The sequence below is a fragment of the Eptesicus fuscus genome, chromosome 3 (genome assembly GCF_027574615.1).
Source record: "Eptesicus fuscus isolate TK198812 chromosome 3, DD_ASM_mEF_20220401, whole genome shotgun sequence".
NCBI classification, from domain to species: Eukaryota; Metazoa; Chordata; class Mammalia; order Chiroptera; family Vespertilionidae; genus Eptesicus; species Eptesicus fuscus.
This window is the reverse complement of record NC_072475.1, coordinates 86,257,477-86,329,565: the sequence shown is the minus strand read 5'-3', so window position 1 is coordinate 86,329,565 and position 72,089 is coordinate 86,257,477.

Sequence of the window (72,089 nt, the reverse complement as noted above, 5' to 3'; positions counted from 1 at the left end):
GATTAGAACCTCAAGAGAAATCAAATGCATTGCAGACTTAGTCTAAAATTTTAGCCTAATTATACTTCTCATACCCTATAAGAAGCAATAATTTAAAATTGGATTGTCATTAAAGGCTTATGGTTAACCAAATGTGTGAAGAAATACAAGGTTTCAGAGTAAAACATTAGTATGTATATGCAAATGAAATCTATACCAAAGGACACCATGCTTTAAATAGCAGCTACTTCTCATCACAGAGCCATTTCAGTGTTATGGAGAAATACAACTGTGTTTAGTTTGGGAGCCCAAAAGACAAAATCTTTTAATAACCAAAAGGAACAATTTTTATTAAATCTTTAGTACCTTGCATGACAATTTTCAATTTGAAGGCCCAAGGGACCTTACCTTCCCTTCTCTATATAAAGTTATGAAGATGTCTTATTTTTTATTGGTTTCAATTATTATTGTAAGAAAGAAAAAAAAAAAAAAGCCTGACATGTGGGCAATATGCTGCACTAGCTAGTGTTGAACAAAGAAGTCTATATGGTCTATATGTTGATCCAAGTGTAGTAGATGAAAACCTCTGCCATTATTAACTACTAGTGGCCAGGTGCATGAAATTCGTGCACAGAGGGGGGTTCCCTCAGCCCAGCCTGCACTCTCTCCAATTGGGGACCCTTTGGGGGATGTCCAACTGCCGGGATCGGGCCTAAACTGGCGGTCGGACATCACTCTCTCAATCTGGGACCACTGGCTCCTAACTGCTCACCTGCCTGCCTTCCTGATTGCCCCTAACTGCCTCTGCCTGCCTGCCTGATCACCCCTAACTGCCTTCCCCTGCTGGCCTGATCTTACCCCCAACTGCTTCTGCCTGCCTGATCACTCCTAACTGTCCTCCCTTGCCAGCCTGATCTTGCCCCCAACTGCCCTCCCCTGAAGGCCTGTTTGCCCCCAACTACCCTCCCCTGCCGGCCTGATCTTGCTCCCAACTGCTCTCCCCTGCTGGCCTGATCGCCCCTAACTGCCCTCACCTGCCAGCCTGATCTCGCCCCTAACTGCCCTCCCCTGCCAGCCTGAACTTGCCCCTAACTGCCCTCCCCTGCTTGCCTGATCTTGCCCACAACTGCCCTCCCCTGCCAGCCTGATCATGCCCTAATGGCCTCTGCCTTGGCCCCCACCACTATGGCTTTGTCCAGAAGGAAGTTGGATGTCCGGAAGATGGCCAGTCAAACCAGTCTAATTAGCATATTACCCTTTTAGTAGTATAGATAGATTATATAAATGGGGGGGGAGCCTTTTTTAGCAGGAGGAGATGTTCTTGGCAGACAAAAATACATAATCCCTAGATCTGGACTAATAGCTGGCCATATGCACTATACTGCCAAACCGGTCATTAAAAAATTGAACCACTTTCTTATACCTTACACCAAACAGCTGTTGCCCTTAACACCCCTCCTCAGCCCCCACCTTAGGTTCTGCCTTCGCACTTCACACAGATTTGGTTCTGATTGGTCGGTTTCTATGCCAGTCAGCATCTCCAGGCCTATCAACGGGCCTGATCAGAGAGGCGAGGCTGATCAGCAGCCCCAGCAGAAGCCTGAGAGAAAGAGAGGTGTGGCTGCTGGCCAGGCCCAGAGTGAAAGAGAGAGGTAAGTGCTGATCAACAGCTGCCACGGAGGCTGTGGATCAGCCTGCTTCTCTCTCCAGGCCTCTGTTCGGGCCTGATCCACAGCCTCCTCAGCAGTCAGTGCTGGGTCCAGGCTTCTGCAACCATGGCAGTCAGTACTGGGTCACCACAGCAACCCAGCACTGACTTCCAGTCGGTCAAGCCTTCAGTCGTTTTGGATGTTACAGACCCTGGGTTTTTATATATTAAGATGATTAAATATTTTCCAAGAGTCAGGTATAGAACATTATCTGCTTTTTATATTATATTTAATACTAGCGTTCCCGTTGCAGGAAAAATCCTGCAATAGGGTTTCCTGCTGCACTCTACCCCGCCCTGCCTGCTCTCCTCCCTTGTCCCCTGCCCCGCGTTCTCCGCCAGCCCCCCTGCTTTTCTAACTTCTCTGCCAGCTCGCTCTCCTTCCTTCTCCCCCGGCCCCGCCTCCGCTCCTCCCTTTTCCCCTGGCCCCGCCTCTACTCTCCCAGCCCTGCCTTCTCAACTTCCTTCTCCCCCGGCCCCGCCTCCATTCCTCCCTTCTCCTCCCCCCAGCTTGCTTGCTTCTCTGCAGCTTTGCTCCCTTCTGCAGCTCTTGGCTTCTTTCTACGCTGTCTTGATATGCATATTAGCCGCCATATTTGTTGGGGTAATTTGCATATTCGTCCTGATTGGTTGGTGGGCATGACTTGGCTGGTGGGCGTGGCTTGGGCGTAGCGAAGGTGCGGTCGATTTGCATATTTGTCTATTATTAGATAGGATAGTTTCTATAAAGTGTGAAATATTAGAAATAAATGCACATATATTTTATTTATATAGTGACTTAAAAAGAAAAGTTGTTTCCAGATACTTCATTGAATTGGAAGAAACATATGCAAAACCCATGGACACAGATAATAGTGTGGTGAAGGCCTGGGGAGAGGGAAGGAGTGGGGAGGAGAGGGTCAATGGGGGTGGAAAGCAGACATCTGTACTATTTTCAACAATAAAAACAAATTTAAAAAATAGAATGATGACAGTGTTTACTAACAGGTCCTAAAGCTTTAGGCATTTCTCTTAATGTTATTATTTTTTAAATCTGTACTCATTTTAAATACCTTTGCCTATATGCTTTAATATTAAACTAGCTTGCTGGGGAAATTTTTAAAATACAGAAAACCAAATTGAACTGGGAAAATGTTCATCTCTAATTCCATCCTGAGATAACTATAGTTAATTGTACGGTTCTAAGAAAGATGGAAGTTGTTACCAGAAATAAGATAAAGACCAAAAAGTTCTTGAGAATTATGTATTTTATGAAGAAAACTGACAGAATTGAACTTCTCTGAAGAATACTTGAGCAATTCTTGGGTGTTCTTAGAATAATTGTACTTTAACCAATTGCAACTGAAAACTCTAGGGGTCTGATAACTTTGGGATCATATGAGCTATATGTAATATGGAAGTAATTAAACCCAAGAAATGGTAAAGAAAATGACAACAGAATAACTACAGGATAGAAAAGCTCACAAAGATTTTAAAGAAAGAGCCAATGAATAAATTTCCTAAACATTGCCATTGTCCACAACAACCTCTGTCTCTGGGCAAACACTTTCAATGGAAGAGAACTGAACAGTTTCTTGGGGATATTTCAAACCTTGACCCATGATGCTAAACATATTATAAAACTGTAGAACAAGGCTTGTTAGGTGGGCAAAAGGAAAAAAGGAATTATTTGCTGATGATTATTCCAATCCGTATTTCCTCTAACCTTACTGTTTTCCATATCAAGTGTTTGGAGAAGAGAAAGGTTTAGAAAAGGAAGAGGAGAGGGGAGGAAAAAGGATATAGGAAGGAAGGGGATATATAGGAAGAAAGCGACAAAGATAAAATAAATAGAAAATGATGAAAATTGTTAGAAGGTTTCTACTGATTCTTCCTGAAAAACTAGAGAAAGTATTAGAGCAAATATTACTGGAGCAAATAAAAAAAAAAAAAAGGCAACCACAACAAATACCTGCCCCCGCAAAAAAAAAACACTAAGACTATAGATTTCCCTGAACTGGTCACTGTGGTCAGGAAAACGTTTCTATTTGGCCTTTTCCTTTCTCCTGTTTTGGCTTGGGAAATCATTTCTTGCTTCTTGGTCACAAAAGCCATTTATAGAGATAATAGCTTAGACTACCAACATCCACAGAGTAATCTGAGGATATTGCAAAATCCCTGCTGGAGTGAAAAGATTCAAGCTGACCATCTTCTGGCCTCCAGCGCTCATCCAAGCTGACCACCTTCTGCCTTCCTATCCTCAGGGCTAGTGGGTTACAAACTAAGGAGACTGCCTTCTTCCTTCTCTCTTTTGGGAAGCTACCCAAGAGGAAAAACAGATAACCTACAAAAGGGTAGGAATCAGTTTTCCTAAGATTTCTCTTAGCAATTGTTCATGCTTCACTGTACTGAAGGGAAATAATTTTAATGTAAGAATTTTATATAGTCATATTATTGTTTAACTATTAGAAAATGACAAAAAATCTACTCAGGCATATTATTTTGCCATATTAAAGTCATGTTGGAAACAATCATGAAGAAAGTATTGAAATAAGAAGATAAAGGTAAATGTTGTAAATTTTTTATAAAGTAACATTATCAAATACCTTGATAACATTTGTAATCTAGAAAGCTAGAATCAAAGAAAATAAAAAGAGAAAATGCATCTGTAACCAGCCAGGAATAAATTCTAGTAAATATCAACAATATGATGAATCATCATCTTGCAGGACAATCTATGAAATCAATATACTAAACCAGTGGTCGGCAAACTCATTAGTCAACAGAGCCCAATATCAACAGTACAACAATTGAAATTTCTTTTGAGAGCCAAATTTTTTAAACAAACTTCTTCTAACGCCACTTCTTCAAAATAGACTCGCCCAGGCCGTGGTATTTTGTGGAAGAGCCACACTCAAGGGGCCAAAGAGCTGCATGTGGCTCGCGAGCTGCAGTTTTCTGACCACTGTACTAATCTATTTGAACTAAAAAAAGAAATTGATCAAAATGTCCTTATATAAAAAACAAATTACAAAATTAAATAGCATCTCTTTAAATAAATAATTGTAAAATATAATAAAAATCATATACTACCTACACACTATACATTTCTAGGAATTATTCTAAACACAAATATTCAAGACTCTGAGGAATATTTTAAAACTAATGTTGGGCATAGATGAGCTGAATAAATGGAGTATATACTATGCTCTTGGGCGAGAGAACTGAAATGTATAAATATGTCAGGTCTTCCTTCTAAATTAAGATAATCCTAATCCATTCAAAATTTTTGAGAAATTTCATGCATTTACTCTAAATTTAGAATGAAAAAACAAAGCTCCAAAAATAGCAAAGTCTATGTAAAATAGAAAAAAGAAAAGGAAAATTGGTACATCAGATAGGTTCATACTTATACAGCCTTAGGTGTTCTTTTTTTAAAGAAAAAGAAAAAAATACTGCAGTATGTTATTGGCACAAGAACAGACAATGACCCAATGAAAGAAAAATAGAAAGCTCAGACGCAGTCCTGCAAACAGATTATATGATAATGGTGGCAGCACAATCAATGGGCAAACAGAAGACTCCTTAATAGATGGAGCTGGGAACAATGCACTACATGGAGAAAAAGAAAACTGGATCTCTGTGTTCATCTCATCAAGCTCCAGGAATAGACCATAGACTGGGTGGCTTGTAAACAAAAGAAATTTATTTCTCACAGTTTTGGAGGCCTTCTGGTTTCTAGACAACCATCTTCTTATAGCGTCCTTACATGACAGAAGGGGTGAAGGAGGTATTAGGAGTTTCTTCAATAAGGGCATAAAGTCCATTCATGAGGGCTTCACCCTCATGATCTAATCAGCTTCCAAAGCCCACGCCTCTTATAGAATGTCAATGTATGACTTTGGTGGAGGTTGGGGAGAGTGACACAAACATTCAGTCTATGGCAATCTCCATCCACATATAAATGTAGACTCTACATAGATTAAAGACTCAAATATGCAATATAAAACTATGAAGTTAATAATAGGTCATATGGGAGAATAACTTAGGGACATATTGGTGGAGAATGCTTAAACAAACCTCAAAACCACACACACAGAAAGTAGACATAACTTTTACATAGAACTTAGGGATTTTGTTCAAGGAAGGGCATAATAAATGAGAATCTGAGAAAAATAAAAGACTTGAAATTTCCAGTGTCTAGCACTATCAAGGTTCTAATACATAGATTACATTGAGAAAATCAAGAAAGAAAGCAGATAAATCCCAACTGAAAACTGGGCAAAGTATATGTTCCAGCAACTTGCAGAGGAGGTAGTATACAAAGCCAGCTAACATGAGATGTTCAAATTCATTGAAAAAATGAGCATTAAAACAATGAAATATCATTTTACAACAAAACTAACAAACAAAACTCAGTAAACTAGATAATTCCAAGTATTGGCAGACTTATGGGAATATGAGAGCCCTTAGGAATTGCAGGTAGAATGTGGACTGATGCGCACATTCAGAGAGCAACATTGTAACACATTTTAATAAAATATTTATATGTATGTAACCTAATAGGCAGCAACCCTGTTCATATCAAAGAGTTCTTCACATAGGTCCATAGGATTACAAAGCTTTATATATGGGACAGATGACTGCAGACATTATGAATGACACCACTGAGGAAATGGAGAGGTAATACATGGTGAATGCACACATAGTGAGCATATTACCCTTAGCCACACAAAAAATTGTAAAACATACTATGAGAAAAAATGGTAAGACATGGATAAGACCTACTCCAATATCATTTATATAAATTAAAAAATAGATATAGCTCCGTCCACCTGTGGACTGAGGAGTACCGGGTTCAATTCCAGTCAAGTCCACATACCCAGATTCCAGGCTTGATCCCTAGTGGGGGGCCAGCAGGAGGCAGCCAATCAATGATTCTCTCTCATCATTGATGTTTCTATCGCTCTCTCCCTCTCCCTTCCTCTCTGAAATCAATAAAAATATATTAGAAAAAATAAATATATATGAAATAGCAATACATTTTATAAAAACACTAGAGGCCTAGTGCATGAAATTCGTGCATGGGGGGGGTCCCCTCAACCCAGCCTGGACCCTCTCCAATCCGGGACCCCTCAGGGGATGTCCGACTGCCGGTTTCGACCTGATCCCTGGAACCAGCAGTCGGACATCCCTCTCACAATCCGGGATCACAGGCTCCTAACTGCTTGCCTGCCTGCCTGATTGCCCCTAACTGCCGCCCCTGCCAGCCTGATTGCCCCTAACTGCCGCCCCTGCCAGCCTGGTGGCCCCTAACTTCCCCCCCACTGGCCTGGTCACCCCTTAGTGCCCCCCCTCTACCTGCCTGATGGCCCCCAACTGCCTCACCTGCCAGCCTGGTTGCCCCCAAATGCCCCCCTGCTGGCCTGGTTACCCACAACTGCCCCCTGCTGGCCTGGTCACCCCCAACTGCCTCCCCTGCCAGCCTGGTAGCCCCTCACTGCTCCCCTCTGCTGGCTTGGTTGCCCCTAAGTGCCCCCCCTTGCTGGCCTGGTCACCCCTCACTGCCCCCTTCTGCCGGCCTGGTCGCCCCTCACTGCCCCCCCTGCCAGCCTGGTCGCCCCATGCAGCCTGCTGATCATTCGTTTGGTCGTCCCTCGCTAACCCCCCTGCCAGCCTGGTCGCCCCACACAGCCTGCTGTTCAGTTGTTACTGTGAGGGCATCGTGACCAATTTGCATATTACCCTTTTATTAGTATAGATAAGAACAGAAAGATATACCTTATGGTTATTGGGTTGTTGTTTTATGGGGTTTTTTTTGAGAAAGGAGTGGAAAAAAATAGGAATAAATAAAATGTACCAATAAATGAAATTGGAAAGGGATATTGTTCAGAGCAATGTTGAGTGTGTCCCATAAACTGAGGAATATGATTAAATTAGCTTCTTGTATAATTTTTTAACATATAAAGGAAAATGTACAGAACAAGAAAATATAAAAAGCAAGTACCTGAAAAGATAACACTCAAACTAAAAGAAATAATGAGTAGGGTGGTGTTCTCCATTGTTTGCCATCTGAAGGGATGCAGATTTCAGGCTTTTGAGAAAGCATGTTTAATGCCATAATTCTCCTCTGTTGCCTTAAACACTGACAATAAGGTAACTGAGACTTGCTTCATTTGAATAAGAATATCCTAGGTAGTTAATTTATTTTTTAAATATATTTTTATTGATTTCAGACAAAGGAAGGAAGAAGGAGGTATAAATATCACCGATGAGAGAGAATCATTGATTGGCTGCCTCCTGCATGCCCCTTACTGGGGGTCAAGCCTGCACCAGATCCCTCGTTCATAGGTCGACGCTCAACCACTGAACCATGCCGGCCAGGCTAGGCAGTTAATTTCTTTACTGAAAATTATAAATTATTAAAAAATCCAGTGATAAATTATTAAAAAATCTAGAGGCCTGATGCACAAAAATTTGTGCACTGGGGGTGGAGGGGGTCCCCTCAGCCCAGTCTGCCCCTTCTCATAGTCCGGGAACCCTCAGGGGATGTCCTACTGACAGCTTAGACCCGCTCCCCACAGGGAGCAGGCCTAAGCCACAGTCTGGTCTCCCTCTGCAGGAGGCGACAGGGCTGATCAGGGGAAGGCACCACCCCCATCACCCCACTGCTGCTGCCACTACCGGTCCTCGCAGCTGCCACAGCTGCCATCCTTCCTTGGCCCTCGCAGCCACTGCAGCTTTGTCTGGAAGGACATCCAGAAGATGTCCAGTCTATCCAGTCTAATTAGCATATTACCCTTTTATTAGTATAGATATTTAGGTCACAAGCATTATCATATCACTGTAATGGTGTAATGAATTATCCAATCATTCATTCCTTGAAGAAATATGTATTGAGGGCCTATTTTATCTATATACTAGAGACCTGGTGCATGAAAATTCATGCACTAGAGGGGGGTCCCTCAGCCCAGCCTTCCCCCTCTCACAGTCTGGAAGCCCTCAGGGATAGGAGGTGACCCAGTGATCAGGGGGAGGCGACGCCCCCCTCATACCTCTGCTGCTGCCACTGCCGGCTGCACAAGCCTCGGCCGGCCCTGGTCACCTGAGCCTCGGGCAGCCCTGGGCAGCTTGGCAGCCACCATCGGAGACTTGCCTGTGCCTCGGGCCAGCCTTGGGCAGCTGGGGGACTGAGGGGACTGGGGGACTCTGGAGGCAAGCACACAGCGGGGCTGAGGGGACTGGGCACTGCCATCTTGTGGCTGTGGGTGCCACCATCTTTGAGTGCATGGCAGTCAGTTAGCATATCCCCTCCTTATTGGATGTGGGTTCTGCCATATTTGAGGGCGGGGCAGTCAATTAGCATATTCCTTCCTTATTGGCTGTGGGTGCCACCATCTTTGAGGGTGGGGCAGTCGATTAGCATATTCCCTCTTTATTGGCTGTGGGCACCACCATCTTTGCGACAGCATGAGGGTCAATTAGCATATTCCCTCTTTATTAGATAGGATATAAAAAGCCATCAACTGGAATGCCATAACAACCAGAACAACCGGTCGCTCTGATACCCACCACGGCCAGCGAACCAGCCAATCAGGGATTCGGTCTGGCCAGCCAATCTCCCGTGGTCCCTCTCCCCAGCCGGTCCCACCCCTGATCGACCTCTCTCACCCCAATAGGGGCCAGGGCCAGACAGGCAACCTCCTGCAGCCCATCCCCCAGGAAGGCCCCACCCCCAATGGGCCCCCACCACCCTGATTGGCCCACAGCCCCTCCCCGGCCAACCCCGCTCCTGATTGCCCCCCCACCCCAACTGGGGGCAGGGCCCGCCAGCCAATCACTCACGGCACCTCCCCCCAGCCAGCCCACGCCCAATCCACCCCAATTGGGGCCAGGCCGGCCAGACTCCACCCGAGCACGAATTCGTGCACTGGGCCTTTAGTATATATATAAATATCACAGAAATTTAACAAGAACATACTCTACAGAAATAAGATGAACATTTCCATACTGAAAAATACAGATGATTTAATTATAAATTTAAATTTACAATTTGAAATTAATAGTCTTGATTTATTAGGCATGTACCTATATAGAATTTACTCAGATTTATATCATAATTATGTATTTGATTTACATCAATACATGTTTCAATGCTATACTGTAGCTAGACCAAACCAGCCTTTACAATCTATCTCATTGCTTCTTGAAATGTACATAATGCATATCAAGAATCTGCAATGGGAAATCCATTTTGAAAATAATCTCCTGACCATCTTTCCATGCCTGGCATTCTGGCCCTTATTAATCATCTTCCATAAATCTGGGCTTTGACACCACAAACAAATGCAACTTTATTAACTGTGAATCTATTTGGTGGCCTCTAAATGGCTCTCTCAAATTGCACTGCTCTCACAATGCAAGTTCTTTCATGTTGATTAAAATATTTTAGGGATACAAACAACAACAGAGTAACAGGAAATCCAGTCATTCCTTTCATCTTCCCAGTGGGAGCCAGGCAGCGCAACTTGACTTTCTTCAAACAAAACTCCTCTTTTTGTGGCTGAAGAAAGCTTTGGCAAACACTCATCCTTTGATATGATATGCACTTGACAAAAATCACAGAGCAAATGAAGCCACTGCTTTGAAGAAAATGCTTATTAGAAACCTGAAGCTCTTAAGTGCTCCAGGACTTAATGCTGTTGCCAGTGACATGAGGCCAAATGTGTCTGTGGTGTCAATTTAAAGTCAAGTCCAAGTGTATTGACTTCAGGGTTGCAGCTGCCACATCATTCCTTACTTTAATTGCAAGTATACCTTGAAGAAATGTTTACTTTTCAAGTATACTCTAGAATGGCAGTTCTATATTTCACTTCAGTGAAGCATACATTTTATTATTTAGGTAGAAAGGAATGTGAGAAAATCCTTGTTCTGTAACCTTTGATCAATGTCCCAGAGCCTCCAGTAACAAGTCAATTTCTTTTCCAAGTAGAAATTCAGTTACTGAGGTGAAATTGCTGGGGTCAAATATGCAGGGTCAAACAAGAATTCTAACGTGAGAGTTGGAAATCCTCATACACTTTCAAAACTCCCAAGGAAACAGATGGCACATTCAAATTAGGATAGTTTGAGGGGAGTTTAAAATGTACCAGGCAGGGATGGAAAGCCCAGAAGGAATAAGACAATACATCTGGCCTTTTAAGAGAAGGGGTGTCTAGACATTTCTGCATCTGACTCTCCCTGATGCTTCGGGCCCATCACATCTAGAGACATATTTATGTTTCCTTGTCTCTCTTCCCATCCCAAGGCTACTAATTTCCTGAATGATGTTATGTACGTGTGTGTGTGTGTGTGTGTGTGTGTGTGTGTGTGTGTGTGTGTGTTTTCATGGAGTTTTTTACATAGTGAATATTCAATGAATATGTTTATTGATTATTGGACAATTATGCTTGTTTAATATCTGCTGTAAGAGAATAATGAAACTTTGCATGAAAAATATAAATAAGAACCAAGACAGCACTAACTCCTTTGCTGTCCTTTGGTGATCAGGATCTTACGAGAATTAATAATGATTTATAAATGAGTCCACTCTTACTTAGTAAAGTAAATGGAGGATTTGATCCAAGAATTTTTATCAATTAAATTAAAATAATAGTCCATAAAGGAAATGAATGCATGCATTATTAACTTGTCAAAATCAGTAAATCTCAGAAATGTAATCTTAATTAGGAGATAGTAAAATTGGCACACACAAAAGACTTCAATTTAAAAGTATAGCAGTGAAAACAGTAATAGCCAATAAGCAGGTGTTGCATGCCAAATCTGGAACCAATCACCTGTATGACCACAGGCAGTTCTAAAGTTCGTGTGGCATAAACAAAATAAGATGAGTCATGAGTTGGTGACTGTTGAAAGGGGGGGCGGTTTTCTATGCCAGCACTATCTGATAAAAATACAATGTGAGCCATATATGTAATTTCAAATTTTCTAGTAGCCACATTTAAAAAGGTAAAGTGAAATTCATTTTAAATATATTCTATTTAACTCAATATATCCAAAATATTACCATTTCAATGTGTCCCTAGACACCTTTAATGTGCTCTGTAGCCACACATGGCTAGTGATTGAACAACAGAATTCTCTATACTATTCACTTTTATACATGTTCAAAATATTTTTATAATAAAGAGTTAAAAGAAAAAAGTCAATAAACCCATGCTTATCTCTCTCTGTGGCTCAGTTTCCCCTTCAGTGTATGAGGGAGATGTACTGGTCCTTAGGTAATTTCTACGGTTCTTTCTAATTCCCTCTTTTCTAGTTTCCTTTTCGAAAGCATTCTCGTTCTGGTTTTTCACTACTCTATATAAAATTCCCTTTTTTCTTTTTAAAAAGGAAATCCCTTTATATTCTCAAAGAGACATGACCTAAAATTACCATTCTCTATTGTCTAAGGATTACTTAGGGGCAAGTGTCCATTTATGTGTAAAATAACTTTTATTTTTCTGCTCCAAGACCAAAGGTAATATATGAGCTCAGTTTACATTTACCAATGTTCTGTTCATTTAATTTTGCCTTTAATAAAATGAGATTTAGCACTCCACCCTGATGACAGATGTATGTTGGGAAGAGGCAGATTGAAAACACAAATATAAATAATACTACATGTTCAATAGGTGATTTTGAAGGAATAGAAATTAAAATACTTTAGGTATTTTTCCAATCATTTTTTAAAATGCAGTCCAATAACTTTATGGATTTATCTCACTTGTCCATCTGACTTTTTGTACTGTGATTTATAATTGTTCTTATAGAACCTCAGCCTCACACCATTCAAATTTTTTTAAAAATATTTTTTATTGATTTTAGAGAGGAAGGGAGACAGAGAGAGAAATAGAAACATAAATGATGAGAGAGAATTACTGATCGACTACCTCCCACATGCCTCCCACTAGGGATGGAGCCCACAACCCAGGCATGTGCCCTAACCGGGAATTGAACCTGGTTCACAGGCCGATGTTCAGCTACTGAGCCACACTGGCTCGGCTCAAATATTTTACTTTAAGAGAAAACTCCTGTAAATAATTGAATGTGTTTATTTAAAAATATATATTTTTATGAATCACCAAACTTCTGTTTATTTTTTTATTCCTCACCTAAGGATATGTTCTCATTGGTTTTAGAGAGAGATGAAGGGAGATAAAGAGAGAGACACAGAGAGAGAAACATTGATTGGTTGCCTCCTGTAAGAGCCCAACCAGTAATCAAACCCACAACTAATTATGTGCCCCGACTGGGAACAGAACCATCAACCTTTTTGGTGCACAGAACAATGCCCCAGCCAACTGAGCTACCTGGCCATGGCCAAACTGTTTAAGTTTGATTGTTTTAATGGCCTGCAGACCCATTCTGTTCTCTCAGCTTGATGCTTTAGGACCTACAGCAGCAGTTCTCAACCTGTGGGTCGCGACCCACAGGTTGAGAACCGCTAGAAGGGTCGCCTAAGACCATCAGAAAACACAGATATTTACATTACAATTCATAACAGTAGCAAAATTACAGTTATGAAATAGCAACGAAAATAATTTTATGGTTGGGGGTCACCACAACATGAGGAACTGTAGTAAAGGGTCATGGCAGTAGAAAGGTTGAGAACCACTGCTTTAGGTTAAGCTCACCAATAAGTATGCTCCTGTTGTCATTTTAAAGAAATTATAGGTGTGTCTTTTATTAATTCCAAATAGAAGAAATTGCACACTTGACCAATTTTAAGAGATCTTTATACATTAAAAATTCAGGCTAACTAAATATAGTTTACATTTTATATATGTAAAGGTTATTTGCAATATTAAAAAGGTTAATCACCAAAAAAATTCCCTGTAATTTTTTAATAGGAAACTATTTTGATGTACTTAAATAATAATTAACTTTTGAAAATCACTTTGTGCACAATTATTTAGGGGACCATTTACTACAATAAATTTGTTTATATTATTTCCAAAATTAAAGAGACAATTAAAATCTATAGTAATAGAGAGACGGAGTAAATGGCGGCAGAATAGAGATGTGTTCTGAGCCTGGTCCTGGGGCTGAGTAAGAACAGCTGAGGTTCGCACAGGGAATGTCTGTTGGCAAGCTAAGGGTCAGTGAAACTCCAGGAGAAGGTGGAGGAGTGCTAGGCAGGGTTCCCCTGACCGTGCAGCACCCACAGTGGCTGGGTCTCCTCCCGGAGCTGCGGGCTCAGTGGGGGAAACCTCGCCATCTTGCAAGGGAAAGAGGATTTTATTGGAAGCCTGACTTTTCACGACAACGGCAAACACTGAACAGCTGTGAATACCAGAGTACCGGTCCCCAATCAGCACAAACACGTGGATTCAAAGGAACTCTTCACTCCACCAAGGAAAGGTCAGATTTCGCCTGGGATAAGGAGAGAGAGAACTACATAACCAGACATCCGGAGAAGAGGGACCATGGGGAGACAAAGAAACATCCCCCATAGGAAAGAAAAGCAGGCATCACCAGAAAGGTAAGTAAATGAATTAGAGGCAAGCAACCTATCAGAGTAAGAATTCAGAGAAATGGTCATAAGGTGGCTGAAAAGAATGGAAGACAAATTCGACAATATGAGTAAGAACCAAGAGGAAATGAAAAAGAACCAAGAAGAAATGAAAAATGACATCGCTGCTGTAAAGAACTCAATAGAAAGCATCAAGAGTAGACTAGAAGAAGCAGAGGACCACATAAGTGAGCTAGCAGACAAGCTGGAAAAAAATACCCAAGTAGAACAGCTTCTAGAACAAAAAATTAGAGAGCAGGAGGAGAGCCTAAGGGAACTTCAGGACAACAGGAAACAAAACAACATCCGAATAATAGGGGTTCCAGAAGGAAAGGAAACTGAGCAAGGAATAGAAAACCTGTTTGAAGAAATAATAACAGAAAACTTCCTTGATATAGGGAAGAAAAACCCCACACAAATCCAAGAAGCTCACAGAGTCCCAAGCAAAATGAACACCTAAAGACCAATACCAAGGCACATTATAATTAAATTGGCAAACACCAATGACAAAGTAAGAATCCTAAAAGCGGCCAGAGAGAGACAGAGAGTTACATACAAAGGAACCCCCATCAGACTAGCAACTGATTTCTCAACAGAAACTCATCAGGCCAGAAGGGAATGGAATGAAATATACAAAGTCATGCAAAGGAAGGGTCTCAATCCAAGAATACTGTACCCAGCAAGGCTATCAATCAAAATTGAAGGTGAAATCAGGAGCTTCACAGACAAAAAAGGACTAAGGGAAATTATCACCACCAAACCAGCAATGCAAGAAATGCTAAAGGGTCTGCTATAAAAAAAAGAAATAGGAAGCAAAGAAGGAACACAGGGGTATAGAATAAAAATGGAGACAAATAAGTACCTATCAATAATAACTTTAAATGTAAATGGATTGAATGCCCCAATCAAAAGACACAGGGTAACGGACTGGATAAGAAAACAAAACCCATATATCTGCTGTCTATAGGAAACCCACCTCAGAAAAAAAAACGCATACAGACTGAGAGTGAAGGGATGGAAAAAGGTTTTCCAGGCGAATGGAAATGAAAAAAAACCTGGGATAGCAATACTTAATCTGACAAATTAGATCTCAAAGTGAAGGACATAACAAGAGATAACGAAGGCCACTTCATAATACTAAAGGGAGCAATCCAACAAGAAGAAATAACTCTGGTAAACATATATGCACCCAATACAGGAGCACCAAAATACATTAAAAAAAAAACTCCTGGAAGATATCAAAGGAGAGATTGACAGCAATACAATCATAGTAGGAGACTTTAATACCCCACTATCACCATTGGACAAATCCTCTAAACAAATAATCAGCAAAGAAACATCAATCCTAAAAGACTCACTAGACCAGATGAAATTAATCGACATCTTCAGAACATTTCACCCCAAAGCCACAGAATATACATTCTTCTCAAGTGCACATGGGTCATTTTCAAAGATAGACCATATGTTGGGACATAGGCAAAGTCTCTCCAAATTCAAGAAGATAGAAATCATATCAAGCATCTTCTCAGATCACAGTGGCATAAAACTGGAAATCAACTACAATAAAAACAATCCAAAAAAATCAAACACATGGAGACTAAACAGCATGCTATTAAACTTTTGCACTCGGATGTCGAGTGTGACTCGACACGGTTAGCATCGGTAGCAGCTCTTTTTATACTCTTTGAATGTGTCAATAATTTGAAATATAAAAAAATCCAAATAAATAAGTTTGTATGAAAAGAAACTCCAGTTTTTTATTCTACTGCCGCGCTTTGTAAAATCTGGGGTATTTAAAAAATTAAATCCCGAGTAGAATAAAGGAATTGAGAAAAAAGCAAGTGAGTGCAAAGGGTTAAACAATGACTGGGTTACCAAAGACATCAAGGAAGAAATAAAAAAAACATCATGGCAACAAATGACAATGAAAACACAACAATCCAAAATCTATGGGACACAGCGAAAGCAGTCCTGAGAGGGAAGTTCATAGTTCTACAAGCCTACTGCAAAAAAACAAGAAACAATGGTAATAAATTACCTAACCCTACAACTCAAAGAGTTAGACAGAGAGCAACAATAAAAGTCGAGTGTAAGCAGAAGGAAGGAAATAATAAAGATCAGAGCGAAGATAAACGACATAGAGACCAAAGAAACAATACAAAAGATCAACAAAACCAAGAGCTGGTTCTTTCAAAGGATAAACAAGATTGATGAACCTCTAGCCAGGCTCACCAAGAAGCAAAGAGAGAGGACCCAAATAAACAAAATCAGAAATGAAAGATGTGAAATAACAGACCCCACCAAAATAAAAAGGATTGTTACAAAATACTATGGACAACTCTATTCCAAAAAACTGGACAACCTGGACGAAATGGACATATTCCTAGAAAAATATAACCTTCCAAAACTCAATCAGGTAGAATCTAAACAGCTCAACAGGCCAGTAGCTATGGAAGAAATTGAAGCAGTCATCAAAAAGCTTCCAGCAAACAAAAGCCCAGGGCCAGATGGCTTCACAGGGGTGTTTTGCCAAACATTCAAGGAAGAACTAAAACCTATCCTCCTCAGACTATTCCAAAAAATTCAAGAGGAAGGAGCACTTCCAGGGTCCTTCTATGAAGCCAGCATCACCCTAATACCAAAACCAGATAAAGACAACACAATGAAAGAGAATTACACGGCAATATCCCTCATGAACATAGATGCCAAAATCCTCAACAAAATTCTAGCAAATCGGCTCCAGCAGTACATCAGAAAGATCATACACCATGATCAAGTAGGATTTATCCCAGGAATGCAAGGATGGTACAATATCAGCAAATCAATAAACGTGATACATCTAATAAACAAATTGAGAGATAAAAATCACATAGTCATATCAATAGATGCAGAAAAAGCATTTGACAAAATCCAACACCCTTTCTTGATAAAAACTCTCAACAAGGTGGGAATAGAAGTATCATACCTCAACATAATAAAGGCTATATATAATAAACCCACAGCAAACATCATACTCAATGGGCAAAAACTAAAACCATTTCCCCTAAGAACAGGAACAAGACAGGGATGCCCACTCTCACCACTCCTGTTTGACATAGTACTGGAAGTATTAGCTATTGCAATTAGACAAGAAGAAGAAATAAGAGGCATCCAAATTGGAAAGAAGAAGTAAAGCTGTCCTTATTTGCAGATGACATGATATTGTACATAAAAAACCCAAAAGACTCCATCAAAAAACTAATAGACTTAATAAATGAATTTGGCAATGTAGCAGGATACAAAATTAATTCCAAGAAATCTATGGCATTTCTATACACGAATAGTGAACTTACAGAAAGAGAGACTAAAAAAGCAATCCCATTTACCATCACACCAAAAAAACTAAGATATTAGGAATAAACTTAACTAAGGAGGTAAAAGACCTATACACGGAAAACTATAGGACACTGAAAAAAGAGATAGAGGAAGACGTAAACAGATGGAAGAACATACCATGTTCATGGATTGGTAGAATCAACATCATTAAAATGTCCATACTACCCAAAGCAATCTATAGATTCAATGCACTCCCCATCAAAATACCAACAGCATATTTCACAGACCTAGAAAGAACTCTCCAAAAATTCATCTGGAATAAAAAAAGACCCCGAATAGCCACAGCAATCCTGAGAAAGAAGAATAAAGTAGGAGGGATCTCAATACCAGACCTCAAGCTGTACTACAAAGCCACTGTTCTCAAAACAGCCTGGTACTGACACAAGAACAGACATATAGATCAATGGAACAGAATAGAGAATCCAGATATCGACCCAAACCACTATGCTCAATTAATATTTGACAAAGGAGGCATGAACATACAATGGAGTCAAGACAGCCTCTTCAATAAATGGTGTTGGGAAAATTGGACAGATACATGCAAAAAAATGAAACTAGATCACCTAGTTATTAATTATACTATACACAAAAATAAACTCAAAATGGATACAGGACTTAAACATAAGATGGGAAACCATAAAAATACTAGAGGAATCCACAGGCAACAAAATCTCAGACATATGCCAAAAGAACTTCTTCACTGACACTGCCCCTTTAGCTTCCATTTAGGGCAATGGAAGCTAAAGAGAAAATTAACAAATGGGACTACATCAAAATAAAAAGCTTTTTTACAGCAAAAGAAACTATCAACAAAACAACAAGAAAGCCTGCTCTATGAGAGAACATATTTGCGAATGCTATCACTGATAAAGGTTTAATCTCCAACATCTACAGGCAGCTTATGCAACTTAATAAAAGGAAGAAAAGTGATCCAATAAAAAAAAAAAATGGGCAACAGACCTAAATAGAATCTTTTCAAAAGAAGACAGAAGGAAGGCCAAGAGACACATGAAAACATGCTCAAAGTCACTAATAATCTGAGAGATGCAAATCAAAACAACAATGTGGTACCATCTCACACCTGTCAGAATGGCTATCATCAACAAGTCAACAAACAACAAGTGTTGGCGAGGATGCGAAGAAAAAGGAACCCTCGTGCACTGCTGGTGGGAATGCAGACTGGTGCAGCCGCTGTGGAGAACAGTATGGAGTTTCCTCAAAAAACTGAAAATGGAACTCCCATTTGACCCAGTAATCCCACTCCTGGGAATATATCCAAAGAAACTAGAAACACCAATCAGAAAGGATATATGCACCCCTATGTTCATAGCAGCACAATTTACAATAGCTAAGATTTGGAAACAGCCTAGGTGCCCGTCAGCAGATGACTGGATCAGAAAACTGTGGTACATCTACACAATGGAATACTATGCTGCCATAAAAAAGAAGGAATTCTCATCATTTGCAGCAACCTGGATGGAATTGGAGAACATTATGCTAAGTGAAATAAGCCAGTCAATGAAAGAAAAATACCACATGATCTCACTCATTTATGGATAATAAAGAACATTATAAACTGATGAACAAAAAGATAGATACAGAGACAGTAAAGCATCAAACAGACTGTCAAATTACAGGGGGAAGGTTAGGGAGAGGTGGGCGAGATAAGAGATCAACCGAAGGATTTATATGCATGCATATAAGCATAACCAATGGACGCAAAACTGGGGGGTGAGGGCATGTATGGGTGTGGGATGGGGGGGACAATGGTAAGACATGTAAATATATAATACCTTAATAAAAAAATTTAAGAGTTTCTAGCTCTCTATCCCTCTCCCTTCCTCTCTGTAAAAAATCAATAAAAAAAAAAAAAGTAAAAAAAAAAAAAGTAAGAAAGCCGAAACCGGTTTGGCTCAGTGGATAGAGCGTCAGCCTGCGGACTGAAAGGTCTCGGGTTGGATTCCGGTCAAGGGCATGTACCTTGGTTGCGGGCACATCCCCAATGGGGAGTGTGCAGGAGGCAGCTGATCGATGTTTCTCTCTCATCGATGTTTCTAGCTCTCTATCCCTCTCCCTTCCTCTCTGTAAAAAATCAATAAAAAAAAAAAGGAAAAAAAATTAAGAATAAAAGATAATAAATAAATAAATAAATAAATAAATAAATAAATTAAATTAAATAAAATCTATAGTAATATTTATTGAGTTAAATGTTATATTACTGTTGAGATTTTTTCCCCAATCATATTTCAAGCCTTGGGTAGATATAAGATTAACACAGTCTCTTACCTGTCCTTCAAATGTAAAGTAAGATGTTTTTGTATCAAGAAGTCTTTTTACTCTTCTAGCTGTTACATTAAAAATAGTGATTGATCAACCTTTGTAGCTTTAAAAATATGCTTTATAGTTAAATGAGAATTCAGGGAAGTCTTACTTTATGAGGTAATCTTATAAAATAATAAAATTCATAGCCTAAAATCAGAAACACACACACATTTTAAAAATAAATTTCTTCTCTATCACTCCCATGAAAGAAAAATTAATTAGAGAGAATTTTTTAGACAAACAAAAAGCATTACCATAAATCAATTGTTTTCTTTATGGTTTCTTCATTTAATCCGCTTGTCTGGTCTTTATTACCTGTGAGGTTCCAGCCATCTCATTCTACAACATTCATGAAAATAAAGATCCATTTCCCTTAATGGGACTAAAAATCTATTGGCATTAACAGGAACAGAAATCTTTATGCATTTATGGGAATAAAGGTTGGTTCTCAATTATGGGAATAAAGGATTGTTCCCCTTAATTGGCAGTCCTTACACATTCCATGGCAAAGAGAAGGTAAGAAAAGGGTGAATAGAATAGGAATAAAATTATGTTATTAATTATGCCCTAAGCACACATTTCTATTTATCAAATGATTAAAATATTTTAAAATACAAATATAATTAATTCAACAAGCAACTTTTCCTGACACCAATTTATCCTCAAGGGCCTCAATGTTTTATCATACAAGCTCAGCATCTGTGGCTCTTAGTCTGGCAGAAAGTTTTCTCAGATAATTTCTTTTTTAATGGAAGCAAAAGGAAAAACTGAAAATCCATGTTATGGCCTGGAGCTCTATTCTCTTTTTGTAACAAATCAGGTGCCCAAACACTGGGTCACCTTTGGGCCTAATATATTACAGAAGTCACCATGTGAAAAAGGCAAAATTTCCTTGAATGAAATGTCACCTTCTCTCCAAGAAAGCAGAGACAGTCCGACTTATATTCTCAGTAATAACCAGTGTCAGGGAAAAAATTACTGGATATGGTAACTCCAGAAGTAGCACCTACAGAGAATATCCAGTTGATCTAGCAAGAAGAGCAGGATATAAAATGAGGAGTTAACTTCAAGACCCAATTTTAAGCATGATCCATTATGGTCCCAAAATTCATGATGAGAAATATTCTCAAGGTACTTCACAAAATGGATTCTCTACCTTTTTAATAGTTTTTCCTACTTTTCCCTAAACATGCTCTCCTCTAGACATATATTTTCCTCATTACTGTCAAGACATACCTGAACATCTCTCCCAAAAACATCCTCTGCTCTCCAATCCAGGGAAAGGATTGTCTCAATACTTCAAAGCCAAAGGCAAAATCCAATTTTATGAAGCCAATCTTGACAGATCTAATCTAAATGGAATCACTCACAGATCTAAATTCTTGTGGTCTCTTCCACTTATTTGACACTTAAGTGCTGCTTTTAAAGTTCAGTTTGTTTTGTTGTTGTTTTTTAATTTATCTTAATTGTTCAAAGTATTACATATGTCCTCTTTTTTGATCCAGTTTGTTTTATGTTATTTCTAGCTTCCACCCACAACCATCAGCCTTTTAAGGCATTAGGCTTTACTGAATTCATCTTTGTACAACCCTCAACTCTTAGTACATCACCTAGCCTCCAAATGCATTTAACAAACGTTAAATGGATTTTGTAAATGGAGAAAGTGAAATAGTGAGAGTTAATATGATTTCTCCATATTGAAGGAGTTCATTGGTGAAAAATACAAAATTCTAATGTGAACTTAGTATTCTTTCCAGTAAATAATGCTGTTTTCCAATGCCACATAACTTTTCATATATATTGTTTAGTTGGTGTCCCCATTTACAAAAATGAAACTGTTCATACTGCCATTGATAACTGGTATCATTAATTTTTATGTGGCATAAAAAAAAAGACCTCTCAAATGTTACAGTAGAATAAAGGAGGAAGAACAATACACATGAGAGAAAACTTCACCAATCACCATTTCATTATTGCAAAACCATTAGAGCTTAATGAGCAGAGAGTAATGCAGGGTAGGTGTCAGTAATTAGGTAGTAGTGCAGTCAAGAAGGAATAACAGCAAATTCAAAAGGACATAAGAAATTAACTGAGGTAGCATCCAGTCACTCAAATATGTAAGAAGGATCTACTTACTACTACATAACACTAGTCAGTGGGATAAGCAATTACAAAATAAAGATATAGACATCTCTGTCAAGGATCTCTGGTAGAAAAGAGAAAATCTCAAAAAAAATGTATAAGTAATAATAAATAAATGAAATTGATAAATCATAAGGGAGGTGTAAAGAGCTTTGCCTGGTGTGGGGGTGGGGCAGGAAAACATGGCTAGCCACACAGGCAGCTTGTTCTCACTGTGCTGCTTAATTTAACACAGCACCCGGCTCTCTGTGGGCACTTAATAACTACCAGTTGGCAAATGGATAAATACCAGCGGTTGGGGGAAAGAGATGAGTGTGCTATCTCCCCCATAGCCCAGTAAGCTGGTGTGGATGGTGTGGGAGCCTCCTCAGCTGTGACAGCTACACAGTGACTCCCAGTGGTCACAAGTTGAACCTCATCTTTGACCATAGTATAATAGTACTGGTATAATAAGCCTATAATTTAGTATAGTATCATATATATAATCATATATATATAATCTAGTATAGTACCATATATATATATATATAATCCAGTATAACTAAAGTCACCATTATTTTAACAAACTTTGGTACTAATTCTGCTTAAAAGTGAAAAATATATCTACAAAGCACAATGATGTGAGCTAAATAATTAGTTCATTCCCAATCCCAAAAACTGGATTCTATGGTTTTAAACTACTTTTCTAATATGGCCAATGTGATGTTAAACTTTCCATGAAGCAGAATAAAGAGAAAATATATGTATTCTGAGAAATAAACACTGTTGTCTTCAAATTAACAAGAATGCCATCCTCAGGGAAAGACATAAAAATATTTTTCTGAGTTTTGTCTAAAACGTAGAGGCATTTTTACTCAAAACAATTAATAATTTGAAAAGAGTACCAAATTTACCCAATTACTTATAAACTATGTATACTCTCTTCCTTCCTTATAAAGAAAAAGAAGAATGGATAATTTTATTTTTGCCCATCATTACATGGATATTTTCATTTATGATAATTCTCCACCAATAAAAATAACTATGTGGTAGGTCATTCTGGCATTTTAGTATTTACTGTGTTCAGTTCAGTTAAAACACACACACACACACACACACACACACACACACACACACACACAAACGTGTGCCAACTATTTGTCAAAGGTTGTGCTAAGTACTGGAAAAATAAAGATGACTAATATACAACCCCTTCCTAAGAAGAACTTACCTTAGATGCTGTGGGGAAGACAAATCTCAATGTCTTCGAGAAGCCAGAGGAAATATGGGGGAAAAAATAGAAACCAACAGTTAGAGAAGGCATTATAGTTATAATGTCACCCTCACACATAAGTCATTCTTTGAGCAATTGTCATCTTCCTGAATTATGATTCAGGAGCCATTCTCTTCTTCCTGCATTTTAATTTCAATGAAAGCTATGAATTGACAACAGACAGAAGAGAAACTAGACAGCTAAGAGAAAAGAACAGTTTAGCTATATACTGAAATACTTTGAGAAATGCACTGCCAAGAGTGTAGCTAGAAAATTAAGTTCCAAGAAGCTATGTGTTACAATGTAAGTGTCCAAGGAGATTCTTCTATCCCCAAATGAAAAACATTGCATGAAATCAAATGATAATTCTCTCCTAAAATTGGACACTTAATAATATACTCTATGGACATCTGTTCATGTAGGCTGACCCCTACTGGTACAAACTGATTGCTGCAGGGAGAACCCTCAGAAAACTGACTTGGGAAATAAAAAGATCACTCCTCTCCAAAATGTAGTGCTATATAGTTTCCTAAACATGTACACTCGAAGTGAGATATATGGTAATATTGTCCTCTCTAAAAACGACATAAGCAATCCACAAATTTTATAATGAAGGAGAAAACAATTTAAGAGTGAATAGGCCTTTGGAGAGTCAGTACAACTACCTCCTTTAAATGATTAGGCATATGTTATTAATCTATATTGCCTATACTATTGTCACCACATATATGTCACAATTAGACAAAATTTTAAAGTCTTAATATTTGATTGTCAATTACTTATAACAAAGATTCTTTTCATTTTCTAATTTTATTTTCGTGAATTTTGACATACCGTAAATAACATAGCCTATGATTATGAAACACTTTCTTTAAAAAGTAATTTGTAAGTTTTTGAGTAATAAAAACAAAAACATTTACTATTAATATGTTAACTAAACAATAATTAAAAATAGAATTGACACTGCCAGTTAAAATAAAGAGCAGCTTATTTTATATATTATATATTACTAGAGGCCCAGTGCATGAATTCATGCACCAGTGGGGTCCCGCGGCCTGGCCTGTGGGATGGGGCCAAAACCGGCTCTCAGACATCCCCCGAGGGGTCCCAGATTGCAAGAGGGCAGAGGCCAGGCCGAGGGACCCCACCGGTGCACGATTGTGGCCAGGGAGGGATGCAGGAGGTTGGCCAGCCAGGGAGGGACCACAGGAGGGCTCCAGGGAGTGTCCGGTCTGTCTAGCTCAGTCCTGATCAGCCTCAGTCCCGATCAGCCAGACCCCAGCAGCAAGCTAACCTACTGGTTGGAGAGTCTGCAACCCTGGTGGTCATTGCACGTCATAGCGAGTGGTTGAGCTGCCTTAGCATATCATTAGCATATTATGCTTCGGTTGGTTGAACAGATGACTGGATAACCAGACGACCGGACACTTAACATATTAGGCTTTTATTATATAGGATTTACTTCTATAAATAGTGAAACAAAAGTTACAAATCAATGCCAAAATTATGTTTATGTTTAAGGAAAGATAATAAAAGAGTAAGTAAGTGGTTTTACACATATAAAACTAGAAGTCAATGGTTTTTTTTCCACCATCAATGGTGAACATAGATTAACTAAGATAATTCTTGTTATAATTATGGAGTTTGGAAACAAAAGTCACCCACAGGGTCTAATAAGAGGTGTCGTGTGTATTTTCTCATTCTTCTACATGTTCCTTCTTCCATTTTTCCCCAGGGTAACTGGACGAGGTTCTATATGTTAGATATTATTTTTCATTTTGCTTTTCAGAAAAAAACTGTTATTATTTTTTGCTTTTCTGCTATTTTTACTAAATGAGTCTGTAAGTCTTCCTATGAGGAGGTAGGATGGGAGAGTTACCCAAAGTGTGAGTGCAGAAAGGCATACTTTTTGTGTATTCCTATCTTATTTTTCAAAATGGTTATTGCTAGCCCCATATTAGAAAAAAATGCCATTATGGCAAATGACAATATATAGGCCATATGGAAATGATTTCACCATGAGGAATATGTGTTGCAATGTATTGTATGCAGTCCATGTAAATAGTAAACAAACCATAATTTGTGAAATATATAAAGTGTGTACCACTGGAAATGAAAATCAAAAGAAATGAGATAAATATATGCAAGCCATTTCTAGAGTAGTGGAGTTAACATGAAATGATTCTGTAAATTTAGGAATTCTTGAGGCTGTCCCATCAAGAAATGTCTAAATGATGTGAGTTCCTTTAAGCTATTGATCTCCATAATAAGACACTTTTCATTTTTTCATCCCCTTCTATAACCAAAAACACAGTAACTAACAACTAACTTATTTGTTAGTTTTAAAGAAAACCAATAAGTAAGCAAAAAGAGAAAGTTTTTCTGCAAAAAATAAAAGATTTGGTAAAGGAGAGACCAAGACAACAAATGTGTATTCTTGGCACTGTATGTCTGGCATTCCATTAAAACAACCCAAAATAGTTGTTTTCTATGAAACAACTAAAACTCAAGCTATGAATTTAGCAGTTTTGAACATTTCATACCACTTGATTTTTTTGCATATAATTAGAAAACCAATAGTAGTAATTCTAGGTGGAATGACCAAAGTTTGTATCAGATTAGAAGATGCGGATTTGGTTTCAATTCAATATATTTTTAAAAAAACACAATTTATAGCAAGCTACAATTTTCAGGTTATTTGTACATAAATTAAATTTATTTTTAGATTTTTTTCCCCTTTATAGTCTACTAGAGGCCTGTTGCATGAAGATTCGTGCAATAGGCCTTCCTTCCCCTGGCTGATGGAACCAGTTTTCCTTCGGCACCCGGGACCCAGGCCTTTGCTCCAGCCGCAGCGGAGAAGCCAAGCCTCTTCAGTCTTCAGCCTTCAGTTGTCTTCAGTCTTCAGTCTTCAGTCTTCAGGCTTCACTTAGGCGGAGCCTTCAGTCTTCGTTCCGTGCCTGCATATGCAAATTAACCTGCCATCTTTGTTGGGTTAGTTTGCATACTCACTCCTGATTGGCTGGTGGGTGTTGTGGAGGTACGGTCAATTTGCATCTTTCTCTTTTATTAGTGTAGATGTTATTTTAAATAACTTAGCTTCAAAGGCACTTCAAAAACTATCTTACTAAAATTCCATACATACATTTTCTAAGTTTACCCAAAGTATTGTCAACAGCAACTCCCTGAACAATAGGAGCCAATAAGCAAGGTGTGGATTGCAACAACTAAAGCCTCTTTCATATATGAACCTGCCTAATGAGAATCATGTCTGTTTATCAAAGAATATTTTTCCCACGCTTTTTGATCTTTACCTCTTACACCAGTATTTTGAGAATCTCTGGTCCAGTTCAATAGCTGTCAACACACAGGACTACAAATAAATCAATAATTCAGTTGCAAAAACTCGAATGTTTAACCTTTTGCACTCGGATGTCGAGTGTGACTCGACACGGTTAGCATCGGTAGCAGTTCGTATGTTGAATTGTATTGAATGTATCAATAATTTGAAATATAAAAAAAAATCCAAATAAATAAGTTTGTATAAAAAGAAACTCCAGTTTTTTATTCTACTGCTGTGCTTTGTAAAATCTGGGGTATTTAAAAAATTAAATCCCGAGTAGAATAAAGGAATTGAGAAAAAAAGCAAGAGAGTGCAAAGGGTTAAGACCATCAGTCACAGAAGAGACACATACAAACAAGCACAAATTTCCAATCAGCAAAAAAGTAGAATCTTCAGATGCAACAAAAAAGTGAAGAGCTAGAAATGCTTACTCCATATGTCCTAATTGCAAATCCCACTTCAAACTTCTTTTTTGTTGTTGTTGTTTCATATATGTTCATATTCTCCTCTTGCATTAAACTCATGTCAATGATCTATCACAGCAAATAAATCCAGATGGGAAAATAGAAAAATGTTCTCCAATTGACACTACTGAGTGGACAAAAGGGCTTATGTTTAACATCTACTACTACATAAATAAGTCTCTTAGGTACTCTTACATTCTCCAATTAAAAAAAACAACAAAAAAAAAACCTTTAATTTCAACATGTGGAAGATTCAGCTACATTGGGCTGTTATTTGTAATAGGTCTTACCCTACAATACTCCATAGAGTGATGAACAAATATATCCCCCTTAAAGTTAAAGAGTTTGGAAATTAAAACTATCTACCCAGAGGTAGATAAGTAAAATCTCACTTTACGAAAGCCTTCCAGATGTCTTTACATCCGCTGCTTTCCCTTACGGCCAAGAAGAACCAGTGCAGGAAACTGTGATATTTTAAATAATTCTCTTTCTGTCTGGCAGTTTTTCCTGCACAAGTCACAGTCTGTGTGTGATGCTGCTGATAGCTTATCTGGCAGACCGATGTTCACAGTCACATGCGTACTGTAAGGATTCAAGCATTTTGTTACTTCAGAGCTCAACAACTACCACTAAATGTAAACTTAGTTGCTTCAATATGGGAAATCATAACAGGCAGAAATTTTTCAATTAAACAAATTATGTTCTTTTTCAAACAGCCCCTAAGGCCAGACCCTTGGAGACAGTCAAACACAAATGTCATTTCAGTCATTTCACATAAGTTGCTAACACATACAAAAATCTGGAGTAGTCAACTTTCTTTTTAAACTGAATTACCTATCAATAATAATACCCTATAGGTACTTAAACCCAGTCTCATTATGTTTTATCAACACTCTGCCACTCACATCATAGGAAGACTTGCAGACAGTTAATATTCTATAAATGTAAGCAGAAGAATTTCCAAATTAAAAAAAATAAGTAGCAACTAAGAAGACAGTAAGTCAGGAGTGAATCCAGTACCACATAACAGAATGAAACCGTAAGTGTGATGTACGAAGTAGATAGGAAGGCAGGACTAAGGAAGAGCCAGTGGGTTGATGTAAGGTTGTTGCGTGCCTCCTGCCACCCGGGGCCGATGGGGAAGTTGTGCGCCCCTTGCTCAGTTGGATTGCCCAGATGACCTCTATGGTATTTGAACCTTTAGGTCATAAAAGCAAGTGATAAATTTAATTCCATCCTTTATTTCCCTCTCACTGACACGCAACATGATGACTTTTCTTAATTTCATGTGAAATTCATTGGTAACTTTTGGGAACAAAAAAATAATAAATAGTAATGAATACAATTTATATAATTTTAAAACAAGAAACAACATTAGAGGTTACTTTTCCCAATCCTCCCCTTTATGAAAAAGAAACTGAGACCCCAAGGGGTGACATAAATTTTACCAGGTCATACAATGAATCAGAGAACTAGGACTAGAACTTAGGTCTACTCCTGGTTTTACGTTCTTTTTACTATCCCACATGGTCACTCATAAGCAAAGCCTGTCTTTCTTGGTTTTGTTTTGTTTATGTTTCATTATCTCCTCCTTTGTGTTATCTGTGGAACTGCTGTCTATACCCTGGAGACACAGTCTGTCTCACTGGCCCACCTTGTCCTCCTGCCCCCGGGTTGTCAGCTGCCTCCATCACCTCTCCCGGCACAGAAGGCTGAGTAGTGTGGTGGTGGGCACCGTGGCCTGTGGTAGGGTCTGGCCCTCGGGAACACGCCTCAGACCTTCGTCCTTTCCCACTCTCACCGTTTCCGTCATCCAGCGGGCAATTGCTTGAAGTGAGTGCGCTGGTCCTGCCGCACCTGTACCGCCTGGTCCTGGAACTCCAGCCGGGCCTGCGCCAGGTGCCACCTCCCTCCCCTCCGCTCCTTCCATAGCCTCTCCATCCCCTGCACTGCAAGGCACTTCCTGGGGTTATTCTTCTTTATGGCAGTAGGTCTGCTGAATAAACACCAGTACATCTTCCTTGGTGTCCTTCCTAGGGATGAAACCACATACGTTTTTTTACATTGAACCATCTTACTGTCCCCCAAACCTGCCTTGCAACGACCTTGCTGTTCCTGCCAGCGGGTGAGGCGGTTGTGAAGGGCCCCCCCCCACCCCCCAGGGTCGCTCTCTGCACCACCAGCCACTGCGTGGTGCCCGCCACCGCATAGGGCGCGGCTGGGTCTGCAGGCTGCCGGGTCTGCGGAAGGAGCTGGGTGGCAGCTGTGCTCGCCCTGGGGGTAAGGAGGCCCACGGAGATGGTGGGGCAGCCTAGGGCTCTCTGGGATCCATTCTGGCTATCATATTGGAACAATGTCCTCAAAACAGTACCTCCTTTCATGCTTCAGAGTTTTTAGTAAGTTAGAAATAAACTAATATCGATGGGTTTTAACTAACAAGGATTGTTAGCTGTGGAGACCTCTCTTGTGTTCTAAGCAAGGGTTATCTCATAGTTACTTCTTTATTGGGTAATAGATTTTATTTTAGTTTTGTGTGTGTTGTTTTTTATCTTCACCCGAGGATATTTTTTTCATTGAATTTTTTAGAGAGAGTGGAGGGAGAGAGAGAGAGAGAGAGAGAGAGAGAGAGACATCGATGTGAGAGAGACACATCAATTGGTTGCCTCCCACATGCAGCCTCACCCGGCTGAGGATCAAGCCTGCAACCGAGTTACATACTCTTGATCTGAAATCGAACCCACGACCCTTAGGTTTGTGGGCTGACACTCTAACCACTGAGCCAAGCCAGCCAGAGGGGTAATAGACTTTAGCACAATTACTTTTTTGTAACATTGATACCAAACCCAATTTTGATGAGACTTATTCTATGATTTCTGTTTTTGGGTCAATCTGTATTAAAATCTTCAAGTAAAATAGAATTTCTAGCTCCAATTGTATGTGTTTGGCCTTGCAATGCCAGAGTACATTCAGTACTTGAGCCTTCCAGGTACAACATGCAAAATTTATTTTGAAAGAAAACTTAGAATGGGTGTTCCAACACAATGAATCAAATGCAAAGTTTTCTGGTGAGAATACATGTATGAATTTTTAAGATATTATGGTTTCCTGGGGCACATTTAGTATAGTTTTTGAGACCCAGAAGTTTACAGTACCTTACATTACAGGCAAAGAGGAGACATGGCTGGTTTTATTTTTTACTACTGTGTAAAATAGTTTACTGAGCTCTGTGTAAACACACATATCTTTCTAATAGCATATTCTGCTTTTACTGATAATGTATTTTGCAAACAAAGCCTTTAAGGATAATAGGTTCTCCAGACTGAGAACAGAAAACAGACTTCATGTCTGACTTGAAAGTGGCTGTGATGGAAGGTCAGCAGACATCATCAATATCCTGTGATTTCTCATCAGTGCCTCACAAGGCACTTACAATTCAACAAATATTTATTGCGAGTTTACTCCATATCAAACCAAACTCAAGCCTGGTTATTATTAGTTCATATGCTCTAATAAACAAATATAAAATAGTCCACAAGTGGAGATGCCTGGCCTTGGCAAAGGAGGAAACAATCATGGTAACTAAATCTGCATCTCTCACACCAAAATAGAAAAAAAAAAAAAAACTTCCATTTTTTAAGGTTCCTACAGAGCAAATTTGGATGACTGTCAAAATTCAAAATGAGATTATACTAGCTGGCAAAAAAAGTAAAATATTTTATTTCTGATTTTTACTTTACATGTTCTTTTGGATGTTTTGAACCTAATATATTAAATATGAACTCACTCATGGTGACTGCTTGTGAAAATCCTAAAGGTTCTCTTTTCTCTTAAAAGTTTTTTGTATTTTATATTTTTTTTAAAAAATCCATTAAGACTTATGCTTCTAGCAATAATCTTGTTTTCATTGAAAGGGTTTCTCTTGTGCACTCAAGGACCTTAAAACAAGAATGAGTTTCACAAATAGAAAGAAACTGAACAAGAAGAGAGAAACAAAAGTGAAACCCCAAGAAAGCCTATTCACCAATCACTTATCAAGTTCTTATTAATTAAACAATCCATGAGAATAAAGGTTAGATGGTTGATAATTCTCACTACACACTAGTTTTTAAGTGGATAGAACATTGGGTTTATAAACAGCCTGCTTTATCATTCATTTGGGCATGAGAAAATCTTTATGATGAATTAAATTGACTAACCAAATATTAACTAAGACTCTCCCCATATAAGCAATTCTAAGAGACACTGTACCTGGATATCCATTTATTAAGGGAAATGCCTTTAAAAAACACACACAGAGAGTTCAAATTCTAACTGTAAGTTTATCCCTAATATTTCTTACTAGGCTAGCAAGATAAAGCACATAAGAAATGAAATTGAACATCAGTTGACCTATAGGTTCCAGAGATGAAGTACATAGACTCTTTTAGTTTTGTATATATTGGAACTATTTTTATATTGTCTAATGGTAAGTCAGCAAATTAACACATGGGGATTTTAAAAATTAATTGGCACTTTACATATTACATTTTAAAGTGTTGTATTGAAAATAAATGTCTCTGAACTATCAGTTTAGCCTCTCAGTGACAAGTCATCACCTGGAAAACATGTGAAATGGCCAATAAAATTCTTTGTATGGTGCCTTCATTTGTTAGGTGGGTGAAAATATTCTAAAATTATTGAAACTGAGAGTCCCAAAAGAAATCAATAATGTTTTTCCTTAAATTTGGTTTTCTGTGGAAAATTACCTTCACATTAATCCAAGTTTTTTGGAAGTTCCAAATATAGGACAAATAAATACATTAAATGTAGCAAAAAAATACATTATTTTTCATTGTTTTCAAGAAATTTTCCTGACCTGTACTGTCTCACACTATACTGCACTGGACCATATTAGACAGGATGGACTTATAATACTGGAAATAAATTAAATCAATTTCTAGCCACAGATCAATAAACCAAATGTCTAATTATCTTAGTGTGGGATATCAGAGACAAATAGTTTATCACATATTTAAATTTAGAAAATATCTATTGAGTACCGACCATGTTCCAGGCCTTGGTTTATGTTCCATAGAGTCAATAAAAATCAAGGAGAAAAAATTTGACTTTGAGGAGCTAATAGCATAATGTGCAGGATGGCACAACTGCTAGAAGAACTATGCAACCCATGATAGAAGCACTAAATACAAGTTCCAGAAGAGGCTGGCTTGAAATGAATGGTTACAGGAGTTAGGAAAAAATTAGTCCAGATGGGGGGAAACAGGGTCAAAACTTGCACTCCTAGAATGGGGCCAGCATTCAGAGACCAAACAAAAATATACAGAGAACATGCTGGATAGCAAGTGAGGGCAATAGTAAAATGAAGGCCAGATACAATGATAATATTTACATGGAGTGAAAGAAAGAGAACTCAGTGAATTTCAGTACCTTTCACGGGAAACAACTGCCAGAAAGAAATAGGCAAGAAGTCTTTACTCAAGACCTAACACCCTGAGGGCAGAGGTGAAAATGGGAAAGACAAAAGTAGGAAAAAGTGATTCCACTTGGAGGATCTGAGAAGGCTTTGAGGAGGTATTATTTTAACTGAGACTTGATTTAGAGTTTCACACATTAATCATTTTGCAAAGAACCTATAAGTGCCATAAAAATCAGGTGTGTAAGAAAGATATTCTCATCACAGTGGGCCAGCTGCTGCAGCCAGCAAAGGGGCAAGAGTGCCTGCCACACAGATGTATCAGCCGGGTCCCTGGAAGCCAAGGAAGCTGGGTGAGTTGGGGGATATGCAGAGTGAGTAGGTGCAGAGACAGCCAGTATGATTGGGAGATTGGTAATAATAGAGGAGTAAATTGTTGGTGCAAATAAGTGTCTGTCTGTGTGTGTGTGAGAGTGTGTGTGTGTGTGTGTGTGTGTGTGTGTGTGTGTTTGCATGCATGGAGAAGGAGAGAGATAGACAGAAGATAAAGAAAGTGGGTTTCTCACTATCAAAGAAGAAATTTACAATTATAAACAAAGAGAAGAGAAAGAATCTTCAGAGGAATTTAAATAAGAGATATTATGAACTTTTTTACAATATTAGTTACATATAGATGTGTGTTTATAGATGTACTAGAGGCCCGGTGCATGAAATTCATGCAGAGGGGGGTGGTGTCCCTCAGCCCAGCCTGTACCCTCTCCAATCTGTCAATCTGGGATCCCTCTCACAATCCAGGACTGCTGGCTCCCAACTTCTCGCCTGCCTGCCTGCATGATTGTCCCTAACGGCTTCTGCCTGCCAGCCTGATCACCCCCTAAACACTCCCCTGCCAGCCTGGTCCCCCTAACTGGCCTCCCCGGCAGGCCTGGTCACCCCCATCTGCCCTCCCCTGCAGTCCTGGTCACCCCCAAATGCCCTCCTCTGCAGGCCTGGTCCACCCCCAACTGCCCTCCCTTGCAGGCCTAGTTCCCCCCCAACTGTCCTCCCCTGCAGACCTGGTCACCCCCAACTGTCCACCCCTGCAGACCTGGTCACCCCCAACTGCCCTCCTCTGCAGGCCTGGACAACCCCAACAGCCCTCCCCTGCAGGCCTGGTCCCCCCTACCAACTTCCCTCCCTTGCAGGCCCGGTCACCCCTAACTGCCCTCCCCTGAAGGCCTGATCACCCACAACTGCCCTCCCCTGCAGGCCTGGTTTCCCCCCCAACTGTCCTCCCCTGCAGGCCTGGTCACCCCCAACTGCCCTCCCCTGCAGGCCTGGTCCCCTCCAACTGCCCTCCCTTGCAGGCCCGGTCACCCCTAACTGCCCTACCCTGCAGGCCTGATCACCCACAACTTCCCTCCCTTGCTGGCCATCTTGTGGCAGCCATCTTGTGTCCACATAAGGGCGGCCATCTTGTGTGTTGGAGTGACAGTCAATTTGCATATTACCTCTTTAATATATAAGATGGGTATATATATACATGTGTTTCCTAGTTCTGTTTTCTGATAGATCCTGAAAGCAATGTCATCCCAATAGAAATGAACACATGGCGTACCTAGATCTTGGTTCCTGAACATCATCCTCCATTAAAATGAACCACAGCTTCTTGGGAAAATGTCTGGTTCTAAGTCTGGGATGAGGGACACCTTGTTATGCCAGATAGTATGAGGATTCAACTTGAAGGACACAAATCTTTGACATTTTGCACCAAAATAAATTAGAATAATGGATTATTAACCCATTTAATAAAACAGGAATTCATTAAGTGTACATATAATAAACTAAAAAATAATAAAGCCCTATATTATAAAGAGATAATAAATAAATGAATAAGAAAGAAAAGGTTCTTCCTTACAATAGCATAACAACTAATAAATGGAGACAGATGATGGAAATAGAAAATCAGCCATTTAACAACCATTATAGACTGATGGCTGATTCAGGTAAAAGTCATCAATGGGCCCTAACCAGTTTGGCTCAGTGGACAGAGCATCGGCCTGCAGACTGAGGGGTCCCAGGTTCGATTCCGGTCAAGGGCATGTACCTTGGTTGAGGGCACATCCCCAGTAGGGGGTGTGCAGGAGGCAGCTGATGGATGTTTCTCTCTCATCGATGTTTCTAACTCTCTATCCCTCTCCCTTCCTCTCTGTAAAAAATCAATAAAATATATATTTTTAAAAAAGTCATCAATGGATGCTAAATTCAGTTGGAGGTTTAATATGTAACAGAAGAATAGTGTAATATCAGAATTTCTCCTCACAGAAAAGTAATTAATTACAAAAGGGAGAAATGGAGACTTCAAAATGGAGAAGCCCTGTACACACTAATTTGACTAAGTGATCAAAATTAACATCACTAGCGGTAGGATGAGGATGACTCAACGTATGTGCTTCTATAAGAGCATCATTTCTCTGCTGTTTCTACCAAGAATGAATGACCTGACTATAATTAGGAGAAATCGTTTAAATTCTTATTGAGGATCATGTTATCAAGGTTAAGAAACACTGAGGAGCCCTCACCGGTTTGGCTCAGTGGATAGACCCTTGGCCTGCGGACTCAAGGGTCCCAAGTTCGATTCTAGTCAAAGGCATGTACCTTGGTTGCGGGCACATCCCCAGTAGGGAGTGTGCAGGAGGCAGCTCATCAATGTTTCTCTCTCATCGATGTTTCTATTCTAACTCTATCCCTCTCCCTTTCTCTCTGTAAAAAATCAAGAAAATATATATTTTTTTAAAAAGAAACACTGAGGAAGTGTTCCAGACCAAACAAAACTGAAGAGAAATGACAACTAAATTCAACATAGATTTCTAGATCATGAAGCAAAAAGAAACGTTGTGGAAATTATTGGAATTTGAATGGCATCTGTGGATTGGATGGTATATTGCATCATTGTTCACCTCCTGATTTGCAGGCTAGCTTGGAGAGGTAGGCTAGTATGGAGAGGTCGATAGTATGTAGGGACTATAGGAGTATGCCTTTGTTTTGGAGAGGTAAACAATGGAATATTTAGGAATGATGAGCATCATAACTGCAGATTGCTTTCACATTAAGACAGATAACAATGGGTATCTACATATAGTAAGAAAGCTGACAGAACACATCCAGAATCTGCAATGAGGGACTTCTTTGTACTATTCTCGCAACTGTTCTGCATGTGTAAAATAATTACAAAATATAGTTTAAAAATGAATTATTAATTTATATTTTTATTATTCAATTTTATTTCTATGTAGAGCCACATTCAATTGAAATGACAGAAAACTATTACATGAATTCTAGGTTTTCCCTTTCTCCAGGAATGTGTCTAAGCTGGTCAGAGTGTGTGAGAAAGCTGACATAGAAGGCATACAGGGCCTGGCACTCTTAATCTTATAATCTCACCAGTCTTTCCTGGACTGAGGAGTCCATCACCCCACCTTGTTCTCTCTCCTGCTATTACAGTTATTACCAATTTCATAAGCAATAATAGAAATAGACCTCATTAAAAATATCTCAGGGTACAGCACAATTCTAAAAGATCTTATGTGCAGAAAAATAAGGGATCCTCATGTGGAAGGTGTGTAAATGTCGAATCACTATGGTGTAAACCTGAAATGAATATAATATTGTGTGTCAATTATACTTTAATAAATAATACAAAAAGTAAAATGAGGTATTTAAACATAACATATAAATATAGAGAACTTCCCAAAATGGAACAGTTAAATTCTTTGTATTGGAAGAAAACCACAAGTCTTTTCACCTTGCAAACCTGTCTTTCCTCCCCGACTCATTGTTCTTGCTCCATCCCTGTTTATCTCTCTCATACATGAAATTCACATTAAAGTTAATGAGGTTGGAAAGAAATCACGCAGTGAGCATTTGAGGAGGAAGATGGTGAGAAGGTTCAGATTAATTCACCATGAAGAACAGCCACATTCTGTCACAGCTTTATCAGCTTTCATTCTTGCTTATGGAAAAACATCTTTCATATATTTTCCACAAATTAATTGGATTGACTTAATCCCAGCACAACACTTGTTCCCTTAAGTAGGTTAAAGCAATTGAAATATTAAGCTTTTATTGAATAATTTTAAAATTTTACTTGTGGAAGTAGCTTCTTTACTTGGTTCACATAATTAAATTTTATTAGCAAAAAAGTAAAAATAGTCCTGGCTGGGAGACTCAGTTAGTTGGAGCGTTGTCTCATACACAGATTCGATCCCTAGTTGGGGCACATACAGGAGGCAAATGATTGATGTTTCTCTCTCACAGGATGTATCCCCCCTCCCTCTCTAATCAATAAACATATCCTTGGGTGAAGATTAAAAAAGAGTAATAATAATAGTATGAATGTGCCTTGAGTTTAGTCTTAAAAGCCAGGACCTAAATTCAAGAAAATATTTCTTATCAGTGCATCAGTTGAAGCATAGCTTAAGATCTCTGTGGTTTGTCTTCTTGATCTAGTGATTATAGGATTGAATACACATTTGAGTCAGTCCTGCAAAGTTTAAAATAGTGCATATATAATTGTTTAATAAATAGTTTTCTTATAATATAGGTAGATTGTAAATAATTCAGACAAAACTGCCTTATCTATAATAAAAGGGTAATATGCTAATTAGACTGGACGTCCTTCCAGATGTCCTTCCTGATGAAGCTGGGGACGGAGAGAAGCCAGTCCAGGTCCAGGTGCCTGCGGGCAGCTGGAAGGAAGCAGCCCGGGTCCCAGGTGCCTGCTGGCGGCTGGAGGAGGGAATCCTGGGTCCCGGGTGCTGGAGGGAAGCTGGTGCTGGCAGCCAGGGGAAGGAAGGCCTATTCTTGCATGAATTTTCATGCATCGGGCCTCTAGTATAATAATATTGCTCAAAATATGCTCATCATCAACTTATATCATCTCATTTAGTTTGCCCTTGTAATATAGGCTGAATAGAAAGGTAATATTGACCTAATTTTATAAACAGGAAAACTAAGATTTAGTAAGGTTAAACCCTGGCTTAGAAGTCTAGCAGGTGTAAGAGTGAAACCAGGGCCCTGACGTCTGACTAGAGAATGTTGCTCTGTGCACTATTCTAAGTGCCTTTTGTTTTGTTTGTGTTGAGCTAACTTTTTTTAAAGCTTACTGTGTGCCAGGTGCTCTAAATTTATTAATTCATGTAATTCTTATGTCATGTCTATGAGGAAAACTATATTTTACGTACTGACTGAGTCCCAAAGTAATTAAGAACTTTTCTCATAGCCACTCAGCTTGCTAATATCAGAGCTGAAGTCTGTACCCAGAAAAGTTAGTCTGTGCTCTTAACACTACTCTCTACTATACAAAACACTCTACTCTGAGACTGTGGTTACCTAATTGGGAGTATAGGCTCATTGTTAGAAGATTATTTCCTGAAAAAGCATGTGAAGAGAAAGGAAACTGGCATTTATTGACCACATTCTTGGGCTAGACATTTGTTTAACTCAATCAGTATTTAACCACTAATAACACTGCATTCTATTTCACCACCGCAGCTACTCTATAGGATAGGTACTACTCTATTTGGCAAATGAGAAAACTGAAACACAGAGTTGTTAAATAATTTACCTGCTATCAGAGCCAGGATTGAATACTAGTTAAATCCAACCCCAAAATAATATTTTTACTTTGGTGCTTCTGTCTAACTCCGTTAAGTAAATGAAAACAAGATAGTGTCTGGCAATTCTTGGGCTAAAAATAACTCACAGACAGCTCTGCCCATTGCAGCGAAACTCAGGTGGGACTAAGGAACTTCGTAACATGTTTTGAACAGTCAACTTCTATTACGTTTTTTGCCCTAGTGTGGTCTACAACGTTAATGCAGGTTGCCGTACAATGCTTCTTAGTACTTTTCATTCAAAAGTTATTTTCTCTGTAATATTATGATAGATATCCTCATATCTCTTACATAGATAATTTGCATTTTCTTTTTTTTAAATATATTTTATTGATTTTTTACAGAGAGGAAGGGAGAGAGATAGAGAGCTAGAAACATCAATGAGAGAGAAACATCGACCAGCTGCCTCCTGCACACCCCCTACCGGGGATGTGCCCGCAACCAATGTGCATGCCCTTAACTGGAATCGAACCTGGGACCTTTCAGTCCACAGACCAACAGTCTATCCACTGAGCCAAACCAGTTTCGGCGATAATTTGCATTTTCTGTTTTTGCCCATGATCTTTTCTAGGGCCTGAAAGTCCAGATCTGGCAGTACATGGAAGCACTTTAATAAAGAAAGATACAAGCTGGTACAAGCTGTGGAAAAAAAATAGGCTTTGCCAGAGTCCATCCAACAGTTCACCTGTCATAGTCCCTCTGCAGGGTCTGAGATCACCTGATAGATTCTAATAACATAGCTGGCTAGTTCCCACTTAGTGTTGAGTCTCCCCCTGCATAGCAACACCTTTATATAACAGCAATACAATTATGTCGCATTCATCTCTGATGCTAGTACCTATCAATGAATAGGCATGCAATAACATGTTGAATGAATGTAAAGCAATCCTGAAAATGTCAAGTTAGTATTGCAATGACTTAACCAGTTTATTGATTCTTCTTGTTAAACTAATATTGATTCTCCTTGTAAAATTCATATTTATCATCAAGGAATCAGGGTGCACATGAGAAGTAGGTTTTCAATTATTGCACAAAGCAATGAAATAGCCAAACCTGTGATGAATCAGGCAGGCCTATGAGTGATCTTAATATGTTAAATACTAGTGGCCACCTCTGCCACTGCTACTGGGGCTTGAGGCGCTGATGGAAGCTGCGGGACATGCCCATGACCTACCTGCCCCGGTGTGAGTGGCCCCGAGTGGGCAGCGCGTTCCATCAGCGGCCAGCCTGGCGCATGCACGTGGAGGTGAAGTCGCTGGTGCCTGCTTTCCACAGGCCTGATCCCCCGAGCAGCCAGGGATGAGCTGGTGATCCCAGCGGCCTGACAGACAGCCTGGTCCTTCTGCCACCCACCCTGATTCCCCTGTTCACCATTGCTGATCCATCTGAGCCTGCAGGCCATGGGCAGGGACAAAGAGGTCAGCTGTTCAGCCTGCTTGCCAGTCCCCAGTCCCACCCCGTCCTGCCCCATTCATGGGCCGGGGGGGTTGGGGGGACCAAGAGGTGCGGTCGTTTGGTCGTCACGAACACTGGCTTTTTATATATATATATAGATAGAATAAACTTGCTTAATTAGACCTGCTTTCTTATTTAGCTAAACTTTTTCCAGCCCAGTGAAGCATACCTACTTCTCTTTCAGGTAATTGTCAGTTACACAGCAGTAAATATCAACACAAAGCAGATTTTTATTGTAGATCACGCAGGGAGAAGAAGTCAGAGATATTTAACTGCAGCAGTGTTTGACTGTATTCTGCGCAGTGAGAAAACCTGAAGTCATTTTCAAGGTCCACCATTTCTTCTTTTCAGTTGGGTCAAGTTTCTAAACTTACTAAATCTCCATTTTTTGGCTAATGAAAAGAAAATAGGATTCTACCAAATCTCCTCTCTACCTATTCCAGGACTTCTGTGAGGATCAAATGAGATAAGGCATGGGAAAATGCTTCACAGACATTTGGTTAAAGTATAAAATGTTTGCACGTGGCTATAAAGCATGTTGTGTCCCTGGGCTAAAGAAACTCCAAGGAGGCTAGCCTGTAACTGGTTTGGCTCAGTGGATAGTGTTGGTCTGTGGACTGAAAGGTCCCAGGTTCGATTCCAGTTAAGGGCATGCACATTGGTTGCGGGCACATCCCCAGGGGGTGTGCAGGAGGCAGCTGGTCGATGTTTCTCTCCATTGATGTTTCTAGCTCTCTATCCCTCTCCCTTCCTCTCTGTAAAGAAACTCCAAGGAGGCTAGCCTGTAGGGAGAGGAAGCTGGGCATTGTTACATGACATCATTACCTGGCACCCACAGTGACCTTTTCCACACTGGGCTGGGCTGTGGACTGCATTTTGTGCCATGGGGTCTTGGCAGCATTGGCTGTGATTTGGTGGGGTGTCACTCCGGGGTGGTGGCGGGGCCTGTGTCCCACTTGGGGGAAGCCGAGTGTTGCTTTATTGGTGCCAGGTCCATGGTGCCCATTTATTTTTAAATGGCCAGTGCGCATCATGGCAGCTCCTGCATTGAGTGTCTGCCCCGTGGTGGTCAGTGCAGGTCATGGTTACCGATTGGATGGACACTTAGCATATTAGCCTTTTATATATATATAGATTAGTGTTTCCTGATTGTAGGAAGTACAGCACCTCTATTGGGAGTTCTCTCTCATTTGTTACATGCAGAATAAAATCTCTCATACAACTTCCATATATCACATATCAAATAAGTCAATTTAGACACAGGAGCCATTCAGTTTTCATGTATTGGGCCATATTCAGTTTCTCACCCAAAGCTCTCAACAGAGAATTAGAAGGTTTACTATCACTCAACTTGTTTTTTTAATTTATTTTTATTTTAAAATCTTTATTTTTGAAAGTATTATATATGTCCCCCTTTTTCCCCATTGACCATTTCTAGATGGCCCTTGTGCCTGCCTTTACTACCCTACTGTCTGTGTCCCTGGGTTATGCATATATGCATATAAGTTCTTTGGTTGATCTCTTCCCATCCACCCCTACCTTCCCTCTGAGATTCCACAGTCTGTTCCATGCTTCTATGTCTCTGGATCTATTTTGTTCATCAGTTTATTTTGTTCATTAGATTCCACATATGAGTGATATCATGTTACCAGATCACCCTAATGATTAAGATGTTATATTGACAGCAAGAAAATAAAAACTAAAACCTACTCTAAGAAATTAGGTCTGCAACACTATTTCTTCAATGACGTCTACATATTCTACTTTTCTGTACCTCAACTCTACATCTCTTTTCCTTCAGGACTACCCATAATACAGTAGACAACTACAGGAAAACAAAAGGCACTAAAATATTTATGTTAAATCATAGCATACCTAAAAACAAAAATATTTTCCCAATTCTAATAAATAGAAAGTTAAGGAAAATTCTCAATTTTGCTAGTAATCAGAGCCTGAGACTAGCCTAATGTAAAATAATATGTATGTTAATTCTATGTGCAATATAATAAGAAGCATGGTCTGCCAAGTGTAGTCTTTGACTTTTAACTAAAGCAATTGCTATAAGATGATTTCATTTTTTAACATTAATTTTTCAGGAAATGGATCTATACTGCAGAAAGCCACAAAAAAATGATAAATCAATGTATTATATAAAATTAAATGGGTAGTTTGAGTTTATAATTGTTTTACATTTTCTAGGTTGTTCAGAGCCAGTAATTTTATAGCAGTATAAAGGTATGAATATACTTAAATTAACAATACTTGTTAGAACAAAATTCTCTTAAAAGTAATTTGCTTATAGAGAAATATTTATTTGTGTAGACAGGGTGTCCTGAGCCCAAAGAGGGCAAGAGGGGCTTAATGAGGCAAGGAAGGACTGCTAACTCTGGCCATCTCTTTTTTACTTGATGCGGGTAGCAAAAGCAAAAGGGTTAGAATCCCATCATTATAGATGTGAAACTAAATACAATATGTGGTGGAGATAAACATAATAGAAAAAGAGTAAATATTGAATGAGTGTACTATGATCAGACCCTATTTAAGAACTTGTAAAGCACTTCCACCTGAGAGTTTAGAAGAACAGATGTTAAATTCCACTGATCTAGTCCCATTCATTTGTTCTATAGATAAAGATACTTAACCATAATGGAGCGATAATTCTCTAAAGAGGCAAAACTGGTTGGTGGCAGAATTATCACTAAAACCCAGGTTTCCTGGTCCCCATTTTTTTACCACTACACCATGATGCTTCAGAGAATAGTTTTCTTAATGTGTTTAGGCAATTGAATAAATTGTGGTAAAACTAGATATTGCAACTTTCTATTGCCAAATAACTTTTAAATCCTTATATGTTTGGTTAGCCATTGTACTAAACTGATCAGGAACAAAGGAAACAGCAAAACACAGAAAACCACACACACAAAATATAATATTTCTAGATTGTGCTATTAACTAGAGATAACATTCTTTAATATATATATATATATATATATATATATATACACATACACACACACACACACTAGTGGTCTGGTGCAAGAAATTCGTCCCTCAGCCTGGCCTGCACCGTCTTGCATTCAGGACCCCTCAGGGGATGTCTGACTGTCAGCTTAGGCCCGATCCCCAGGTGTCCAGGCCTAGGTTGGCAGTCGGATATCCCTTTCACAGTCCGGGATCCCTCAGGGGATGTGGCAGTGTGCCAATGGCAGGCGGCCAAGGAGAAGCCTGAATCAGGGCTGGTTGCTGCTCATGCTCATCCCGGCCCACTGCGCCTGCTGCTGCAGAGTCAGGAGAGGCTCCTGCCATGGCAGCTGCACTCGCCAGCTGTGAGCCACCTTCTGGCTGAGTGGCACTCCCCCTGTGGGAGCACACTGACCACCAGGGGGCAGCTCCTGCATTGAGCATCTGCCCCCTGGTGGTCAGTGCGCATCATAGGGACCAGTTGTTCTGGTTGTTCTGCGGTAATGGTCTCTTAGACTTTTATTATATAGACTAGAGGCCCAGTGCAAGAATTTGTGCACCAGTGGAGTCCCTCAGCCTGGCCTGCATGATCTGGCCAAAACCAGCTCTCCAACATCCTCTGAGGGGTCCCAGATTGTGAGAGGGCGCAGGCCAGCCGAGGGACCCCACTGGTGCATGATCAGGGCCAGGGAGGGACACAGGAGGTTGGCCAGCTGGGGAGGGACTGCAGGAGGGCTCCAGGGCATGTCCGGCCTGTCTCGCTCAATCCCAATTAGCCAGACCCCAGCAGCAAGCTAACCTACTAGTCGGAACGCCTGCCCCCTGGTGGTCAGTGTACATCATAGTGACTGGTCGACCAGTGTCAGTGCACGTCATAGCAAGAGGTTGAGCGGCCTTAGCATATCAACCAGACACTTAGCATATTAGGCTTTTATTATATAGATATATATATATATGTGTATGTATGTGTATGTGTGTGTGTGTGTGTGTGTGTGTGTGTGTGTATTCTAATTCATTTAGGATCAAGCCCACAACCTAGACGTGTGCCCTGAACAGGAATCAAACTGTGACCTTCTGGTTCATAGGTCAATGCTCAACCACTGAGCCCTGCTGGCTGGGATAGAGATAGCATTCTTTACTTTAAAATTGCATGTAGATTTTTATAGTTGAATTTAGATGAATAATAAATACAACTCGTTGTCTGTATCTGAAAAGTTTTCTCTTTAGTGTAAAATATTCTTGTCATCTCTATATTGTATATCATTTTTCTCTAACATTTCAAAAATAGTGCCTTTGCTGTGTCAAATGTTGTGTAACCAGGTTTTTAGTAATCAGACACATTTAAACTTGGTCTTAATGAATAAATAAGAGTTTTCTGGGCAAAGAAGCTAATAGGAAAAAAAAAGAGTATTCCCTGGAGAAGAAATAACCCAAGCAATGTCCCAAGTTATGAAAGTGATGAATTGGAAAGAGAAGGACACATGGAAGAGTCTATGAGGGCTCGCGCAATAATCTAAGTGAAGGATGTTCAGTAGAGAACACTGATAGTTGGATAGATTAGAGCAATTCAAGAAAATTCTGGTCAAAGCATCTGTCTACATTACTTAGGGATGAACTACATTTGGGTGAAAAAATGATAGTTGTTGAGCATGACATCAAGTTTATAGCACAGGAAGTTCTTTGGCTGGTGATGCCTTAACTGAAATGAAAGAAAACAAGAGAAGTAGATTCGGACTTATTTGGGTTATGGTTCTCAAAGGAATACTCATGTGTTTGCTTTGCTGAGCTGAAGATTTAGATTTAAGGATTCCTAGCATGTTGGTGGCTATGGTAGGCAGGCTTCTAAGTTGCCCCCTAGTGATTCCTGTTTACTGGAAATCATATCCTTCTGTATGTAATTTCTTCTGCTTGAGAGTGAGATGAACCTAGTAATTTGCCCCCAACTGATAAGATATAGTGAAGGCAATAGTATATTACTTTCATAATTAGGTTAGAAAAATTACAACTTAACTGAAACCGGTTTGGCTCAGTGCATAGAGTGTCAGCCTTCGGACTGAAAGGTCCCAGGTTCGATTCCGGTCAAGGGCATGTACCTTGGTTGTGGACACATCCTCAGTAGGGGGTGTACAGGAGGCAGCTGATCGATGTTTCTCTTTCATCGATGTTTCTAACTCTCAATCCCTCTCCCTTCCTCTCTGTAAAAAATCAATAAAAATGTATTAAAAAGAAAAATTACAACTCCTACTTAGCTAACAGATTCCCTCTCTTTCTGGCTTTGATAAGCAAGCTCCATGTTGGAAAAGCCCACATGGCACAAAGAACAACCTCAAGCCAATGGGGAGTGAAGAGCTGAGGTCTCTGTCCAACAACACTTAAAGTACTGAATCCTGCCAGCAACCATGTAGATGAGCTTCAAAGGGGATCCTTCCCTAGTAAAGCATTGGCCCTGTGAGACTCCAACTCTGGCCAGCACCTTGATTACATTCTTACAAGAAACCATTGATGCAGAAGACCCAGCTGAACTGTGTCCAGATTTCTGACCCACAAAAATGTGAGGTAGTAAATGTATGTTATTTTAAGCTAATAGGTTGTGATGTAATTTGTTTCACAGCAATAGATAACTAATACAGCACATAGTAGTTAAAATCATGGGAGCAAATTAGATTTAAAATAAATAATGAGTAACCCTAGGACAAATCTTTGATGGAAATCAAGAATGTCTTTGGGTTACTGTCCTCTCTTTCATTACCATTTCTGGGTCCCAAATTCTCAGTTCTTTTATCTGTCACTGACCTCCTTGTCAAAAAGGGAACTCAATCTACCAAATTTATTACTGATCTATACTAATAAAAGGGTAATATGCTTATTAGACTGGGAGACCTTCCGGGAGACCTTACAGACGTCCTTCCGGACAAAGCCATGGTGGTGGGGCCAAGGCAGAGGCAGTTAGGGACAAGCAGACCAGCGGGGGGAGGGGGGAGAGCAGTTGGGGGCAATCAGGCCGGGGGGGGGGAGCAGCTGGGGGTGAGCAGGCTGGCGAGGGGTAGTTGGGGACAAGCAGGCTGGTGGGGACTGCAGTTGGGGGTGAGTAGGCCGGCAGGCGGGAGCAGTTAGGGCAGGCAGGTCAGCGGGGGAGGCAGTTGGAGGCGAGCAGGCTGGCAGTGGGGCAGGGGCAGTTGGGGGCGAGTAGGCTAGAAAGAGGGGGGGGAGTTGAGGGTGAGCAGACTGGCAGGCAGGGGCAGTTAGGGTAAGCAGGTCAGCGGGGGAGGCAGTTGGGGGCGAGCAGGCCAGAAACAGGGGGCAGTTGGGGGCAATCAGACCTGCGGGGGGCAGTTGGGGAAGAGCAGGCCAGCAGGGGGGAGAAGTTGGGGGCGATAGGTTGGCAGGGGGGGATTTGGGGACAAGAAGGCTGGTGGGGAGCAGTTGGGGGCGAGCAAGCCAGCAGGGGGGCAGTTGGGGGTGAGCAGGCCAGTGGGGAGGGCAGTTGGGGGCAAGCAGGCTGACAGGGGGAACAGTTAGGGGTGATCAGACCAGAAGGGGGGGGCAGTTGGGACAATCAGGCCAGCAGGCAGAGTGGTTAGGGGCAATCAGGAAGGAAGGCAGGTGAGCTTTTAGGAGCCAGCTGTCCCGGATTTCGAGAGTGGGTCCCAGATTGGAGAGGGTGCAGGCCAGGCTGAGGGACACATACACACACACTCTCCCCCCATGCACGAATTTCATGGACCAGGCCACTAATAAAGTATAATTTGGTCATAACGTAGGGGAATATTTATATTTGAAGAGAGAAGACAAGGAGAAAGTCTTTAATGCTGATATATCAAGCACTGATATTTATGGGTAAGGATTTTACCCTGTCTCACACAACCTCTCAGTCATTCCACATGGCTGACTGCCTTTTATTTCTGAATTAACATATGAACTTTTGTCTTCCCATGAAATAGTAATTGTAATTTTTGTTTGATTCCTGGTTTAAGATTGTGGTTTAAGATTCTCAAGGGTGAGTTAACCTTTTGCACTCGGATGTCGAGTGTGACTCGACACAGTTAGCATTAGAATAAAGGAATTGAGAAAAAAGCAAGTGAGTGCAAAGGGTTAAGTTTAAATTTATATCAAAACAATGCCATGAGTACAATACTTGTGTGAAATATCATTGACTTACCAGATTGATTTGGAAGCTCCATGTTGACATTGCCCAAGGGTTCATAGTAATATCAGGCCGCTTCTGCATGCTATCCCAAAGCACAATGTGTAAATGAATCAGCAGAGAACTTTATTTTATTTATTTTAATTTTATATAGCTACCAGAATGTTTCATTATAATTCTTAGTTAAAATATCATGTAGTGTATTTTTATACTAGTATCATATTATACATTCAGGGGCAGACTTTCCTGGAAATTTTGATTTCTCTGAAAGTAAATCAAAACATATTCCAATATTATTACTTTTTTTAGGGAACTATAAGCCCCAGAAGGGGTTTGAATTGATAGCAAGTGAAACCATGGTTTCTCCACTAATGCTAGCCTCTAGCAATGACACACACCAAGAGATTATGGATGCATGTGATACATATTTTATTAGCTACTAAATGACTCTGCAGTAAAAGGAAATTAAAAGGAAAATCGAAATCATCTAAATGCATAAAACTTCATAGATTACTAATATCTCTACCAAGATAGTGTTAAGAATTTGCCACATTCTTTTTGTTTTGTTTGTTTTGTTTTATTTGTTAATCCTCACCCCAGAATATTTTCCCATTGATTTCAGAGAGAGTGGAAGGGAGGGAGAGAGACAGAGAGAGACACAGAGAGAAACATTGATGTGAGAGAGACACATCAATTGGTTGCCTCCTGCACACACCCTGACCAGGGCTGGGAGCGGGGCATGGGAGCCTGCAATCCAGACATGCGCCTTTGCCCGGAATCAAACTGGGACCCTTCAGTCTGTGGGCCGACACTCTATCCACTGAGCCAAACCAGTTAGGCCAAGAATTTGCCACATACTTATAAATAAAAATACAACTTTAGAGTACAAACAGTTTAGAATAGTTTATAAAAGTATCATTCATAAAGTCCATGTTTATTCCACCAAAAGAGGGTGAAAAACTCATGAGATCACATCATATATACATCTTGGAGCACGCCTGTCAATGAAGCAAAATCCTAACAGCCCTTCAGAATTACCTCTTGATTTTCAAAATTTTGATTCCTAATTTCTGGACACAGAGGTTGTGATTCATAGTCTGGGATGGAATCCAGGCATGTGTGCTCTAGAACACTTTTTATATGATTCTATGCACAACCCAGGGTTAAAGGATCACAGGTTATTAGGATTTATGAATGTAAATCATTCTACTTCAGCAACTGAGGTGTCAATACTAGGAAAGAGCAAGCACTGCAGGAGAGATGAGAGGAATGCACATATGCAGATATTCAAACAACTTCTCTGCCAACCAATTCCATGACTCTTGAATCTTCCCAACAAATTATGGACCAATAAAAAGGGTCAGAGTGTGGAAAAAGACTAAAGATATCATAAGGAAAATATCTTTGGGGAAAGTCATTTTCACTCATCTAATGGAAAGATGCCTTTCTCCTCACATCAAACCTTTCAAAGGGCAACATGTTTCAAAGTGAGCAACTTTGAAATGTATTCTCTGGAGTTGGGTGACATAGAGGACGGGTGCCAAATTATGATTGAGATGATTAAACAAACAGTTACCTGGGTTTAACTCCAAGACAATCTAGAAATGGAAAAAGAATATGACAACTACCTTCAAATAGATGGTCACTAGGCTGCCATCTCAAAGGTGACCAGGGAATAAGGGTTGGCCTGGGGTCACCTTGGGTCCTATTTCATAGGACCCTTCTAATTAGCAAAAAGATCCCATCCAAAAAAGGCCAGGTTTATCAAATTAGATGCCCAAGACCTGAGTGAAGAGCCTGAGTCTTTATGAACTCCCAGAGAGAGATTAGTAGTTTGGCTCAACCCGATGGTGAAGATAAAAGATTTTGATAGTGAATCAAGTTCACAGTTGTTTTTCTTTTATTAATGTAGCACTAGACATTTTATTAACCAATTTGAGATCATGTTTGAGACATAAAGTTGATGGAAGTCCTAATAGAATGGTAGAAAAGTCATGGTGCCCTGGTCAATGTAACTTAGTTGGGTGAGCATTGTCCCATGCACCAAAAGGTTGCCAGTTCAATTCCTGGTAAAGGCACATGCCTGGGTTGTGAGTTCAATCCCCAGTAGGGAGAGTGCAGGAGACAGCCAATTGATGGTTCTCTTTCATTGATGTTACTCTCTCCCTCTGCCTTACTCTCCCTTTTAAATGAATGCATTTTAAATGGGCCTTAGGAGACAAAATAAAGTTGCCTCTTAGTTAGGTCTTATGATATGCTTATTTGTTAAGTTATATTTACTAACTTAATAGAGTTACTTCATTGCAAAGGGGTAAGAGGTCCATGAAATTTCACTTGATGTAGATAGTATTCTGGATGATTTGAGAAAAAAACAATGATGTTTGTACTGAAAACCATTTATGTAACAAATTATTTTCTATCCATCAAGACAAAACACTTTTAAAGGTATACCTATAACCATTGCAATGCTATTATTAATGAATCTCTAGTTGTTGGATAGAATTGATCTGTAGTGCTTATATTACTTATTTAGTGTATGCATACTTTCTTGTTCTAGGAAGAATTTTAAGATGACTTTCATGAGAGACTTTTATGATAAAATGGTGAAATCAAAATAGAAATATGGGTAAAGTCGAGAGAAATATAAAAGATAATTTCGATCTGATAGAAAAGGAATATATATCCTATATAATAAAAGTCTAATATGCAAATTGACCAAACGGCAGAACAACCAGTGGAACAACTGGTCGCTATGATGCGCACTGACCACCAGGGGCAGGCGCTCGACACAGGAGCTGCCCCCAGCCCGCAGGCCCCAGGCCAGCCAAAGTGGGTGCCCCTGATTGTCCCGCCACTGATCATCCTGCAGATCAATTTTTATCGCCGGCCAGGCCTAGGGACCCAACCCATGCACGCATTTCGTACATCTGCCCTCTAGTATATATCCCAGACAATTGAGTCAAACTTGACATTTTGCCTTCAGCTTCCTAGAGACTAAAGCACCCAAGAAAAACTCAGTTGTATAATCTTCATTATCAAAATTGTCACACCATATCCTCACGAACACAAAGTTTTCCTAGGACTACTCTCTGAAAAAAAAAAAAATTCATTAAGTGTGGAATCTACAGTAAGAGATACCAAATAGAAGCAAAATAGAAGAAACGATGAATATAGCTCTGCTATTTACCAAATCTATAGAATCAAGGCTTGCATTGGTCATGTTCTATGGTGTATGAGTGAAAATAAATATTGTCATATGTATTAGTTTCCTGCTGCTGCTGTAAAAATTACTGCAATCTTAGTGATAAAAACAATAGAAATTTATTCTCTCATAAGTCTGGAAGCCAGAAGTTTAACATCAGTTTCACTGAGCTAAAATCAAATTTTGGCAGGGTTCTGCTTTCTCTGGAGGCTGTAGGGAAGAATCCATTTCTTGCCTTTTCCAGCTTCTGGTGGCTGCCCATATTCCTTGGCTTGTGGCCACATCACTGCAATCTTGACTCCATTGTTACATTGCATTATTCTTCTCTGTCTGTGGAAAATCTCCCCACCTCTCTCTTATGAAGATATATGTAACTACATTTAGGGCCCACTTTGACAATCTAAGATAATCTCCCCATCTCAAAATCCTTTATCACATCTGCAAAGACCCTTTTTTTCCCACACAAAGTAATATTCACAGGCTTCAGTGGCTGTCTTTAGGGAATCATTTTTCAGTTTACCACAACACATGAAAAGCAATAGATGTATCATATAACATGTGGAGTGAGACTTGACATCATCCCATATATTTTAGGTGATAAACTGGCATTCAAATTTCAGAAATCACATTGGATTAAATAACATCTTAATTAATTAAATTAATTCTCACATCATAGTTACAAGTTAGACATTTATTTCTCAGTAGTGAGAATAGAATAGATTTCAGGAAGCCAAAGGTGTTTGTGAAATGGTCTGTGTAAATGGACCATTGTAAAATTCCATTACTCACAAATGCCTCTACTAGGAGCACTACGTAAGGAAAGTAAATTTATTGCTCTCCCTTTAGGATAGTAAAATCTAAAACAGCTCAATGAAGAACCTCAGCTCTCCATAGAATTTTTAATGCTAGACAGAATCTCAGCCCATCATCTGCATATTTTAGATAAGAAAAGTGAGGCTGAGTCATGACTGTTCTTAGTCCCATAGTTCATAGTGGCAGATTGGGATTGGAATTAATATTTCTTCATTCCTGATTCATGCTCTTTCCTTTAAGCTATGCAACTCCTGTTTGTTTGTTTGGTCATTTACTGAAACAAAAACTGGTTTTAATCACTCCCCTGTTCAGATATCTTTAATCCTTAGAATTAAAGCACATTATTTAGGATTTAAGTTTCTATTTTTATATATAATATTTTAAATATTCTTACTGACCCCAAACCAACAAAAGTTTGATCTGTAAGAGAGGGAATTCAGGAGGATGGTGCTGAATAGTCAACTGTGATTAGATTAATTCAAAGGAGTTTGGTTCAGTGAAGATTTAATCTGAACAAAGGAAACAAAACCTACAAATAGACTCAGAACAGATCCATCCACCAGCAGCAGTGAGCAGGGCGTAATTTGTAACAGCTGGGGAGGTTTCCACCTACAAACTGATTTAAAACTGCAGAAATTTCCTCTCTTACACAAGCAAATTGGTTTACGGTTTCATAAAATTCACTCCCTATGTAACTATTATTTCTCATGAAGAGAGATTTCATAAAAGGGCACGATGTCATTCTGCTATCCTTTATAAAGCATTTGTTTTCAGGTTTACCGGGCAAGCTTAGCAAGGAGACAGTTGCTTACAACACAGCTGCCCCTCTGTCTGTCTCTCAGCGAAGCCAGGGCCCTTTTGGACAAAGCCAACCTAACAATCCTAAGTGGATAGGGGATTCTGAAATTATTTTGCTCTTGTAGTTGTTCATAATACGAAATACAGGATACCTTACAACGTGGTCCACATTTTTTCTCAGAGTGTTATGTATCTTGTTTAGACAGTTAGAACCCCCGGACGTTATTTATTCATGCCAATATAAATCACTCCTGTCCAATGAACTCAAGTCACGTAAACGCTGGCGTTCAGGAAACCAGAGCATACTGTCTTTTGGAGAGATGCGAGTTTCACCTCATTCCTCGAAAATTGAAAATCCAATAACAAACAACCTTAGTGTCTGCAATCAATACCTAGTTCAGTAACTCCTTGAGATTATTTGACTCTGGTGTGAGTTGCAGTCTTGGGAGTATTAAGGACTTGAATTTTATTTTGTTGTTGTTGTTGTTGTTTTGTTATTGTTGTTGTTGCTATCAACTCCAAAACCTAGACAAGCTACTATAGGGAGTTGCCTTTATTGCAGAGTCTAAAGGGAATCTCTGGTTTGTTTTATTTATTTTAAAGCCAAAAGCCAATTCAAGGATGATGAATGGGGTCTGTTTGACAGCACCAAAGACTGAAATTCTTCATTTCTTCCAAGGTTTAGCAGGGCAATGACTACAATTTCTTCTACAGTTTACCTGGTGAAGTGCATTAACTCTTACCTGGATAAGCTGATTCTAAAAATGTGGTATCAGAATCATGATCTATTCTCACAATTCCTTTTCTCCTGACAGTCCTCTTAAATGTGAGGGTAGAGGTATTAAAAGAGATTCTTTTTAAATTTTAAGGGGTTTTTTTTGCAGTTGGAACTGAATAAAGCCTTATGATTGAATGTATTCAAGTCAGCACACTTATTGAAAGACAGCGATGGTTTGGACCTGTCCCCAACAATGACCAAGGGCCCAGTGTCAGAAGGGATTTAGATTTATTGACCTCCATTTTGCCAGATTGAAAGAAAGTTTCAGGGAAAGTTTACATTTACACAATCTACCTTTCTACTTTAACAGAAACGTTACCAGGCTCTTTGGTTGGCACCAGTGATAGTTGAGATAGGGGGATGGGTATTTCTTTGTTGCTAGGGGATGTCCGTGGGACAAGGAGAGAAAAAGCCACTTTCAGTTAGTCATTGCCACCAGGTAATAATGACTTCTGGTTGACAATATAAAATATGGTTTTATTTATTTATTTTGTACTTTAAATAATTATTTTTTGTTTTTTAAATTACAGTTGACATACAATATTATACTGTATATTAGTTTCAGATGTATAGCCCAGTGATTAGACATTCTATAAGTTAGTGATCAACCCAATAAATCTAGTACCCATCTGACACCATTCATAGCTATTATCATATCATTGCCTATACTCTCTATGCTGTACGTCACACCCTGTGACTACCCTGTAACTATGGTGGACTTAATCCCTTCACATTTCACCCATCCCCCCATCTGCCCTCCCATCTGGCAACTTTCAAAATTTTCTCTGTATCTATGAGTCTCTTACAATCTGGTTTCAAAGGAGAATCATTTGTCTGAAACAATTTGTTTTTCACTTATTCCTTCCCATGAATAATTAATTTACAGTATTTAAATATTTTTATTGAAATAATTATAGAAACTCAATATAAGCATATAAGACATTATTTCGCTATTTCTTATGCAATCTTTTCTTCAACTTTTAAAATAAGGTTCTTAGTAGAGATTGAATCTGACTCTACATGAATAGTAGTGGGAAAATTTAAAGAACCATTATAATAATAAAATTTTGCTGCAGTAATTATACTAATTAAATATTTGAGCAACCACAAAATAATAGCTGTTGCTAAAAGCTTTTGGCACATAATGAAAATATAACTTGTTTCAAAGTGTTTACAATTTTCTTGGAAAAACAATAATATACTGAATAAAAACAGGTAGCAATGTGAAACAAAACTTGTTACCATCAAATATTTCATGTTCTTATGAAAAATGGTCTCCTTTCAAAGTAAATAATTTTTAACATATAATTAATTATTAAATAATGTGGCATGTACTCTAAATACTGATGGGACTCAAGTAAAGAAGAGATTTAATGAGATATAGAGTATTTGCATTGTGAGTAGGATTTAGAAAAAAAGAAAGTATATTTAAAAAATAGAGTTGCCGGAGGATATTGCCAAGCTATAATAATAAAAGCATAATATGCTAATTAGACCGGACATCCTTCCAGATGTCCTTCCTTCTGGACAAAGCCCCAGCAGGCAGGGGCTGAGGCAGAGGTGGCAGAGCCCCCAGACCATGGTGGTGGCGGGCGGGGTCCGGGCCCAAGGCCCTTGCATGAATTTCGTGCATCGGGCCTCTAGTAAAAACCATTATCAAATGAGCGTGAATTTTATTGGAATTGTGAATTTTATTGGAATTCTCATTTATCTAGTAGATGAAACATATTTTGACATTACCTTAATGAACATTGTTTTTCCTTTTATTCAAAACTTTTTAAAAGTTAAAAACTGAGTGACTTTAGGAAAATTTCAATCCATGTTTAAAAATAAAGCAAATCATAAAAAATTAAGTTATGGGGGTCGAGAAAGATAAAATACAATTCTTCCTCTTGAAGGATTAAAATTTTGTGTTAAGATTTGCTGCCCACAAGCTTAACAGATTTTTTTAAATCACTTTTTTGATTTAAAATGATGAAAGCTGACTGAGGGTTTTTTAATTCTTTAGAATTATTAATCTATGATGCTTCATAGTTTACAAGTATAATCACTTGAATTATTTATTTTATTCTAGATTGGAAGAGAATAGGTAGTTTATGTATTATTATTTTGTAGCTGTGTGACTTTCATCTTTCCTTTTTATATTCCTTTTGAAATTTAGTTGTCTTTTCTGTTACCTGAAAATAATAATATTTATCACATAGAGTTGTTGTAAATATTTTTTAAAGTTTTTGGCACAGAGTTGGAACTCAATTATTAGTTTTCTATGCAGACTGAATATTGCCACCATTTAAAAGACAACAAGATCCAGAAAAGTCAGGTAACTTGCCAAAGGCTTCACAGATTGAAGGGCTAGACATAATAGCAGTCTTCAGAGCTACATCCTGTGACTTTTCTGCTGTATTGTATAGCTTTAAATACAAATAATTTCACATATGATCATGTTGAGAGAGTGAGTCTGTAAATACATTTTATTTATATTTAACAGAGCCAATATCACATATTTTTTAGTGGTATGTGTATCACTGTTATGCTTCATAAACTATGTATCTATGGGAAATGTGGCTGTATGCTATTGTTATTCAAAATCACAAATTAAACTTGGAGCACCTTAAATTTTTTTTTATTTTTTCCTTTTGTTTTTTTTCCTGTTCTCTGTGTAATACTTCTTGTGAAGCAAAATATGTTCAGTTTACTGCCACTTTATGGGAAATGGATACATACAAGATAATTTCAAACAAAGCTATTTTGAAGCTTTTATTTTGAAGATTTTTAATCTTTCAGAAAAGTAGAAAGAGTAATATAATAAATTCCCATCTACCCTCTGTGATTGTTAGGTTTATGTGTCAACTTGGCTGGATCATGGTGCCCAGATATTTGGCCAACCTTATCCTGGATGTTTCTGTAAATGTGTGTTTAGATGAGATTAACATTTAAATTAGTGGACTTTGAGTGAAGCAGATTGCTCTTCATTAAATGAGTGGGCCTCGTGCAATCAGTTGAAGACCTGAATAGAACAAAAGACTGATCCCCCCTGAGCAGGAGAGAATTCTGACATCAGACTTAGACTTTCACCTGCAACATGGTCTCTTCCCTGGTCTTAAGCCTACTGATCCACTCTGCAGATTTTGAATTTACCATCCTCCATAATTGTGTGAGCCAATTCCTTCAAATATACTATATATATAGTACTTTATAGGTGATGCTCCTTAACTCATATCACTGTGACTCAATAGAAAGCACATAATGTCCATTATGTCTACACTACTAGGGATGCTAACATTGAACTCTTGATTAAGGGGATGGCAGCCTGATTCCTCCTTTGTAAAGTTACATTATTTTCCTTTTGTGACCTGCAAATATTTGTGATGATATGGTGGTATCCTATCAATAGCTGTAGCAATCTTTCATCTGGTGATATTATCATCCACTAATGATCCTTTCCTGAATCAAATATTTTATTAGATATTACCAAAAAATGTTAGCAGAATGTCCAATGATAATTTATGTAGGATATGAGCCCATTCTATCCCCCATCTCCTCTTAATTTGTTCAACTCTGAAAGCCCTAGCACACAATTTTGGGTTATCATGGCTGCAATCAATAAAATCAAAAGAGAGTTACTCTGGATGGAAAACAGCCTACCTTAAGATCTGATTTGTATAAGACAAGGAGAGTCTGAAATACTAGTAATAGAAATATTGGTGTTCAGAAGTCCCACCCCACATGTCACTTTTTAGAAATTACTTGGGATACATTACATGAAATGTTGATAAAATGAGGAGCAGATAATGGGCAAATTATGCTTGGCAGTATAAACCAAAAAAAACTAATAGCTTTAATTTTTTCCCTAGCTTTACTGAAGCTTAATTGACAAATAGTTGAATTATTTTTATAAAGTTCTAGTCAAATGACATTTAGTGAATTTAACCTGCTAATTTAACACTGTTTTTACCTATTGCCATGTATTTTTGTATGGTTTGGGGAATTCTTAACCTTTTTTCCACCATTTGTTTTTCATATTCACTTTGAAATAAAGGTTCTAAAACTCTGAGTTTTACCTCTTTGCCACTAAATTTTTACCTTTTTATTACCACTGCATATCTTATGCATATATAAACCTACTTTCAACTTTACTAAGTCTGTGATGAAGGAACACCCACTGAGAATGAATGGAAAAGATATTAAACTTAAGGGATATGGGAATTTGGAAATTAACATTCTGATAGAAACAAGAAGATGCTGAGACAATACTGGAAAAAAGCCAATTCTCTATGAGTTTTGGTCTAAGATTGTGGAGGTTTAATTAAGATCCCAATAGACTTTTGAACTCAGAATACTTACACTCATTTTGAACCCTTTGAGGTTGACTCATTGCTAATATTTTTCCATTTTATGGTAAGATTTCCCACTGACACTAACCAACACAACCTCAATGTGGATAAGTGGAATAGGAAGTTCAAGATCACTGAACTCTTGTAAAATGACTTATTTATTGTTTTTACTTAATTTCTCAGACATGCTTTGTGGGCTTTTTATTATTACTATTAGATTTTTAAGTTCTATTTTCCATCCAGTGGCCCTAATCTTCCTAGGAAAATCCTGAACACGAGGGACAGCTGTTAAAAGAATGAGCTCACTAATTAGTTTCACATTGGGAAAATAAATAGTGTAACAAGTAACTTACCTTATTGTTTATTTCTTAAGGGATAGTGTGGAAAATGTCCACTCATGACTTAATTGCAATAAAATAAATAAGATTCAATTTGTATGCTCTGACTGACAATTTTATAAGAGTAGAACTGTTCCAAATTAAAATAAAAACCTGTCTTCATAAGCTTGGTTGTTATTTATCTATCTACCTTTTTAGTCCAAGAAAAATCCAGCGGTGAATAAATTATCCCCTCAAATCCAGGTGGCATGCAACAGTCTTCTCATTGAAGAACTCCAGCATTTAGTGAGCATGCCAGTCTATGGGAAGTAATATATGAAACAGTATCTGCTTAGCAATGATAGGTTTCTGTAGATTCTAAATAAGTATCTCACACACTGACATTATCAAACTGTTTCAATAATATTTACGCATTTCGCCTATTCCAAAAATATAGTATTGCTTTCTTTAAATGTAGATGTCATTTTTATCTTTATATTTCATTTTTTTTTTTCCTTTTCACCTCAGAACTTAATGGTCTGGCCTGGCCGGTGTTGCTCAGTGGATGAGCATCAACCCATGAACGAAGGATCACCGGATTCTGGTCAGAGCACATGCCCCTGTTTCGGGTTTAATCTCCAGTAGGGGGTGTGCAGGAATCAGCGGATCGATGGTTCTCTCTCATCAATATTTCTATCTTTCTCTCTCCCACTCCCTTCCTCTCTCTCTAAAATCAATAAAAACATACTTTTTTTAAAAAAGAGAAGTTACTGGCCTGTCATAGACTGAATATTCGTGTGTTCCCATCTGTCACATGTGGAAATTGTCCCCACAATGTGATCACACTAGGAGGCGGGGCCTTTGGAAGGTAATTAACATTAGGTTTGGTGGTAAAGGCAGAGCCCTCATAAGTGAGATTAGTTCCCTTATAAAAATCAGGAGATAGCTTGCTTTTCAAGGCTGTCAGTCATGTGATGAAACAAAAAGAAAATAGTCACCTACACTAGGAAGTGGGTTCTCAGCAGACATAGAATCTGCAGGTGCTTTGATCTTGGACTTCCCAGCCTCCATCACTGTGAGAAATACATGTATGTTATTTAAACCATCCAGTCTATGATAATTTGTTATAGCAGCCAGAACTGACTAAAACTGTCTAAACTAAATAATTGCATGATACATTCAAAAATAATATCTTTGAAAAATAATGCTGGTCAATTTCAATATTGCATATAAAACTGTATTGTACCTCATTGTATGTTTTTACTTCTTACTCAAAAGATCTGATCTGCAACTCATGAATTTATCTTCTTTCGGGACAAACTTAAGTTTTAAGTCCCGTTACAATTATTATGTGATTCAACCCAACTTTGCTTCTCATTTTTGCCTGATTCCAGTAATAGTGAAGACAAACCCACAGCCAGTTCCTGGGGCGGCGGCGCGGGGGGGGCACAAAATACCAGCTTGTGTTCCTCTGTGGCCACCGTGGGCTACTGGCATCTAACCGGGAAAGAAACGTGACAATAAAAAGCACTTATAGTGAATATCTGACTCTCTTTTCAATGTTCTCTAACAAAGTTCTGGAGAAAAGGACCATTGTACCATGATATACAATTAGTAAACTATGCAAAAATGGGGAGTTGTACAGCGACCATTAATTAAAAGAATGAATTCTCAAACTCAAATAAAATAAAAATTTTAATTTATGTTATTATGTAAACATATTATTAAATTTTAACAAATACTTAATATATTCATTTCAAGCAATTAAATAACTTTACCACATTGACTTGAGCAAACATGCCACATGATTGCCTCAATTTATGATGCTTAGCTATTGAATAATTTAGGGGCTTTCATTTGTTTTCAAAGTATTTTCCACAGCAGTTATTATAATTCTGTTTTCTTCCTGTTTCATACATCCAGCCACCTTTCAGTTTAAAAATAGTTTTACAAAGTTGTCTGTGCTAAGACTCTTGCCTTTCTTTATAAATATAGGTATATTTATTAGATTAAATATAAATGGTGTCCATTAAATGTGCAAATTGCTGAGCCATGCATAAACTCCTGTTGGCTTCTGTCCTTGTCTTTTAGGTAATTCTGGAGAAAAAAAAATTATGATTAATTACTTGCTATGATAGAGAACTGCAAGAGAAGATATGATTATTGGTAAACCAAAGAAGAGATTCCAATTTATACTCCTCAAAGCTTGTTAACCATACATGCAGTATGACAAGAGCACATTTTCAGAAAATGGCCATAGCAATATTTCTTGTTCCCCAACAATATTTCCATATCTTTGCCATTCTTCCATCAAGAGGTAGAGTATGTTTTCCCTCCACTTGAAAGTGAGTGGGACTTTATGAGTAAAATGTACCACAGGTGATGCTGTGTGCCTTTGAGGCTGCCTTTATAAGTGATGATATGGCTTCTGCTTTGTTCTTTCTCAAGCTCTTGGGACACTGACCTTTGGAACCTAGCCACCACATGGAACCAGTAGGTGTTCAGCTGACAGCCCCTGCTAAAATTCTACGTGACTGCCAGTATCAGTTGCTACCCTATGAGTAAATGACTCCAGCCCCAGCCTCTGTCTGTCCCTGTTAACAAGCTGAACCTCCTGAGCCTTGCTCAACTGAAAATGTGTGAGCAAAATCAATGTTCTCTTTTTAAGCCACGAAGTGTTGTGAATCTGTTACGGTTATGGACTGAACTGGGGCTCCCACCCCCACCCCCAAAAATCTATGTGTTCAAGCTTTAACCCCTAATGTGACCACATTTAGAGGTAGGGACTTTAGGGAGATAATTGGTGGTGTTTTCACCCAATAGAACTGGTGTTCTAAAAGGAGAGGAAGTAACTCCAGAGCACTCGCTCTCTTGCTTGCGCCCCCCACACTCACAGAGGAACGACTATGTGAAGATATGGCCAGTGAGGAGGTGTGGCCTTCTGCAAGCCAGGAAGAGACAACTCACCAGAAACCAAGCTGTTGGCACCTTGATCAAAAATATGTGTTTGTTTAAACTACCAGGCCTGTGACATTTTGTTTCGGCAACCTGAGCAGACTAATACAGAGCTTGGTATTATGAACAAGGGTACCGCTATAGAAAGTATGTAAAATATGACAGAAACACTGCCAGCTGGGAGTAAAGTAGACAGAGAAGATGGGACAGAATGAAGGAAGGCTGTTGGACTTCAGGAATTCCACAGGATGGAATATTACAGCTACCCAGCTCTGAATGCGCATTATCCTTTGAAGAAAGGGAAGAAAGACCTTGAAGGCAACCCAGAGACCCTCAGGATGCCTCAGTGTTTTCAGTTTTTGTGGGCCATGATAGTGCTGCCCAGTGCTTAAGGGGCAAGGCCACCCCACAGAACCTCAGGGGTGGGGTTGCCAACTAGGGAGTGACAACACCATCATTTTCACCCAGAGAGTAGAGCATTGAGCCAAAGAGGTTATTCTCAAGCTTTAAGATCTAACGGAATTTGTCTTGTTTGGACTTGTCACCCCTTTCTCTTATTTTTCCTTTTTTTAAATATATTTTATTGATTTTTTACAGAGAGGAAGTGAGAGGGATAGAGAGTTAGAAACATTGATGATAGAGAAACATCGATCAGCTGCCTCCTGCACAACCCCTACTGGGGATGTGCCCGCAACCAAGGTACATGCCCTTGACCGGAATCGAACCTGGGACCTTTCAGTCCGCAGGCTGACGCTCTATCCACTGAGCCAAACCGGTTTTGGCAGGACTTGTCACCCCTTTCTTATTTATGATCTCTCCCTTTTGGAATGGAAATATCTGTATTACACCTGTCCCACAGTTATATTTTGGAAGCACATAACTTGACTAGTGTCAGGTTCACAGCTGGAGAGGAATTTTAAGTCTGGAAAAATCATACTTCAAGTCTAACTCATACCTGATTTAGATGAAACTTTGTTGAAACTTTAGACTTGGAATTGATGCTAGAATGGTTAAGATTTAGGGGGCTGTTGGATGGGGTTGTTGGAGAGTGGGAATTTTTGAGCACTACTGAGGCCATGGACTATGCCCCAGATAGAGATGTCAGTGCTGACACTAGGCCAGGCCTTGAGATATGGTCTCATGGCCCCTTCCCAGCACATAGCCTTCTTTCATAGAACACTCTCAGCTTTCTGAAGAACAGGATGACCCTGTGAATAACATGGTCGTCATTGGCTTGATCCTGACGTTGCTTGGGAAAAAGTGTTTTGTCTTGGGTTACTTGTTCTGCAAAAACCGGATGTGGTTAATGGGCTTAAAAGCGGTCCTACACAAAGGGTCGCTGCTGCTCTCTGGTCTCCCTGCGTGGAGAATGGCAGAGCGGTAGCCAGGTCATCCGGCCGCCCGGCTAATAAAGGCTCCCTAAATTTTAATTTGGTCTGGGCTCCAGTGGTCATTCACTCGCATCTGCTCCACAACATTTGGAGATGCCCCAGCGAGATAACCAGCCTTTGACTGGTCCTGTGACTGGAGCCCACCGGGGTCCCCGGACTCTCCGACCCAGGGGGAGATCTCTGAGAGACGTTCCTCAGCCCCAGGACTGGTAGAGGTCGGAAACCCCGCCTGCTAAATTTCCTGATTGACTCTGATAGGAGCCACCTGGATTTGGTTCTTACCGGTAAGAAACTTATTTCTGGTTCTGTTCTGTGGGTGCCCATCTGGGGTCTCTGGAAGGCTGGACGCAGCGCTACTTCCGAGACCAGATCCCGGTGCACGACGGTGCCCGGCGATCCTGTTTGGTTGTCTTTGTCTTTGTTATTCTGTGTTATTGTGGTCTAATTGTCTTTATCATTAGAATGGGTCAGTCTGCTTCATGTTCTTCTGTCTGTACTCCCCTGCATGTTTTTTGAAAATTTTCAGGAATTCAAGCGGCAAGCAGATGATTACGGAGCCTCCGTTAATGCTTTTGATTTACAGAAATTTTGTGAGCGGGAATGGCCAACTTTCCCATATCCCAGTGAGTGGAAGGGGGAGCTTGATCACCTCCCCTAGGTCAAAATCTCAGACTGTCTGGTGTATAAATGTAAGTGTGAGAGTATTTGTTATCTCTTTCTGTTGTTTAATTTGTTTAAAGATAGGGTGGACCTGCTGTGAAGGAATGCAAAAGTCTTTCTGAGACACCTTTTTCTCAGAGTCTTTTGTTCTCCGTCAGAGAGGGAATCAGCCCACTTAGCTAATAAAAATTTCTGTCTATGTTTGTGTAAGTGAGGGTTTCAGTTTGCTCTGATCTGTGAATTTGCTGTATTAAATTGAAATTTTGGAATTCTAGGGTTAATTTGTGAAGGTAGTCACTCCAGAGAGGTTTAAACAAAGGCTTGTTGGGTTGCAATTTCTCCGGAGCAGGTGTAGAAAGGGTAGAGGCGGTAGAATTCACTCTCAGCCTGCTGAGATAGAGAAGCCCTAGGCTGGGGGACAGAGAATGTTTGGAGATATCAGAAGTGGTGAAGGTTGAGATCCTCTGGGGCCTTGGAGTAAAGAAGGAAAATCTGGGAGGGAGAACAGTTGTTCCTTAAGTGTAAAAAGCCTGGTTATACAGGATCTCAGAAAGCTTGCCTTATTTCCCCTGCTAAGGACAGAGTAAATGGTTAATGCAGAAAAGGGGGAGAGCAGGGAGAGATAGGTCTTTGTTGATTTTGCTGGGTACAACCAGCTCTGCTGGCGTCCTTGGTTTCTTGCTTATCTAAACTCTGCTGGCAAAACACAGTGGATCTTCCTCTGCCCGTTTTCTTCTCTTTAACCCTTCCAATACACATAAAGAAAATCTCACTGTCCGGGCCTGGCAGGATGAGGTTACTGGGTACTTCTTGGGCGGTGGTGGAATATTCAGCAAGGGAACTTTAAGATATAATATCTTTAATATTTAAGTTTTAAAAATATCTGTCTCTCAAAAAGAAATATTTTTACCTACTCTTGGTTTTATCACTGAAGGTCTAGTTATATTTTCTTGAAAAAGTACATTTAAAGTGTGGTCATAAATGTTAATCTAAGAAATTCTGGCTGTTTAGTTTTTAGGATTCATTAAAGGATTGAAGTTTCAAAGAATAAGGAATACTGAGTAGAAGGTCTCAGGCATGGTTATACATTTTTAAAGGACATAGAAAGAAGATTTAAAGGCTAATTTAGAAGTGTCTGTTTCAATAGAAGGTTGTGTAGGTGTAAGAAGGAGAAGAGATATGTTGTAAAGAAATCAAATAATACAGGCCAGTAAGCCAGGAAGAGTAAATAATTTGCATTCTGCCTCCCTAAACAGAGAGTAAATATCTTATGCCAAAGTACTTAGGGAGGGACTAATAAAAGAAATCTAACAGTTACTGTTTTGTTATAATACATTCAGAAAATATTACTTTGGAAAGTCCATAAAAAGGACTGGCAAGGAAAATTCTGTCTTAAAGCAGTTCAGTATATTTTTCTCCTTATACAATTCCTCTGAAATTTGGCAATACATTCCTTTGCATAAATACAATAAGACCGGTTTCCAATAGTGGTTTTATTAACCAGAAACTTTGACTGGATTATCATGTTTTAAAGAGCCCTGCCTGAACTCTGAAGACTTGAAGCCAATAAGACTGCCATGGAGAAAGCCTGGTATCCTGCTTGGTAGCCCTGAAAATACCTGGTGCTGGAGCATCAGGCCCATACCCTACCATCACTGGTGGTTGGTCAGAGTAGAAGGGGAGCAATAAGGGCGCCTCTGCGTCCCTGTGGGACCCCCAAGCACTCTGAGCCTCGATGAGTAGGAGGGCTGCTGAGATGGGCCTTAAAACCTAGGGCGTGGGCCTGGGTAGAGCCACTACAGGTGAGGATTCACCTAACTCAGCAGGTACTACAGGCAGGCCTGATGGCAGCTGGATGGCTTGGCTTCCTGGCCCTATGGGGCACATTAAGATTCATCGTAGTCAGTTACCATTCTTGTTATGTTTATGCAAACAATACAGACCAAATTAAATACAATAGATAAATTAATCTTGATTTGGCTCTTTTGATAAACATGGGGGTAATTTTGAGGAGGAAAATTCTATTTCAATAGAAGTTATTAAAACTGAAGGGTTTTCTTTCCCTTCCACCAGACCATTTGTTACAGTTTGTCTCCACCAGGTCACAAGCCCACCTCCTTCTGTGCCCAGGCCTCATTGTCCCTCTGACAGACAGCAAGGATCTCTTGCTCTGAGAGAAACTTCTGACCCGCCTCAGCAGGAAGTAGCTAGAAGAGCCTAACGACGTCCATTTTCCCTAAAAGAATTCAGAGCCAGGATCCTTGAGGAAATATATTAGGCAGTTAGACAGATATGAGCAGAGCAAGGACGATGGGCCAACTAGCACTACCAGATGCAATTGAGTCTTTCCATCTCTACCTATGTGAGACAAAGGGACTCCCCAGAAGAAGAGGGAGTGAGGGAGTGAGGCTCCCGGGAGGCTGCCCTAAAACCAGTGGGGCCTCTACAGATTCTAGTGACTCTTCCAGACCCTGACCTACCCACCTCACCAGCTTACATGGAAACCCAAGAAATCCATAACCAATCTTTACTCAAGTTCTTACAGGTTTCACAGTCTACCCAGAAAGCAGTCCAGAAGCATGTACACCAACTTCTGATCCGGTCCATCCTTCCACCCTGGTGACTCTGGGTAAAGAAATTTGCCACACAAGGACTGACTCCTACCTGGAAAAGACCACCTCCACAGCAGTCAAGGTCGACGGGATCCCGACGTGGCTTCATCACACCCAGCTTAAGACAGCCCAGGCAAAATAGAGAGTCCAAAATTCTTCGGACCCTCTAAAGATTAGTCCTGGCCCTCATTCTGGGCCCTTATCTTATAAACAGGCCCACTGACTTTATTCAGCAGAGAATTAATTCTATTAAGCTTATAGTCCTCATGGGTCAATATAACTCCCTTGCCAACAATGACCCAAAAGAGTCAATGATTTGACTCATGTACATAAAACCAGTGGAGAATGTTGGAGAGTGGGAATTTTTGAGCACTACTGAGGCCATGGACTATGCCCCAGATAGAGATGTCAGTGCTGACACTAGGCCAGGCCTTGAGATATGGTCTCATGGCCCCTTCCCAGCACGTAGCCTTCTTTCATAGAACACTCTCAGCTTTCTGAAGAACAGGATGACCCTGTGAATAACATGGTCGTCCTTGGCATGATCCTGACGTTGCTTGGGAAAAACTGTTTTGTCTTGGGTTACTTGTTCTGCAAAAACCAGATGTGGTTAATGGGCTTAAAAGCGGTCCTACACAAAGGGTCGCTGCTGCTCTCTGGTCTCCCTGCGTGGAGAATGGCAGAGCGGTCGCTGGGTCATCCGGCCGCCTGGCTAATAAAGGCTCCCTAAATTTTAATTTGGTCTGGGCTCCAGTGGTCATTCACTTGCATCTGCTCCATAACAGGGTGAATGTACTATATATGAAAAGGACACGAATTTTAGGATGAGAGGACAGAAAGTTATAAACTGTATTGTGTTCCTCCCAAATTCACATGTTGAAGCTCTAATCCCAGTGTGACTGTACTTCGAGACAGTGCCTTCAAGGAGTAATTAAGATTAAATGAGGTCATAAGGGTGGGACCCCAATCTAGTATTTTTATAAGAAGGTGTCCTTATAAGAAGAGGAAGAGACACCAGGAGGACACAGCAAGAAGCTGAGTGTTAAAATCTTCAACTAAAATTGTAGATTTATCTATTCATCCTTTTATCTCTACTGGTTTACGGTTTCATAATTGAAGCTCTGACATCAGAAGCATACATACTTGAAATTCTTATATTTTCTTGATGATGTGTATTTATCACTATGTATTATCCTTCTTTATCTCTGGAAATAGTCTGAAGTTTATTTATGCTGTTGTACTAGTATAATCACACCAATTTCCTTATGTTTAATGTTTGCATAGTTCATCTTTTGTCCATGAAGATACTTTTTTTTTGGTTCTGTATTTCTACTTTATTTTTTTAATTAAAATTTTTTTCAGTTACAGTTCACATTCAATATTATTTTGTACTAGTTTCACAATTATGTACTTTACGAAGTATGTGTTCCCCCTCATATTTCCAGTATCTACTTTGCACCATAGTTATTACAATATGATTGACTATATGCCCTATGCTGTACTTTATATCCCTATGACTACTTTTAACATAGCTATATGTCTTTATATTCATAGTGAGTTTCTTATAGACAACATATAGATCATGTTTGCTTTTTTTATCTTGACAACTCTACATTTAACTAGGGTGCTTATACTATTTATATTTAGTGTGGATTAATGGAGTATTTTTCAAAATGTTGGTTTTACAAGTGTATATAACCAATATGAGATTAATTATAAGGAAAATGTATACAAATAAAACCTCACTTTTATCTCTTTTATAGTTTGGAATTCTGAGTAAAGCATTCTGAGAAAGCAAAAAAAAGGTTCTGCCACCAAATTATTCTTGATCCATAAATGATCTTATTGTGATAAATTAATAGCTTTTGGTTAAGTGGATTTGTTTTGATTGATCTGAACTTTGGTGTCTTAGCAGATGCCCAAATGAATGCTCATTATTGGTTATAGATATGGGTCATTGTTTATCACTTGCATTGATGGTACTATAAAACATTTCCAGAACTAATTCTGCCACACTCTGGAAATTCTACCATAAATATGTGCCTTAGAAACTTAATTTTGCTGAAGTAAAATATAAAAAGAAAGGGGAACTGTTTTTCTTTGCTTCTCCCCAGAAATGTGTATTGGTTTTGCCACATCATCTATCTCAGCCTCCATTCTAATATCATTTTTTCCTAGAAAGTGTTTAAAGAGTATGATCATAAGAGAATAAGTGGTATTTTCTAAAGTTCGCATTAATTCTATTTCTCTGAATATAAATCTTGTCTTTATATTATCTCCTTTTCCTGAAAAGTACATCCATATTATATGAGACCTTCTGTCTTCTCTTTCATTTGGTAAATTTAACTTGAAGAAAAGCAGAATCCTAATAGTATTCACAGACTAACCCAATTGCCTTTGAAGGAAGGTACCTAGAAATCCCTTACTGGGCTTTAAAAGGGGTTGATAAAAATATAAATAATAACAAATTGATCTAATTAACACCATTAGCTTTAAGCATTTTACCCTACATTTTAAGTTGGTGTTAGCTAGAAAATAACAGGTGGGGGGGAGAGAATATGTATACATATACATATAACAAAAGCTCACTCTCTTTTAATCAAATGAATGTGACTCAATTTTTTAGCTCTTGTGTATGCCCTTGAAAATCCCCTTATTTAGTATTTGTCTATAAGAATGGAAAACTCTAACAGAACTTCAGTATATTAATTCATAGGGTAACTCCATACAGAAAATAATAAACACTTATTTTTCTCAATATATAAAGGAGACAATGATAAAATTCTGTTTTATTTCTCAAAGATTTTGTGTGTTTTTAAATTCGTGTGTGTGTGTGTGTGTGTGTGTGTGTGTGTGTGTGTGTGTGTGTGTGTTTCAGGAGAAGCCCAAGGCTGGGAAAGTAGTGGTTTTTCTTCTTGGCTTTCGAAAGATGGTATTGAAATGACAACTCTGGAAGATAATACAGAAACAATTTCTGCACAACACATTATTCTGCTTAGCAAATATACTTTAAAAATAAGCCAAGAGATGAAGGATAGGCATTGACATCAATTTTCTCTGTGTTCTAACTCCAGGAGATGGAGGAAAGATGGACAGAAACGGGGTTTCTCTCCTCATTCTAAACAGTGAATGCAGAGTTTGAAAATACTACACGAACTTCAGTGTGTCTTGTTTCCAGCCTCCTTCCTTCAGGCATCAAGTTCACAAGTCCTCCAAAGACCCCTACCACGCCCACTTGTTCTTCCCCCTTCCCCACCCCAACCTCTCCCTCTTACACCTGCCACCACCCAGACAGGAGGGAGCTGGACGAAGCCATTTTTCACTTGTTACGCTCTGAACTACAGGTCTGGGAGCGGAAACAAAGTGAAAGCCCTCACACCTGGATCCAGTCTCCTCCATCTGCCCCTTTCCTGTCCCTCCAGGCTCCCTGTCCCCAAAGAGTGTACTCCAACCCTTTGGTCCTCTTTTTTTTTTTTTTTTTTTTTTTTTTTTTTTTAATGAATCTTTATTGTTCAGATTACAATTATTTCTCCTTTTTCCCCACATATCTCCCCACCACCCAGCTCCCACCCCCCTCTGCCCTTATCTCCCCCCTCCCCCCCACTGTCCTTATCCATAGGTGTATGATTTTTGTCTAGTCTCTTCCCATACTCCCCACACAGACACCCCTTTCCCCCTGAGAATTATCAATCCACTCCCATTCTAGGCCTCTGATTCTATTAAGTTCACCAGTTTATTCTGTTCCTCAGATTTTTAATTCACTTGACTTTTAGATTCACTTGTTGATAGATATGTATTTGTTGTTCATAATTTTTATCTTTCTTCTTCTTTTTCCTCTTTTTAAAGAATACCTTTCAGCATTTCATATAATGCTGGTTTGGTGGTGATGAACTCCTTTAGCTTTTTCTTATCTGTGAAGCTCTTTATCTGCCCTTCAATTCTGAATGATAACTTTGCTGGGTAGAGTAGTCTTGGTTGTAGGTTCCTGCTATTCATCACTTTGAATATTTCTTGCCACTCCCGTCTGGCCTGCATGGTTTCTGTTGAGAAATTAGCTGATAATCGTATGGGAGCTCCCTTGTAGGTAACTAACTGTTTTTCTCTTGCTGCTTGTAAGATTCTCTCTTTGTCTTTTGCTCTTGGCATTTTAATTATGATGTGTCTTGGTGTGGTCCTCTTTGGATTCCTTTTGTTTGGGGTTCTGTGCGCTTCCTGGACTTGTAAGTCTATTTCTTTCATCAGGTGGGGGAAGTTTTCGTTCATTATTTCTTCAAATAGGTTTTCAGCATCTTGCTCTCTCTCTTCTTCTGGTACCCCCCATAATTCTGATGTTGGTTCGCTTGAAGTTGTCCCAGAGGCTTCTTACACTATCTTCAACTTTCTGAATTCTCTTCTCTTCATGCTTCTCTGGAGGAGTGTCCTTGGCCTCTTTGTATTCCAAATCTTTGAGTTGATTCTTGCAATCCTCTAGTCTGCTTTTGGGTCTCTGTATAATATTTTTTATCTCAGTCAGTGTACGTTTAATTTCTAGTTGGTCCTCATGGAATTTATCGGCCTTTTCCATGAAATTCTTGAAAAACCTTATAACCGTGGTTTTGAACTCTATGTCCAGTCGCTTGTTCTCCTCCATTTCTTTGGTTTGGGATCTGTTTCCTTGCCTTCTCATTTTCGCTGCTTCCCTGAGTTGGTAGGGTAGCTTTGTGTACTAGGTGTCCTATTAGTTCAACGGGTCAGCCTCCCAGTTACTTGAGGTGGACACTCTTGGTGTACCCTTGTGTACTGTGTGTCCCCCAGCAGGAGCTACAGCAAGGGCTAGTTTTCTCCTCCTTTGCTTGGGCGGATTTGGAGCAGTCTGACTAGAGCTACAGTTAATTTGGTTGAGCTGTCACAGAACAGGCCATTTATATGCAAAAGCCGCTGTGTGGAGCCTGGGCGGGTTTGTAGAATGTGCGGGGCGGGGCCTCAGGGCGGGGCCTCAGGGCTGGGCGGGGTCTCAGGGCGTCACTAGGCTGGGGCGTGGCCAACGGCGATGGCTGCCGTCAGCCCTCTCTGCCTTTCCACGTTTCCAAGTCCCTGCGCCCCGCGCTCCAGCGCAGTAAACAATGATTGCTGGGCGCACCACTGCAAAAAAGTCACTCTCACTATCCGACCCGATGGCCGAGAGTCCAGCTTCTCCCCGTAGGTGTCTGGGTCCCCCGAGTGTCCCCAGAAACTGGATTTCAGAGTGATCGGGAGCTTGTCTCCCTGCGGGTTGAAGAAAAGCCGCGCACCCAACCGCCCGCCGCCGGCCCGATTCGCGTGCCTCCGTACCTCAGCTTTTCAGCGTTTGTGCTCCTTTCTCTTCTTAGCTGTATATCTTCCACTCAGCCAGCTTTCCCGTGGTTCTGGGTGGTAGATGTTTTGTCTTTTAGTTGTATTTTTGAAATTGTTGTGTGAGGCAGCAGATTAGTTGTTTAACTATGCCGCCATCTTGGTTCCTCCCCTTTGGTCCTCTTGATGGGAGTTCTGGGCTTCAGACCCGCTGCAGCTCCTGGCTGGAACATTTCCAAGTAGGAACTGAACTCCTTTCCTCCTATCACTAAGCTCTCTGCTCAAACAGCACTTCCTCCCAGCGTGTGTAAGCCAGCGCCCCTCAGCCCCGTCTGTCTCCATCGCATTGCCACGTGTACTTCCCTTAGTGGTGCTCATTACTATCTGACCCTCACCGTGGATTATCCATTTATTATCTGTCTCCCTCCCCATGACACAGGCATCTTGAGAGTAGGGACATCAGGCCCTTGTTCCTGGCATGTGGAAGGTATATATAATCAACTTGAATGAGACAAGGATCAGAAATTTTGTGTAGTATAATACACTAGAAATTACTTCCTAGATTATGGCTTTCATTTTGGAATTGAGGAAAATGAGGCAAATGAGGCTTCCCCAGGTCACACAGCCAGTCATCAGTAAAACCTAAGGCTAGAAGTCAGGGTTATGACTCTCCCGGGACAATATTCACCCTACTAACCCCTAACCCCAATCGTCTTTCATATTTTCCCCCTTCCTCCCTCCCACCCTCCCTCCCTCCCTTCCTTCTCTCTCTCTCTCTCTTTCTCTCTCCTCCTCCTCCTCCTCCTCCTCCTCCTCCTCCTCCTCCTCCTCCTTCTTCTCCTTCTTCTTCTTCTTCTTCTTCTTCTTCTTCTTCTTCTTCTTCTTCTTCTTCTTCCTCCTCCTCTTTCTTTCTCCTCCTTCTCCTTGAATCTCAAGGGAAATCTCAAGTACTAGTAAGTGATATTCGGTAAGTGGTTTCTTGCTTCAATATGCAAAGTTTGAATCAAAAAAGGAAGTAGGTTAAGACCTACTGAGCAAGCACCATGTGCTGAAGCCTGCAAGGCAGGGTTCATACCCAGAGTTGCCACATGAAGACACTGGCCATCCATCGGAGAAGGTGAACAGCTTTGCTAATCAGCTGCAGTGCCCGCACCAGAACCCCTTTTCCTACCTGCACTGCGGGGCACCCACACTGAACTGCCTGCAGCGGCCTCCAGGCCCCTCTTTGGGTGTCCTCATCACTGACGGATTACTCTGGGATGATAGTGACCTGTAATTTCTTGAATTCTTTTTTAAAATTTATCTTTATTGTTGAAAGTATTACAGATGTCCTCTTTTTTCCCCCATTGACCCCCCTCTTCCTCACTCCCTTCCCCTCCTCAGGCCTCACCACACTATTGTCTATATCCATGGATTATGTATATATGCATATAAATTCTTTGGTTAATCTCTTCTGGCCACCCCTTCCCCCTTCCCTTTGAGAATCATCAGTCTGTTGCATGTTCCCATGTTTCTGGACCTATTTGGTTTGTCAGTTTCTTTTGTTCATTAGATTTCACATATAAGTGAGATCATGTGATATTTGTATTTCTTAGAGATTTCTTTGTGATAATTCTGACTCTAGGAAAACCATAGCAATTCTATGAAATCCAGTTATGTCTACTAAATAAGTTTGTATTTTACACTGAAATATGTTATGCTATACAAGAGGCCCAGTGCACAGATTCATGCACCCATAGGGTCCCTCAGCCTGGCCTGTGCCCTCTCGCAATCTGAGACCCTTTGGGGGATGTCGGACTGTGGGAAACCATGCAGTCCGACACCCCCCAAGGGCTGTAGTAGTGTGCGAAGCAGCAGGTGGCTGAGGAGGAGCCCGAGCCTGAGCAGGGCGCCATGCCACTCCCACTCATCCCAGCGCCACTGCAGCAGAGGCGGGAGAGGCTCGTGCCACTGCAGCTGTGCTCACCAGCCATGAGCCCTGCATCTGGCGCCCCTCAGTCAGCTGGGCGGTGCTCCCACTGTAGGAGTGCACTGACCACCAAGGAGGCAGCTCCTGTATTGAGCGTCTGCCCCCTGGTGGTCAATGCGCATCATAGCGACCAGTCAAATGGTCCACTGGTCGAACAGTTGGCCAGTCACTTAGGGTTTTATATATATATAGATAGTGATAAAGAT